Source organism: Crinia signifera, chromosome 6 (assembly GCF_055691185.1).
Source record: "Crinia signifera chromosome 6, ASM5569118v1, whole genome shotgun sequence".
Lineage (NCBI taxonomy): Eukaryota > Metazoa > Chordata > Amphibia > Anura > Myobatrachidae > Crinia > Crinia signifera.
This window is the reverse complement of record NC_139222.1, coordinates 109,425,062-109,497,150: the sequence shown is the minus strand read 5'-3', so window position 1 is coordinate 109,497,150 and position 72,089 is coordinate 109,425,062. Positions and strand designations below refer to the sequence as shown.

General features: G+C 43.0%; 2 protein-coding genes across 4 annotated transcripts; both read right to left on the bottom strand.

Annotated features, from left to right (window-relative positions):
• Nucleotides 1–9,330: 9,330 nt before the first annotated feature.
• RPS21 (ribosomal protein S21) lies at nt 9,331–15,631 on the bottom strand. Of its 2 annotated transcripts, none has more exons than XM_083146801.1 (6): nt 15,517–15,631; nt 14,958–15,035; nt 13,905–13,968; nt 11,462–11,533; nt 10,265–10,320; nt 9,331–9,404 (listed from the first exon to the last, which is right to left on the bottom strand). In XM_083146801.1, exons 2-6 carry the CDS (start codon nt 15,005–15,007, stop codon nt 9,395–9,397), a joined length of 252 nt encoding a protein of 83 aa, XP_083002927.1. In that variant the 5' UTR covers nt 15,008–15,035; nt 15,517–15,631; the 3' UTR covers nt 9,331–9,394. The 2 variants fall into 2 exon arrangements, with proteins under 2 accessions (XP_083002927.1, XP_083002928.1); XM_083146802.1 differs by lacking the exon at nt 15,517–15,631 and adding an exon at nt 15,416–15,480.
• A 15,893-nt stretch (nt 15,632–31,524) lies between these two features.
• Nucleotides 31,525–63,214, bottom strand: CABLES2 (Cdk5 and Abl enzyme substrate 2). Of its 2 annotated transcripts, XM_083146799.1 has the most exons (10): nt 62,667–63,214; nt 46,557–46,628; nt 45,244–45,336; nt 42,083–42,160; nt 40,356–40,464; nt 37,849–38,005; nt 36,700–36,800; nt 35,124–35,230; nt 32,711–32,915; nt 31,525–31,896 (listed from the first exon to the last, which is right to left on the bottom strand). In XM_083146799.1, the coding sequence occupies exons 1-10, from the start codon at nt 63,095–63,097 to the stop codon at nt 31,756–31,758; spliced, it is 1,494 nt and encodes a 497-aa protein (XP_083002925.1). In that variant the 5' UTR covers nt 63,098–63,214; the 3' UTR covers nt 31,525–31,755. The 2 variants fall into 2 exon arrangements, with proteins under 2 accessions (XP_083002925.1, XP_083002926.1); XM_083146800.1 differs by lacking the exon at nt 46,557–46,628.
• Nucleotides 63,215–72,089: the final 8,875 nt, after the last annotated feature.

Genomic DNA, 72,089 nt, shown 5'->3' with positions numbered 1-72,089 from the left:
ACCCCTGTCCTAAAGAATCCGTTTTTTTACAGCACCCCTAGGCCAAAAGTGTCTTATTAAGAACTTGCGTCCTCTGCTAAGTGAGGTGCTTAAGCACAGATCGCACATATGCGATGCGTGCGGAGCAAGGTTTTGCTCATGCTGATCTAAGCAGGACTGGCAGTGCATCCACGGTCTAACTCTGTGGGCGATGGTGACATGCGCCATCGCTCCAGGGTGTACACAGGGAGTTCTCCATGCTTCATTTCCCGTGTATATACCCTTTTTGAATTCGCTATGTGGTAAGGGACAATATTTGCTTCTGGTTGTCCACAGTTTATGATTAGAAGCCACATCCATTGACATAAATAATTTTAGTTGGCTTTTGCCTTCTAACCCGATGCACCATTACAGGTGTCCCAAGGCATCCCGGGATGCCTAAAATAGGATTTTAATACCTACCGGCAAATCCTTTTCTCAAAGTTCTTATGGGATACAGGGAAGTCGTTCTTAACGATTGGGGAAAAGAGTATATCCGAAGGAGACAGGCACCTATAAAACTTTATACTGGGTGTACTGGCTCCTCCCCTCTGCTCCCCTCCCTCTAGTCAGTTAAGAGAAACTGTGCCGAAGGAGAAGAACAATATGAGAGGAATATGTGTAATATTTACCATGGTGAGATTCATCCAGCACACCCAACATTCATTCAACATACATAGACCACTGTAGCGACCACAGAACATAGGAAGTCTCAGGGCCTTAGAACATGTCAATCCTTGACAACTTTTAGAACTGTGTTCCAACTGTAACATCTTAGTAAGAACTATCACCTAAGTGACAACAGACACTCGTGAACAGCTAAGGTACACAATGTAAACAGTAAGGTTACCTAGGTAACCTACACCCTTATGCCCGCAAGGAACAGAAGGTAACAGAAAGACCCCGTAAAGTTCCACATCTCACCAAAGTGAGTAAGGCAAAACTCTGCACAGAGGCGGGCGCCTTGTATCCCATAAGAACTTTGAGAAAAGGATTTACCGGTAGGTATTAAAATCCTATTTTCTCTTACATTCTTATGGGATACAGGGAAGTCGTTCTTAACGATTGGGGATATACCAAAGACATCAGAACGGGTGGGATTGTGCGGAACTTATTGCCGCAGCACCGCTTGCCCAAACTGAGTATCTTCAGTGGCCAGAGCGTCAAATTTGTAAACTTGACAAAAGTGTGTTGGCCTGACCATGTGGCGGCTCTACACAATTGTAAGGCCGATACTCCTCGGGCAGCCGCCCATGAAGTCCCCACTGAACGAGTTGAGTGGGCTTTCACCCCAGCAGGCATAGGAAGCTTTGCTACCACATAAGCCTGTTTAATGGTTGCACAGATCCATCGTGCAATAGACTGCTTAGAAGCAGGACGCCCGATCTTTTGGGCATCATAAAGGACAAAAAGTCCATCAGTCTTGCGAATTCTCGCTGTTCTCCTGATGTAGACACGGAGAATCCTTACCACATCCAAAGATGTTGGCACCTCAGAATGAGGCCCACTAGCAGGAACCACAATTGGCTGGTTCACATGGAACGCAGACACCACTTTAGGAAGAAAACGTTCGTAATTCTGCCCTGTCTTCATAGAAGATCAAATATGGGCTCTTGCAAGTTAATGCCCCTATCTCAGAGACCCTCCTAGCCGAAGCTAGGGCTAGTAAGACCACCGTCTTCCATGTCAGATATTTTAACTCAATTTCCTCCAATGGCTCAAACCAGGAGGATTTTAGGAACGTCAGAACGACATCCAAGTCCTATGGTGGAGTAGGGGCCACAAAAGGAGGCTGTATATGTAATACTCCTTGCAGAAAAGTCTGCACTTCAGGTATATTAGCCAGCTTCTTTTGGAAAAAGACAGATAATGCAGATACCTGCACTTTCAAGGAGCCTAAACGTAGGCCCAGATCCAAACCAGATTGAAGAAATCTGAGAAATCTTTCAAGTTTAAACTCTGATGGAGTAAACTTTTCGTGTTCACACCAACCCACATATCTCTTCCAGATATGGTGGTAATGTGCAGCCGTTACTGGTTTCCTTGCACTTGTCATAGTCTTTATGACTGATGTGTGAAATCCCTTTTGTGTCAGGATCTGCCGCTCAACTTCCAGGCCGTCAAACGCAGCTGTTCCAAGGCCTGGAAGACGCACGGACCTTGCATGAGCAGGTCTCTTTGCAGAGGTAGGTGCCACAAGTCCCTTTGAAGACTTAGTAGATCTGGGTACCACGCTTTTCGTGGCCAGTCCGGAGCCACAAGAATCACCTCGGCTCCGTCTCTTCTTATCTTCCTTAACACCTGAGCCACTAGGGGAATCGGTGGGGAGACATAAATCAGGCTGTTGAACGTCCACGGTATGGAGAGGGCGTCCACTCCTTCTGCCTGAGGGTCTCTCGCCCTGGAGAAGTATCTGGATACTTTCCAATTGTGTCTTGATGCAATCAAGTCTACTAGTGGGGTCTCTCACCGAGCCACCAGAGCACTGAACACCTGGTGGTGTAGACTCCATTCCCCGGGGTGGAGCTCGTGGCGACTGAGGAAGTCGGCTTCCCAGTTGTCCACCCCAGGTATGAATATGGCAGAAAGAGCCTGACAGTGACTCTCTGCCCAGGACAGGATCTTTGTTGCTTCCCGCATACAGGGCCTGCTCTTGGTCCCACCCTGCCTGTTCAGAAATGCCACAGTAGTGGCATTGTCCGATTGGATGCGGACCGCCTGTCCGCTGAGGAGAGGGGCCGCTTCAGAAGTGCATAATACACAGCACGTAACTCCAAGTTGTTGATGTGGAGGCGTGTTTCCCATAGGGTTCATTTGCCCTGAAAGGACTGACCCATGGTCACTGCACCCCATCCCAGGAGGCTCGCATCCGTGGTGACTAAGACCCAATCCTGGATGCCAATCCGACGCCCTGCTAGTCGGTTGGGCGTGTGGAGCCACCACTGTAGCGACAGTCTGGTCCGAGATGACCACACAATCCGTCGATGCATCTGGCGGTGTGAACCGGACCACTTGCTCAGGAGGTCGAGCTGTAAAGTCCTGCTGTGAAACCTCCCGAATTGGAGAGCCTCGAATGAGGCCACCATTTTTTCAAACAGGACAATGCACTGGTGCACTGTCACCTGGGGGGGTTTAAACAAGTCTGTGACCAGCTGTTGAATGTCTACAATTTTGTCCTGTGGCAGGGACACTCATGAGAGCAGTGTCCAGCACCATCCCCAGGAACTAGAGTCTCTGTGAAAGGATCAGAGAGGACTTTGCTAGGTTCAGGAGCCAACCATGACCCGACAGGGTCTGTCTGGTAATTTGCAAGGCTGCCTGCAATTCCTCTGGTGACCGCGCCTTTACCAGCAGGTCGTCTAAGTATGGTATCACACAAATCCCTTGTTTCCTGAGAACCACCATCATCTCCGCCATCACCTTGGTGAATATGCGCGGGGCTGAGGACAGGCCGAACGGCAGTGCGCTGAACTGATGGTGATCGTTCAGCCGCGCAAACCTCAGATTTTTGATGAGGGGCCCATATTGGGATATGAAGGTAGGCGTCCTTCACGTCCAAGGACGCCAAGAACTCCCCTTCCTCCAGTGCCGCTATTACGGCCCGCAAGGACTCTATCTTGAACTTGGTTATAGTCAAGAAAGGGTTCAGGGATCTTAGGTTCAGTATCGGGCATACTGATCCGTCCGGTTTGGGGACTACAAATAAATTTGAGTAATAACCCTGCCCCCTCTCCAGGGGAGGGACCGGGGTTATCACCCTGGCCTGTACCAGTTTTTGGATTGCTTGCTGCAAAATCATTTGGTCCTCTGCGGACGCTGGAAGGCCTGATTTGAAAAGCCTCTGAGGTGGCTGTACTGCAAACTCCAGCTTGTAGCCTTGAGTAATAAGAGCCTGTACCCAAGAATTGAGGCACGAGGCTTCCCAAACATGGCCGAAGAACGCCAGTCTGGCTCCCACCTCGGCCGGAGCTATTGGTGTAGCCCCACCGTCATGCTGCGGGTTTACCTGCAGCTGCCCCGGATGGCCGCTCTGTGGCGGCCGAAGCAGAAGGCTTCATGAATTTACCTTGGGAGCCTCTGGTTGCATTTGAACCACCCCTGGCTTTTGGGCGGAATTATCCGGTCCGAAAGGATAAGGATAATATGTGATAAGAAAAAGGACGCTTGGGCGCCTGTGGGGTCGAGGGAAGAAAGGTGGGCTTCCCTGCAGTGGCTTTGAGATTAACTCATCTAAATCGCTGCCAAACAACCGTTCACCCGTGAAGGGAAGGTTTTCAACACTTCGTTTGGAGTCAGCGTCAGCCATCCATAGCCGAAGCCTGAGGGGTCTGCGACCCAATACCGCCATGGCTGAGTTACGGCCGTTAATGGCACCTAACTCCTTCTGCGCCTCACACAGAACCTTAGCTGTGTCCTGAATGTGGTGTAATTTTCAGACACCTGCACCACTGTCATATCACCCTTATCAGGGTTGCGTGCATTAATAGCAACTGCACCGTTAGTGCTTTACTAATCACCCTTGTCAAGCGCAACTGTGAATCTCAGTAATTAGAATCACACACACACAGACACACACAATCCACAGTGGTAGTTGGTCAGGAATGCGCTGAGGATTAGAATAATCACCTTGCTTCTCCAAAGGAGGAAAGCAAGCATCAACTACACCATAGAGGTGAGGACATCTTCTCCAGCCTTGTCTTATATGGCTGGATCAAGTCACTTGTGATAAGGAAGCAGGAGTGAAATCATTCTTGCACCACCTGCAGGTTAACTTTCTCAACATGTTGGAGAGAGAACCTTTCCACCCAGACACATTGACACAGACTATGTATGACAGTGTGTAGTAGGCATTATGTGAAGCATTTTCAATTTCAGTGTCTGCACCATAGCTATCAAGCCAGTGGGATAAGGACACAGAGACACTGACACTCTTACCACAGCTCTGAAGGGCTGGTAATGCAGTGCATAAAGCACTACCGTAATATAAATAAATAAATATATATATATATATATATATATATATATATATATACACACACACATATAATATGTCAATTGAAGTGTACCCAAGGTAACACTTACTAGCGCTATTAGTTATCTGCAGATTCCCTGCCCTGGCATTTTTAGCACCCAGGAAAGGAGCAGGTTTTGGCGCTTTCTGTCTCAATGGCGCTTCAGTTATAGTGCAGAGGCAGTCCCTGTATGCAGGTGACCATGCGGTTCGAGGCGGACACCGCAGTCGCCATATTCATGCTGCACGCAAAACCGGGGACTCACATGAGGGGACCCCGGTTTTGATGTTGCTGGCCTAAACACAGCACTTAGTGACAATATCTGTGCTGCTCAGGTTTGAGCTTGTTCCTCTGCACAGCAGGAACCCTTCCCCCATCACCCTAGCTGCACACAGGTGACATGTTACAGTGTGAGGCTAAACCGTGTGATGGCTGCTAAAGCAAGTGGGTTATATCACAGAAATAGGGGGACCAGTATTTAACTGCGCACATTGTGAGGTGCAGGTAACAGACATACATATACTGTACATGTAATACATGCAGATTATGCACTGTATAACAGGGCTAACACTCTGACAGAGATAGCACCTTTAATCGCTGCAGCACATATACTGGAAAGTGTCATGTGCCTTCTGCCCTCTGCAACACATACACTGTGGAGTGTCCTGTGTTGTCTGATGGCTGCTCCTGTAGCATGTAGCCAAAAGCACGCCCACAGAGCACTGGTCCCACTCTGGGTAAGCTCCGCCGAGCGTGATGGCGCCGGAGCTTACCTGCGTTTTATACTGAGACTGACATTGAAAAATGTCCAAACCTCTCTGGTAACTGCCCTGGACAATACAGGAGGCAGTACCCTGTCCCAGTGTAGGCAGGGGGTTGCACGGTCCCTGTGCAGGGCACCGCCGATACCACCGCCGCCACCATCTTGCCGCACCGTTACCCGGGGACCCCACGGTGGGGGACCCCGGGGTAATACTCACCACTGACGTCTTCAGACTGGACTAGGGGTGTGCGTGCTGCAGCGCAATGCCCGCGGTAACATCACCCACTCAGGACGGTGGTCCTGTGGCAGGGACAGCTCGGTACCATGAAGTGGCCTGCAGCTGAACCTTTCCCCTAGTCTCCCACGACGCAGGACTGCTGTTAAGTCCAAACAGCAGCCCCAAAATAATAAAGAAATTAAACAGAAGATAAAACTCTCTGGAGCTCTTCCTGATGCATGCTTCTCCTGAGGCACATTTCTCAAACTGACTAGAGGGAGGGGAGCAGAGGGGAGGAGCCAGTACACCCAGTATAAAGTTTTATAGGTGCCTGTCTCCTTCGGATATACTCTTTTCCCCAATCGTTAAGAACGACTTCCCTGTATCCCATAAGAATGTAAGAGAAATGTAGTTTGGGAACCACTGTGTTATGATCTTTTAGTTGTTTCAGGCAAGTTATGCGATGTATGTAGACCATGCACAATTTTAGTTGCCCTTCTTTAGGCGTATGATTTTGCAATTTTCAGGTGTTAAACTGTTGTTGCCATATTCTTGGCCATTCCCCAAGTCTACCTATGGTCATCATATTAACATTCCATTTTTTATAATTAGAGCAATAGTCAAGGAAATTTACATTTTGTGGTCTATTCTGTACATGGTGGCAAGAGCACTTTTTAAATACAGACTGCATACATTTACTAGATCAGATCATGAACACTGCCCCCACCCACCCAAACATCACTAAAGGTCCATACACACTGGGCGACTATGCCCAGCGATGATGTGCGGGGAAAGCCGCTCAGTGTATACACACTGAGCGGCTTTCCCCCTGCCCAGCGCTGCCGGAGGGGGCGTTGCATAGCGCAGCGCTATGCAAAGCCGACCTGAAAGCCGCTCATCTGCTGCAGATGAACGGCTTTCCCGACAATGTTGCGGGAGCGCGCGTCTCAAGCATACACACTGGGCAGCTTTGAGCTGAAAGCCGCTCAAAACAGCTTTCAGCTCAAAGTTGCCCAGTGTGTACGGGCCTTAAGGGCACTTTGGAGTGTGCTGGGAGAGAAAATGTCCTCTCTCCCAACATTGTCTGCATCTGTAGCAAGCTGTGAGTGAACAGAGCATGCAGGGAGAATCTGCAATATAACTTTGCACGTAGCGGTGTGCTCAGCCAAGGGACAATGCACACTGCTACAAACATGAAAGTGGGCTGCGGTGGCAACACAAAGAACAAGCAAGCAGCCCTGAAGGTGCTGCTGGCCAGTTCTTCACCCACATAGTATATGTACAGTGCGGCAGGTCCAACTAGCATTATCCTAGTTACTACCCTGCAAGTTATGACACAGATGTCCATGTTTTTTTGGTGTAACTACTCACTAATGGAGATGCTCTCATGATTGGGGAAAACTAAGGTGTTAGAAAAATAAAAGTATTAATCAGGTACAGCCATTGTATAATCCACTGCTTGGCCGCTTACATACTTTAGTTACATATTGCATCTTAAGACAATTCCATTTTGGCTAGTTTAACTGGAATTCTAAATATACTGAACTGTCTGCCTGTCGGCCACTGAACAAGGTCATCACAGCCGATGTTTAAGCAAATATGAAACCATAATATCATGTAGTTCACTTGTGATTCTTTCAGATGTACAAACTCCTTTATCAAAATGTTGTCAAATGCACTAGTTTGGGTGTCATCGTAGCAGGATTTAAACGACAAGAATATGCTTTTTAAAAATAGTGCATGCAACTTTGTGTAGCTGGAGTTGTGACATTGGGTTACTACCTGGTACACAAGAATAGACCCCATCTTAGAAGCTACAAAACTAGGCATTTTTTTAAATGAAAGCACACCTTCTCATTTATTAAAATCTAACTCTGCACATGTTACATCAGCCCCACCTGCAATGCATATGATTTTGTCCATTAGAGAGTGTTTGTGCCTTTCAGGCTGAATCAGAATAACCCCCTGAATCTCCTGCTGCAATGATTTCCCAATATGAGCCCACAAGGTTCCATAATCTGGCCATTTCTAACCATGGTGTCTGCATGCCCTACAGTACTCTATAATAACAGAAGACGGTCTGCTCTGGTCTTTTACTGTTGTGGTGAGAAATCAGTCACATCTGCTCCTATGCCCATCACACATTGATCGAATATGGAGCATTACCTTCCATACACTTGTGTTCCCATACCACTAAATATGGATAAACTATAGTCTGTATATCCCAATATCAGAAAGCAAGTACTGTAAATATATGGAACTAACATGTTTTATTTCTTCAGCAAAAAAAAAAAAAAAGTGCAGTTTAAATTTTACTTAATCCCACTATGGTTTGATATATGTGGGATTTCTTCTACCAAAAACTAAAACTACCAAATCTAGAAAGTCCTTAACTGCTATACTGCAAAACACTAGTGAAGCAACAGTCATTTTAAGCTTAGTCGGCTTTGTGGGGGGGTCACACACAGAGCTCTGTGGCCAGATCCTGGGCCACTGCCGACTGGATTTCAGGGGAAACAGTGCGGTGCATGTGTCCTTCTTACAATGACGTCATCCTACCGCCTTGTCCTACTGCAGCATTGCCACAAATTTGTGGAAAGCCGCATAGAAGCCTTCGTGCAGGTTCCTCCCGACCAAGCGGGTCCTGCTGAAAGGGACCCACTTGGCCACTGTGTGGTCCGGCGCCAAGAAAACCAACAAAACAAGAAAATGGGGCAGATGTATTTAGACTAGTAAAGTGATAAAGCTGTGCTAAAAAAAATAACAGGCATTGATTGGCTGGTGCATTCTCATCTTCTACTTTATCACCTTAATAGGCTTAATACACCTGCCACATGGTCTCTAATGTGCTCCACTACTCAAATCCTAGTAGCCGCAACTGCTCCAATATGCATGTAGCATCCCCAAGTGCTCTATTTAGTGGGAATATCGCGTAATCTTTTAGAGTAAATTTATAGTTTAAATATCTCCAGTCAAAGTAATGATATAATGGATATATTACAGATATTGCTCATTAAAAGGAGGGAATACTACAGAGATGTTCCAGTGGTTCACACAAGCCATCTTATATTGGCCCAGACATTTCAGGATCACCACAGCAGTACCTACTGGAAAAGTAAAGATGTCCACACACGACACAATTTAACAGTTGCGATGTGCACTCCCGCACACATTACATAGCATAAAAACTAACAATCCATCTGACACATGCATGTAAACAAGTGTGACACCAGTAGCCATGAAATTAAGGATATAGGAACCTGATTAACACATTCAAGACACCAATTAAAAATACAAAAATAAATAAAAAAGTAACAATATTTTGGGGAGTTTTTAGATCATTTATTTTTCATACAAGTCTCCTCATTTCAAATGGTTCTTCATTCAGAAGTTCCTAAGTAAAAACGTATGAGGAAAACACAAGAGTTAGTGCACAGTAAATACAAGGCAGTTTGGGGTTTCTACAACAAGTACACAATAGGCCCACAACATAACAAATACTATCACTATCAACACAACACAATTGCACATCCTTGCTAAATCAGAAGTAGGAGACGGCTGGATGTCATGTCTGACTAGTTCGTTATAGCTCTGGACCTTTAAATTTGCACTTATCGGGTAGAAGTGCTGGCAGTCAGGGATAATAGGATAGCCTCAGGATATCTGGGTCGGGTTCAGTATGATTTACCTACACTCAAAATCCCGATTGTCAACCGACAGCAATTGACAGATGGTCAAATTATCGATATTTAAAATAGACAGGTCAAAAATTAGACACATGGTTTTTCATATTTTGTGGGGTCTGTATGTTGACATAGGTCGACATGAACCCAGTGCTGCGCTCGGCACACTATTATATTCCCCCTCCACTTGGATGGTAAAGTATGTACAAGTTGGTATTTCGACCTTGTCAGCATTTTGATTGTAAATTGACCGCAGCCCTCTGGGTCAATGTCATACAGAACTTCTTTTACACCTCAAAACAGTCTCACATCAGTCCTCCACCCACCCTTTATATCTCTACAAGCAGATCACACTCAAACCAGTCAGTATCGGTGCCCAGAATGCACACCTTGATATATACTGGGCTTCATATCTAGGTTTGTTTTGTTGTCAAAATGCCAAGCTTTCAAAACTTATCCTATACTACAAAATGGGAAATGACACTTTGTATCTACAGTACATAATAACACATTGTGGGCAACCACAATCAATTAAAACTCACTTAAAGCCCAAAACAATTTATTTACTTACTTTGAAACAATGCCATCGTCTCTAGCCAGTCTAAGAATGGAGTCATCAGATTCTCCCTATAAAAAAGAGTAACAATAGTTTTATTAAGTTACAATGAATGGAAAAAGTTGCTTTTACAAACTATAGTCTGCGACGAAGAACATAAAAGTTTAGTATCCCATGCTAGATTGTAAACAAAGAATAAACTTACTAAAAAGCAGAAAAAAAAAAAAAAATCACCACTTTACTATACTAGCTTGGAAAGATAGGATTTTTTTCTTTGAGTCCATCGGGGGCACAGGAAGAATCTTTACAGTGGGTATAGGCTTGGCCAGCACCAAGAGTGAAGGCAAATCTCCTATAGTGCCTAGCATCTCAGTTCCCTATACCTTGTCTCCAAGCCCACAAGTTTTGTAGCAAGCCGAGGGGCAGAAGCGGGCAAGGAAGGAAGACACATGAAACACTACCAGACCATGGAAGTTGAAACCGCAAATCCACTGGAGAGGACAGGGCAACCTCCGTTTTAGCAACCCTCCCATACACGCCATATCCTGAGGAGTGGACGGAGGCTGAGAAACAAGGCAGTCAACTAGCTGCACCATTACCAGAGTCAGGGTGGATGCCCACACAGGCTCCGGAGCAGGGGAGGCCACCTGGGATATCCACGCAGGGACCGAGGCACCAAGTATTGCATCCTCTGATTCCTGTGGAGTAAGCAGTTTAGGACAACTCGTGCATGAACGTGGTTCTGCCACAGTACCCTTATTCTTGGATGACATAGCACCACATCAAGAGGGGGTTGGGTGTGGTGACTCTTTGGGCTGCAAAGTTCAGCATCTGCTGCTGCTGGGGTCTGCAATAGAAGCCACTATGCAGGAGCTAGTACTGCCGTCGCAGCGAGAGGTGCTGGGCAACCTGTCCACCAGACACACTGCCCGTGTAGAATAAAGAAACAAAAACAGGCTGAGTCCTGAAAAATGGTGCATACTGTGCCTTGGCACCCAAAAACCGGGGGCCATGGGGGGGGGGGGGGGGGAGGTATTAGGGACTGGGAGGCCAGGCACTGTGGAAGTTTTGACTTAAATCTTTTGGTTCCTGTCAGCAATGCCTATACCCACTGTAAGAATTCTTCCTGTGCCCCCTAGTGAATGAAAAGTTATACACTAAGCAATGTAGTTACTGAACAAACTGTTTATTAGTGCAGTGAGCTTATCTTACCATCCGGCGAATGTTGCCGCAAATTGCGTAGGTCTTATTCATGCCGGTAAATCTGCCAGTTGTTCTTTCAAGCTGCAAAAGAGATGGTGGAGATTATCTAGGAAACACTGGTTTATTGGAATTGAGCGGCAGTGGTCTGTCTGGGGCACAGGCCCCAATGCAATGCTTGTGAGGAAATGTGTAATATGCTATAAATTGTGTTTCTTAAACATGTAAAGGAAATTACTCCAGCTAAAAGTGAAGTACTTAAGTGATAGTCTTGCAGTAAGAGCTAAAGCCAATTTGATAACCTGACAAACATAACTAGAGATATGTTTTCCCAATTTAGAGACACGCTCATGATAACTGGTATTACACAGCCCGAATATGGTTTGGAATTTTACATAAATATTCATCTGAGCAGTCAAGCAAAATATTTAACATTCTCGTCTCCTAACAAAGCACCAACAGAGATTGGTTATAAATGTTCCAGAAATGGGCATTGTTCAGGGTTTTGTGAATAAAAGGAGGGAGATTATAGCTGCACTTATGCAGCTATAACATTTCCTGTATCGCCTCATTTCCAATGCAAACCAGGAAGAGACCAGGACAAGAAGTATTAACATCTTGTCTGCAGGAGCGCAAACTTTCCCCCGCTAGAGATGCCCCTTTGTGCACACAGTGCATACTGACGTGCAGTCTCCCTTTGCCCGGGAGCAATGCAAAATCTTGCTATTCATGCAAAATTTCCTGTGCAGCCCAGAGTGGGCAAACAGCCAGGGACAGCATTGTCCTTGTTGTGGAGATAGGGCATCACGCCGGGACCAAGAGAGGAGACCTGTGGCCAGGCAGCAAGAGAGCAGCCGATGCTGCTGAGGACACCTGCCTTCCCTCCCCTGTGACCTCATGCCCTCTGTCACCCCAGCCTTGTCATTATTACCTCTTTCCCTCTGTCACCATGCCCCCGTCATCCCAACCCCTCTCGACCTTGTCAGCTCATGCCGCCTTGCCACCCCACCTCAGACAGAGGTGAGAGGGCCTATCACCCCATTTTCTCTTTTTCACTCTCCATCCCCCATCCTCTTTCTCTAGCCTGCTCACTATGTGTTGCCCAGATTAAGTGTCTGGAACTACCCAATTGACCGAGCCATGTTCTGCACATAACCATGGAAACTCACCTTTTGGAGACTAGTTTATTATAAACGGCATCTCCCAGGTTAAGTACTGGGCTTGTTGCTGTTAATGCATACTAATGCCGCAACTGCACAGAGTCACTAATTAACAGCTTTATGCTTGCTCCTTCATGTGCTACACCTTTTGTAGTCAAAAGCAAATTTTGCAACCTCAGTGTGCCATAGCTTATATAGTGCTTGTCTCAGATATGTGCAAGTATTTTAATCCTTCTAGCAGTGGTTCCCTTACAATGTGCCTAGGTACTATGGGAATCCACAGGGCTTTTGCAGGAATGACTGGTGGTCCAAACCAAATCAGATTTATGGTCAAGTGTTAATCAAAACCAGTGCTAGTGGCTGCCAATCTTAAAACATTTGTAACATGAGATCACAACTGTCCACCATTACCTTCCTGATCCCAAGGATGTTAAGTAAACACAATTTACAATATTACAAAGAAAAAACGTAGCCGGGCATGCTGGAATGTGTGGTTCAACAGCTGGCCACGGTTCACCATCCCTGCTCTAGGGCACTGAGTCAATCAAGTTTGGGAACCACTGCCTTAGTGTACAGTTGATAATGTATCACCTTTTGTGATATCTATCCAACTAACGAGGTCTAATGCCCGACTGGATTATAAAAATTCTCCTTATTGCAAATGGCGATTACACATAGGATGAGCCTTCAAAGAACTGTAAATCACAGGGTCACAGATAATACCCATACAGCAAAGAGTACATCACATAATAAACAGAACTTTCATGGAGTACAGCATTTAGATTGCCACCACCGATTGATGTTCCATGGGGCTCCCTTAATAGTAATTAGCGACTAATGGGACGTCTGCCAACTATTGTTTGGCGCATAATATTCAGATCCCATTGACTTTTCCCTTAGTTTTATGAATGAATACTAACCAATGGGTGCTTGTAGTGCTATTTGCCAAGAAGTGCAGCTGGATTTGAAAACATTTTGAAAAGATTGGCACTACGAATATTGGCTGAGAGCGTCCGGCCAGTCTTTTCAATGTTTACAAATTCAGCAGCGCTTTCCGCCCCGCTGCCCGGGTAAGTTACTTTCGAACCTGCCAGTAACTTGAACTGGTCGTGGGAGCAACCCTGCTTGCTAGCAGGGTTGAAATCCCAGCAGATTTTCCGGGGCATTTGGCCAGTCGCGGGTTGTTCCCGGGGCCAAACCGGGAATTTGCATCTGCCCTTGCGTGTGCTCATATTTATGGGGCTTCAAAATAGCCCTGACTATGCTTATGGTGTTAAGTTTAACAGAACAATTACCTCTGCAAGATTCATCTGAATGGAGGCATGGTCCTTTGCTCCAATAATTCTGTTGCTAGCAGAACTGCAAATATACAAAAACAATCTGAAATGTTAATCTGCACACGTCCTACAGATATACTTGTTTATGCATACACTTTCTTTAGACATTGACTTACCCAAGGAGAATTACACAAATTAATTTAAGATCCCAAACGCACCTAACATTCTTAACATTTTCAGCATGCTTTATATTTGGATAAATATACCTAAAAACTGCATACTTATAAGGGTGATCTACCTACAACTTCATATGGGTATTAGATAGGTCCCAGCAATTGCAGGAAATAATTTAATGTCCTGGAAAAGATACCAACCTTAGGGCAGCCATTATTCTGCTAGCCAGTGCCAATAGATGAAATTGGAAATACAGAAAATGTTTCTCTGCTGTTTTCTTCTAATGGGTTAAGAACAGGAGATACTGCTATATTTTAAGGAAAGCAGATACAAACCACTAGGAAGCCTAGGAACGCACAGGGAGAATACACTAACTCCACATAGTGAGGCCGGTTTCACACAGTCTGGCTCCCGCCGGACGGCGAAATCCCGCACGGCCAGGAAGCCGTGCCGCACACATTAGTTGTGAATAGACACTATTGTGTCCATTCACACGGGACGGACACGGCCCGGCTGCACGGTTGCAGCCAGATTCCGCCACTGGAAGGGATGACTGCCGGGCTGTGGCCATCCCCTCCATGATAAATTACTGTGTGCTGCACGGCTTTCTGGCCGTACGGGTTTTCGCCACCCGGCAGGAGCGTGTGAAATAGCCCTTAGGGTCATGATGTGAATCAATCTATGACCTCACAGCAGTAAAGCTATCCATCATCTGTGCTGCCATACTAAAATTGCTATATACTATATTATAACTTCAAACATTACAATTGCACAATTAACATAAAAGTACTGGAAAACTTTGATTCTTTAAGATCAGCACAATTTTGTTTACAAGTAATTATTAGCAACAAAAAAAAGACTCAGCAATAAAGGAAAATCAAAACTAAACAATCTTACCATTTACGGGGGACGTACAAATCCACAAATTCACCAGCGTCGTTCTGCATTTTGCGGCTTGGGTGATGTCACACGGACCTGCCGTCAGAATGAGACCATAAGAAAGACATACACATACTGTAGCAACTGACGATCTACAGAACACAACTAACTCAATCACTGGGTTTACATTTGTGGGTACCCTATTCACACTGGCCACACAGCGAGCCTCCTGCTACCCACATCCATTATAAGTAATACACATACGACTAGATACAGTACGTATCACATACAGAGGTGTGAGAGCGGTCAGGCAGGGACACACTGGTGCCGAGAGAACAGGCGCTGGAGGAAACTGGAAGAGTAATAGAGCGAGCGCTCCATGCTGGGGTTACGGCCTATGCCGGGTTGCCCAGACACGTGTCACTGGTGTACAGTCACTCCCAGCAGATACAGCTGAGCCGCCATCGCCCACTTACAACACGGACTCTCCCCTTCCCTCTCCGGAGCACGGCCCGGGTTAACTGGTCAATGCTAGACCGGCTCCAGGCTCCCTAGGCAGCCCGGCGCCAGCGCTCACCTTCTGCTCGCGTAAATGGCTGACAAAAAAGAGAGGGAAGCGCCGCCCCGGAAAGCCTGATGTCACCGAGGCTGCTGGGAGCACTTCCGGGCAAAGGAAAACGCATTGCCATGGTAACAGAAGCAGCGCAGTGTGAGGACGGTAGAGGCCGCGTTACATTGCGTATCGTAACAGCAGCCATTTTGGTGAAGGCAGGCAGTGATTGGAATATCTTCAGGGTAATGACTTCGTTTTCAGAAACGCCGCAACAGTTACCTGCTTGCAATAATTCATACCTCCCAACATGACCATCTCCAGGAGGGACACATTGCTCTGTTTCTGGACTTCTCCTTTAATTAATGATTGCCATTACCTGTGTTGAAGGCTTGAAGCACCATTCTTATCAATTATCCTGTGTGAAACAGGTTATGGCAATCATACATTATGGCATATATTCAATGCCGTGGGCGAGCGGTGACTGCGAGCAGGACTTTTTGCTCGCAGTCACCGCTCACCCTGTCAGTATTCAACTGACCCCCCCTCATTCGCAAATTCCCCCTCGCTCCGTTTTTTGAGCGAGGGGGAATTTGCGAATGTGCCTCCAAAAGCTGCGAGAGCCGAGGCTAATTACAGCTAGTTTGCTGCACTAGCCGCGGCTCTCGCAGTTTAGGGGAATCCTCGCAGTTCTGTGACTGCGAGGATTCCCCCGGAACGTTGCATAGTGCGAGCGGCCGGCGCGGGGGTTAAACTGCGAGGATCACTGGTTTTCTGTGATCCTCGCAGTTTAACCCCCTCGCCGGCCGCTCGCACCGGCATTGAATACTGCACTATGAAGGAAGTAAAAAAACAGAGCAATGTGTCCCTCCTGGAGAGGGTCATGTTGGGAGGTATGATAATTTGTAAATTGCAGGAAATAAAGTAATTTGAATTATACTTTATGTAGTCATTGGGGATCAAATACTTTGCAGCCATTGATTGTAGATAAATGTAGGGATGGCCATCGTTAGGCCGGTTTCACACACTCCGGCTCCTGCCGGACGGTGAAATCCCACACGGCCAGGAAGCCGTGCCGCACACAGTAGATTATCATGGAGGGGATGGCCACAGCCTGGCAGCCGTCCCTTCCAGTGGCGGTATCCGGCTGCAGACGTGCGGCCGGGCTGTGGCCGTCCCGTGTGAATGGACACAATAGTGTCCATTCACAACTAATGTGTGCGGTACGGTTCCCTGGCCGTGCGGGATTTCACCGTCCGGCAGGAGTTGGAATGTGTGAAACCGGCCTCAGGGTGACCAACTCATCCCTTTAATCCGGGACACATATTAATTACACAGGTTCTGTGGCTGGCTTTCACCTGGTTTTAAACTGTCACACCTCAAGACTCCATTTCACCTGGTTTTAAACTGCCACAGAACCTGTGTAATTAATATGTGTCCCGGATTAAAGGGATGAGTTGGTCACCCTAGCCATCGTTGTGTTTGAGATGATGGTACTTGTTTCCTAGCACGGCGCCCAAGATTTCCATCTTATGCCATCGCATGCCAAATAGCCACATATGATGCATGCGATGCGATTTTTAATTGTATAAGCACCCTAATGGGTGCTTACAATGTTAAATGCACCCCCACTATCAACGCAAACCCGAAGCGTGGCGAGCGCAGCGAGGCCGCGAGGGGCGGCATTATACGTCCTCCGACCTTTTCATACCCCCACTATCCACGTCGGCGTGGAGTTGACTTTAGATAGTGTGGCGAGCACAGCGCGCCAAAGAGCCCGAAGCATGGCGAGGGGACGTGGAATACATGTATAGTAATACACGTCCCCTCGCGGCGCTCGCCACACTATCTAAAATCAACTCCACGCCGACGTGGATAGTGGGGGTATGAAAAGGTCGGAGGACGCGCCCCGCCGCCCCTCGCGGGTTCGCTGCGCTCGCCACGCTTTGGGTTGGCGTTGATAGTGGGGGGGGAGGGGCATTTAACATTGTAAGGACCCATAAGGATGCTTGTACAATAAAAAATCGTATACCATCGCATTGTATGCCATACAATGCCATACTATTTTTTATTGTACAACATCAAGTCGCATCGCATACCATCGTATACCTTATTTAGTCTTATGGTATACGATGCGATGGGCGCCGTGCTAGGAAACAAGTACCGAGATGGCAATAGTACAACTGGCCATAGATATTGTCATACTACGTAATGGATGTCCATCAATGTTTTTACCTATTGATGGACATTCATTTTCTTCCATTGATTGGCTTTTGGGCCATTCAAAACACGTCAGGGAGGAGCTATGCTCTGCATCCCGGCTCCTTGGGTAAAAATGAAAACCGAAACTATTTGTTTAAGCTTGACATCAATGGTGCCATCTAGTTCTCTCCCAAGGATGGAAAAACTATTCTAAATCAGCAATAGCCCATCGCTGATTTAGAATCATAGATGGTAGATGACCATCCTTTGTTAAATGTCTTTAGCATCTGGTGAGTGGACGGCAGCTATACTGTTTGCGCTGTTCAGCAGTCATAGGATAAAAAGTTCAGAATATCTCGAATCCTTTTTCCATAGGAGTCTCATCGCTGGATTTGACACTTACAGCCTTGGCCAAAAGTTTTGAGAATTACACCAGTATTGGTTTTCACAAAGTTTGCTGCTTTAGTGTTTTTAGACCTTTTTGTCGGATGTTAATAAGGTAGTAAAATTACAGAATTTCATAAGTTTTAAAAGTTTTTATTGACTATGACATTGTTTATGCAGAGTCTATATTTGCAATGTTGATCCTTTGTTATCAAGACCTCTGCAATTCGTTCGCCCTTGAATGCTGTAATTTAACTTCAGGGTCACATACTGACTGATGGCTGCCAATTCTTGCCGAATTAATGCTTAGAGTTTGCCAGAGTTTGTAGGGTTTTGTTTATCTACATGCTTGTGGAGGATTGACCGCAAGTGCTCAATGGAATTAAGATTTGGGGAATTTCTTGGCCATGAAACCAAAATGTTGCTGTTTTGTTCCCTGAGCCACTTATTTATCACTTTTGCCTAATGACCAGGTGCTCCATCCTGCTGGAAAAGGCATTGTTTTTCACCAAACTGTTACTGGATGGTTTGGAAATGCTCTTGGCTATTGTGCATGTTATGAGGCCAAAATCTCCAGGGTATGTAAACTTTTGATCAGGGTCATTTGGGTAGCTTCTATTGTCATTATGATTTAAAAGAGTAAACACAGTTGTTTGACAATAAATGGCTTCACCCAACCACTAACCATGAGTGAAATAAAAGTTTGTGAGTTATCATTCATATTCTCTGACAAATGGCCAGAAAGTCACAAATTCTGCTAGGGTATGTAAACTTATGAGCACAACTGTATATTCAGTGCCAATCTGAGTCATATGTGAGCTATGTTTTTATGTGTTTAGTTTTCTTAAATTAAAATAATTTCTTTTAAATGTAAAGATCATCCAATTTACATTATAGTCATGGAAGATGTTACGCAACAAGCCTAAAATCTCCTCAGACATAGGTCCTCTCACATCTTTCCTGTGGAATCCTGCCTTCACCCCAGGACTCACTCTCTCCCACTACAAACTGTGGGCATTGGAAGGCCTCTTTAGACCTGGTCAGCTCACACAAAACTCTGTAGTAATGCAATTCTCCGATATCCGGAAAAAATGCTATATCCCACAAACTGACTTCTGGATATACCTCCTGGTACGACACTTCCTCCACACAAAGAACGCCCTAAAACAGGCAGCCAGAGAACTATCCCCTTTTGAAAGACTATGCGTCTCCCCCACCCACCCTAACCACATAATATCCCCCTTATATCAAATTTTACAACAAAATGATTCACAGCAAGCTGTGCCCTTTCTTCAGAAGTGGGAAAAAGACATGAATATGACAATTTCAGAGAAATAATGGGAATCCATCTTTATGAAAGCTCACAAGAGCTCCATATGCACTCAAGTTAAGGAAACCCAATATAAACTTCTAATGAGATGGTACAGAACCCCAACCCTCCTACATACTATTTCCTAGTCAATCTCCCCCAAGTGTTGGAGAGGTCGGAAAGACCTAGGCACTATGGTACATATTTGGTGGGCAAGCCCTCTAATTAAACCATTCTGGAAGGATGTAATTTCTATAATAGCAGAGATTACTCACTTCTGTTCCCTCCAACCCCTCCTTCTGGCTGTAAAACCACTCCACAATACCGCTTGCTTAAAATAAAAAATCTTTACTACGTCATCTCAGTAATGCGGCTTGTGCAATGATGACTGCTTTCTGGAAATCCGAAACTCCGCCGACTCGTCGTACCTGGTTTTCCAGGATAGACTACCATATGAATATGGAGGACTTACTCCTCAGCTCTAAAGATAGGGGGGGGGGATTTAATAAATGAAATTTGTAAAAAATAGGTGTATTTCTATCCAGAAATACACTTATTTTTGACATTTACAATCCCGAAAACACGGCAATTCGTATTCGTATTGATAGCACATCAATACGAATTGCCATATTTTCGGGATAGTAAATATCAAAAATAAGTGTATTTCTGGATAGAAATACACCTATTTTTTTACAAATTTCCTTTAGTAAATTCCCCCCAGGATGTCGGAATTCACAGCCACATGGCTCCCGTGGTTAAATTACAAATCTTCCAACCTCTACAAAGACTATATAGCCGTCCATGGTAAGATCTAATAAATCTCTTTTCCTCCATTATACTATAACTTTACAACTACATGCACGACACTTGCAGCGACTGGTCACCCCCCCCCCCCCCCCTTCTTCTCCTTCCCCACATACCCTCCGGCTCAAGCCTCCCCCTTTTCTTAGTTCTAGTTACACCCTTTTTTATTTTCCTTTTTTTTATGTATATTTTTGAGACTAACTTGGCAATGATAATTGTAATTGCACCGCGACCAATTGTAAACTAAGACAATCGTAACTTTTGCACATGTTTTCTGTCTCTGTTTTTGACTTTAATTCAATAAAAACAGAATACAAAAAAGAAAAATAGCGAGAAAAAAAGATAATCCAATTGTCACAGGTTTATTTTTAATCAGTCAGCGCTGCTTGAAACAGTCAAGGTTTCCTTGTTTTTCTTTGTTGTTTTACGATAGGGTACAACTATTCCAACTTTGCAGCTGCTGGGTAAAGCACCCCATGCTGAGCGCCCCAACAGCACCTCTCACGAAGTGCTATCCAGTTCTCTTGTCTAAAGGTGCGTACACACGGGGGGAGATATATTGCTAGCAATAATATTGCTCAGTGTCTCCTTTTCATCAGCGACCAGAGATGGTCGCTGATGAAAAGGAACCTCTGGCGGGGGAGCCACAGAGTTAATCAGCTGGTTTCAGGAGCAAGCTCCTGTGACCAGCGATTAGAATGGGGCTGAAAATGGGAGCGCGCACCCGGCGATTTATCGCCGGGGCACACTCCCATCACTGGCAATATGGTCGCCAGCGACCATATTTCCAGCAATTATAGCCCATATCGCTGCCGTGTGTACACAGCATTAGTCAACACTCACCTGTGTTAATGAGAGAATCACGGATATTGTCAGTTGATCCTTTTGTGGCAGGACTGAAATGCAACGGCATGTTGTTTAGAAATTAAGATAATTGTCATGGCAAACAGAGACTTCCTGAAAATGAATAGGTGATTCCCAAAAGTTTTGGCCATGGTTGCATCTGTCCCCAGACACAACTTCTGTTTTTTTTCCCTGGACAGACAAATCTGTTGTGTGTGAAATAGTCTTAAACTATAGCCCTAAACCGTTGCCAGGCCCATGACTGGCTTTCAACAGTTTCTTAGAATCAATTCACCACTTTACCATACACTTAGTTATAATTAATTAAAAAATGTACAGTATTTACCCCTGTGTTCCAGGTGGCCGACACACCATTCTCAGTAGAGGCGAGTGGCTTGTCAGTGCGGCAGGGGGCGTGATGCAGCTGGAAAAGTCTCGCTCAGAGGAGGTGAGCAGCCTGGGAGCATGGTGGGGGGACAGGATGTGGCTGGAAGCGCTTACACACTGCTCTGAGTTTAGCAGAGTGTCAGCTCTTCCAGCCGCATCCCCCCCTCCCGGGCTGACAGCCCACTGTCAGCGCAGCTCTTCCAGCTGCATCCTGTCCCTCACTGCTTTCTGCCTGTCAGCACGGTGGAGGGCGGCAGAAGGGGCGGGGCACATTAACAAGTAAAACACCTAGAGGGATGTGTAATGGTTAGCATTACTGCCTCACAGCGCTGAGGTCATGGGTTCGATTCCCACCATGGCTCTAACTATGCAGAGTTTGTATATTCTCCCCGTACTTGCGTGGTTTTCCTCCGGGTACTCCGGTTTCCTCCCACAATTCAAAAATATACTGGTAGGCTAATTGGCTCCCAACAAATTAACCCTATTATGTCTGTGTGTGTGTACATGTGGTAGGGAATATAGATTGTAAGCTCGACTGGGGCAGGGACTGATGTGTATGCGGAATATGTATGCGCTATATAAGAAACTGTTAATAAATAAATAATAAATAGAGGGAACACTATTATTAATGACGCAGGTTCTCAAAGTTGGTCCTCAGGACCCACAGAGTGCATGTTTTGCAGGTCTCCTCACAGAATAATGTGAAATAATTATCTCCACATGTGGATATTTTAAAATGTGTCAGTCAGTAATGAGTGCACCTGTAGGGTGACCTGGAAAACGTGAACTGTGTAGGGTCCTGAGGAACGAGTTTGAGAACCACTGGCATATAGCATGCGCTGGAATAACCACCACCCCAGTAACTACAAATCAGCAGGTGTGTAGGTAACTAAGCTTTCACCCCAATTCATTTTCATTCCCTGCCTTCCAACTACCAAGGTGCAATAGATTTAAAAAATATGTAACAAAAGATGGCCATATAACTGTAAAAAGAACACAGTATAGAATAAATATATCTGAAAGAAAAAGTGGAGCAGTACATGAAAAGGGGAATCTGGATCTAAATGTTTGCGCTTTACATTTTAATTGTTAATATTTATTTATAGTTTATTGAGATTTACCAGTAAAATAATTACATGGTCATTGTCATCAGACTGGCAGCTTTACTTGCACACACAAATTTATAATAGGGGTATGCTATAGACCACCAAATATAAATGAAAGGGAAGAGTCTCTTCTTTTAAACCAAATCAAACAAGCATCAAATCAGGGTCAGGTATTAATTATGGGGGATTTTAATTTACCCGACATTGATTGGGAAAACGAAACAGGTAAATCAGCAAGAAGCAATGGGTTCTTAAGCTTACTTAAAGACCAGTTTATTACACAAACGGTAGAAACTCCAACTCGTGATGAGGCGCTCTTGGACTTAGTATTAACAAATAACACAGACTTAGTTTCAAACACAAAAGTAATTGAACAATTAGGGAATAGTGATCACAATATGGTTTCACTGGAAATCAACTTCAGTAAATTACATCAAAAAGGATCTGCAAAAATACTAAACTTCAGAAAAGCGAACTTTGAATTATTCAGGGAAGCCCTAACAGGAATTGGGTGGGAAACGGTTATGGAGGGAAAAAATGCAGAGGAAATGTGGGATACTCTAAAAAAGGTGCTTGATTCACTAACTATTGAATACATTCCTAAAGTAACTAAAGGTAAATTCAACAAAAAAAAGCCACCATGGTTGGACAAAGAAGTAAGGTCAGCTATCAACAATAAAACCAGAGCCTTTAAATTCTATAAAAATAACTTGAATGAGGAGGCGTTCGCAAAATACAAAGAATCAAACAAAACTTGTAAAGGGGTAATCAAAGCAGCTAAAATATTATATGAAGAGTGCATAGCCACTGAAAGCAAAACCAACCCAAAGAAGTTTTTTAAATACATAAATAGTAAACGTTTAATTAAGGAAAACATAGGCCCACTAACTGATACTAGTGGAAAAAGTGTTACTGAGGACAAGGGAAAAGCAAAACTGTTAAATGAGTTCTTCTCATCAGTATTTACTAAGGGAGAGCAGACTGTGGAACGAACATTTACCACAAACGGGACAAATAAGCCAGATCTCATTGTGGATTTCACGCCGAAAGAAATAATACTGAGGCTAAGCAAACTCAAAACAAATAAGTCACCAGGGCCAGATGGGATTCATCCGAGGGTATTAATGGAATTAAGGGATGAACTAGCTACCCCCCTACATTATATCTTTAGCAAGTCACTATCGTCAGGTATAGTACCAAAAGATTGGAGAATAGCAGAGGTAGTGCCAATATTCAAAAAAGGAAAAAAAGGAAGATCCAGCTAATTACAAACCCGTTAGTTTAACATCAATTGTGGGTAAACTATTTGAAGGATTTTTAAGGGATGGTATCCAGGAATATTTAGATCATCACCGTCTACTCAGTACTAACCAACATGGGTTCGTGAAAAATCGTTCATGCCAAACTAATCTACTAGGGTTCTATGAAGAGGTTAGCAAAAACCTCGATAATGGAAATGCTGTAGATGTGATTTTCCTAGATTTCGCTAAAGCATTTGATACTGTCCCACACAAGAGATTGATTAATAAAATGGAGAACCTAGGATTGGGTGAAAATATCTGCAGATGGGTAGGGAATTGGCTATGTAATAGAGAACAAAGAGTGGTTGTGAATGGTGCCGTATCAGATATGATACCGGTACTAAGTGGAGTGCCCCAGGGTTCGGTTTTGGGGCCCATTTTGTTTAACATTTTTATTAACGATATTGGGATAGGGTTACTCAGCAATGTATCCATCTTTGCGGACGATACAAAACTTAGCAAAGTCATCAAATCACCAGAAGATGTCACCATGCTTCAAAATGATCTTGCAATTCTAGATGAGTGGGCAAAAAAATGGAAGATGAGGTTCAATGTAGATAAATGTAAGGTTATGCACCTTGGGAGACACAACCAGTGTGCAAGTTACAACCTTAGCGGAGAGGAACTGGGTAATTCCATACTTGAAAAGGATCTAGGAGTCCAAATAGACAGAAATCTAGGATGTAGTGCCCATTGTAATGTAGCTACAAAAAAGGCCAACAAAATTCTGGCATGTATTAAGAGGGGAATGGAAACTAGGGACTCAAGGGTAATTAAGCCACTATATAAAGCATTGGTGAGACCTCACCTAGAGTACGGAGTACAGTTCTGGGCCCCACACTATAAAAAGGACATCATAGAATTAGAAAAAGTCCAAAGGCGAGCAACAAAGCTTATTAGGGGAATGGAGAATTTAAGCTACGGGGAGAGATTAAGCAATTTGGGACTATTTACATTAGAAAAGAGACGTTTAAGGGGGGACATGCTCAACATGTACAAGTATATCAAGGGCCAATATAAGGAACTGTCACACACCCTATTTTCTACTAGAAAGGAATCTAGGACGCGAGGGCATGAGTATAGATTAGAAGAAAAAAGATTTCATTCAGCTAGTAGAAAGAATTTCTTTACGGTCAGAACAGTCAAACTCTGGAACTCTCTTCCCAGAGAGGTGGTAACGGCTGGCTCATTAAATGCGTTCAAGGCAAAGTTGGACAAACATTTACTGGAGAAAAACATCCATGGGTACAAATAAGAAATATAATTTGTCTGTAAAATACCAGAACCTACCAAATCAGCAATGGATATCTATACCAGGTTGAACTAGATGGACGCAAGTCTTTTTACAGCCTTACCTACTATGTAACTATGTAACATTAGATTGAGACATTAATTAGGTCAAAATATATGCATAAAAATCTCCTTTAACATAAAAAAAATGGAAACTGTGCTGGTAGGGACCAACAATAAACTTCTAAAGCTTTCTTTTTTAAAATCTGTATTAAAAAATGCTTTATTCACATAAATTTTGCAATGTCACAAACGCATTTTTCCTAGAACACATTGCAATTAAATTACAAACAAGGTGCTTTGTATTAATTTACTGCAAAACGTACAATATATTTCAATTACAAATAAAAAATGAAAAGGGTTTCATTGGCATTAAAGTGAATCAGTCACCTACACAGAGTAAAGGGAGCCATTTTGTAGACAGAACCAAAGAAAATGAGGATCCAAGCCTATGGATTCCATAGTTTCTAATGAGTAGGTTCCTCAACTGTGTATCAGGGACGGCTACACTGGTTTGGAAACACACAATTATATATTATATACACACACATATACACATATAAAAATGAAACAACTTGGCAACAAGAAAAACACATAACTGAATATCAAAAATATGATCTGATTTTCATTTTAGTTTACATGGAACCATGCATACAGCATACATGAGTATTAAAATAACAAGTTAAACTTTTACAGTAAGACGTATCTCCAACATCAACTTGAATGCCCTGCTAAAAATGACCCAGTGGACGGTGGACCATTCTGGAAGAGAAGAGACGAAAAACTCTTTATTGCAATTGTGTCTAAGATACAGCCATGGAAATGTTGTTCCTCATCATTGAATAGTCACGATTTTGTACAAATACCAACATATGAAGATTACCATTCCATAGTTGGAACCTTGTGTTCAAAGGTCAAAAACCATTTTAGCTCAATTTCATAGACTTAAATACAGTTTGATCTTCAAAAGTTAAACCTGTGGAACGGACAAATATAAATTACTTTTCTACAAAACATTATAAAGGGCTTAAACATACAATTCAAATTAGGAAAAAATAAAAATCTGACTGCTACAAAATGCATGTCATCACAATTAAGTTCTGTCATAACATTTAAATAGTTTTTCATATAAGGAAAACTTGTATCTAAGATTTCTTTCAACTGTAGAAGTAGTGCAACACTCCTATCACATAACAGAGCTAGTCAAATGTCTCATTTAAAATAAGTGGATACAGTCAAATACATTTTTTTCAAATACACAGAAACTTTCCCTTTATGCCTTGCAATTGCTAATAAACAAGGGTGTTTTGTTGCTACAACCTTTTTCTTTTAATTTAATTTGGAATTGATAAAAAAAAAAAAATCTTAATATGTGAAAAGGACACTTTAGTCAAATGTAAGGAAGAATAATATCAACCATAGAGTTTTATTGTTTTTTCCTACAGGACTTACAGTAGTAAGTCTTTTTGAGTTGGAAAAAAAATTCCTATATAACTTATATAAAAAGGCTAACGCGGCTCTTCACGTCTATGGTGAGAATTCAAGTGTTTTGTGCGTCAGCGGCCACTAAATGGTACCCGAGGGAGCAATTTAAGTATTGTTCTGTTAAGCTGTGCACAGCCACCAGTGACATTACATGTACATCTAGCCTCCTTTTGTGTTAAACAGCTGTTGAAATGAATAGAATGCACAAGCAGCTTCTGCTGATTAAGATGAACATATGTGTGTGTGACTGCGACTGTATCTGCATAAAAAATGCTACGTTTTCCAAGAAAACATAAACAATCCATTTCCTATGCAGATATACCTGCAGTCGTAAACTGAATGCAGACATGCCACGTATCATTTTAATCATTATCAGCGGCTTATGTGTCCTATTCAACGGTTTTGTAAATATATTATTCAGCAATAAAAATTGCAAAAAAAATATACGCAACCAGTCATGTATAAAAGATAGATGCACACATATGTATGTTTATGAAGTTACAAGTTTTGCCTGTAAAGCACGGGAAAAAGTCAATGTGTTAAATCCCCTGGCAAAAACATTTCCTAATTTATGTCCAATGTTTTTTAAGCTGCGTACACATAAGACCATATAATAAAACAAGACACAGGTTGAGTATCCCTTATACAAAACTCATTATTCCATATTTTGGAATATTTTTATATAGCTTAAAGTATCTTGCATTTATGTTGTATAAACACATCAAACACATGAAATACACACACATATTTTATTTGTGCATGAAACAAGGTTTTAAAACATTAAACAAAGTTTGTGTACTATCTCAGACACTAAATATGAATGTCAAGCAATCATGTCCTTGCACATATTTAGTGCCAGTTACATGTTATTTCCTCAGTAGTTAATGCCAGTTACAGATGTCCCCAGTAGGTTTTTTATCAAAAAATACAAAATGAAAAGTACATTTTGGAGACTATGGTTTTTGGAATAATTTGGATAAGGGATACTCAACATATATATATTTTTTTTATAGTGTATGCAATATTTTGTTACAGATGTGCACTTCTGTGGGTAGTTAGCAATGTCTTGTGTCATGCAGCTCAATCTGAAGATATTATCGACAGCTATACACCTGAATGTGGTCAATTACTATATCTTTGCCCAGGAGTTCAATAAAGATCATGAACAATATTGGATCGTTTCCAGTGTTATCTAATGTGTACACATCATAAATGTGGAGACTGGTTCTGATGAACAATATAAAGCTAGAATCAAATACCCTGGACAAAATAATTAGAAATAAAACCCTGACAGTCATTTGCACAAGGTAGCAAGATCTCACAAAGTTTATGCTAGATTGTTAGAAAGGGAAAAAATTTTTTAGGATAAAAACATGTATGTTTTTAATTGTAGTAAAAAGTGTTTTGTCACTTTAATTTACTAATACGTGATAAAACATTGGTGCCCTTCCCTGAAGTCAAATAAAAATAAACCAATCTCAAAATAAAAGCAAAATAGTTAAACATCTTGGCTGAAACTACTCATCACAGTGATATTAATTTATAAGTAAAAGTGAACCTTACAAATACACAAAAGGGTACACAGACATTTTTTGCAGCTAGAAACTACCGACATCTATGAGTCATGAAATATAGGTCTGACAGAGGCAGTTTTGGTGGGCGTGCCTAGTAGAGATGAGTGTGAACCAGCTCTTCTCTAGTTCCTGGTATGGCAACAGTCTGATTATTGATTTGGCCCACAAACGGTCTTCTCTATCTCAAGGTAAGGTTAGTTTTACCCTTACCTTGAGACTTGACACTCAGTTGAGCAGCCTCTACTGTTAGGTGACTAGAGCACTGTAACCACCACCGTTTATATACATGTCTTCTCTATCTATAGACAAGAATTCTACATTAAGGGGCTGTTGCAGAGTGGAATGTCAGTTGCCCATCTTTACCCAAACCTTGTGTGTAAAACAAAGTATGTATTTTCAAAAGTATCCACAGTACCTTTTTGTGCAGACCACCACAGGCTGTCAGTTTGGTTTGATACCAGTAATAAAAATTAGGGCACACTTACATAATTTGCCTTATCCTTCATGCAAAGATCAGTATGAAAACTGGCATATCCACTTGTAGATAATTCTGCATATCCTGCAATTTTATTGACATTCCCTCATTGAAATTGACCATGGGCCTGATTCAGGACTGACCGCACGGCTGCTAAGTTTTGGAGACCAGCGATCAGGTATACGCCTCCCCGCCAGAATAAAGTTCCACCCTTTGTAAGCCAGTAAACTGCTTAGCACGGCTTGCAAATCCATTGGCAAGCCGCTCACATCTAATGATTTTCCTTGCATGTGCAGTTTGTGCGTAGCCGAGGACTTACAAGGCAGCTGCCATAGAATCAGGCTGATTGTGACTGGCACTGACATCCCACACCCTCCCTCCAAACTTCTGGTCATGTCGGTGTTTTCCCTGACACTCCTTGAAAATGGCAGGTTATCACCCCCTAAACGCCATTTTCATGTCAATCACCTTGCGAATGGCCAGCAATTATATACTAAGCCATTACATATACGCAGTCTTTAGATAATCGCCTTGCATACAAATTTGCATCCATCAGGTCGAAATTAGGCCCTATATAAGAATGTCCTGTTACAGTAAAACACATCATTGAAATGTATATGACTGCATCTCTAGTACATTTGGTTTCTGGAGAATGTCCAGTGCGGGAACACTCATCATCTCATGCATATTAAAATGAATAGGCTGGTTGTCTTATCAGTCACAGCATAGACAAGAACACATTTCATAAGGGTTAAGTAACCAATAGTCAGTCAGTCAGTCATCGACCCGTTCTCTCTCCTGCCTTATGTGGAAAGGGACCAGGCGTCACCTTACCAGCTACAGGGATCAATCACACTATAGTATACGTAGCACAATTGTGCTGAAATTAAATCACTCTCTAACATAGAGATTTCTTATAAGGAAACATCTTTCTTTTATACAGACAGTCACAGTGGTTAAAAATGCTTGGAAGAAGAAATACCTCACTAGAGCAAAATAGCACTGATATAATAAATGCAGAGTGCCACCCTATTGGAGGCTGGATTTGGTAACAGTAGCTGTGCCAACAGGAGATTGTAGCCACATATACAACACAATACAGATCTAATTTCAATGCTAACAGATTACTCTGGATGTGGGCACAGTACACATCTAAACACCACAACTCATTTCCGGTATTATCAACTGACAGATAAAATAACTGGATGGCATCTGTGCTAAATGCTTATAGCGGACATCTTACAAATAAATACATCTATACACTACTACAGCCATTTATAATATGGCACAAGACAGTACTCTAGAATTGTCCTCAAACCCATTTAATTTAGCTTTTGTTAGGTAGCAATATATCAGTGTCACAACAATGGGTACCGTTGTGTCACTATTGGAGTCAAGTCTCTACTTGAAATAAATATAAAACATAAAATAGAAACCTCTTACTAAATTGTATTGATCGGTGCCGGCATTACCATTAGGCAAAACTAGGGGTTGCCAAGGGTACCAGGGGGTGCATAACACACTGACACACAGATTTATTAAGCCTTACCATGAGATAAATGCAAGGGTGACAGAGAGAGATAAACGTCCAGCCAATCAGCTCCTTACTGACTTTTTCAAAAACTGCCTGTAACATGTCAGTTAGCAGGTGATTGGCTGGACATTTATCTCTCCATATCACCCTTGCATTTATCTCATGTTAAGGCTTAATACATCTGCCCCTGAGAGAGAGTTGTCACTATGTAAGGTCACTTGTCCCAGTGATTGTGCTGCCAGAGCCAGCAGTTTCTAACCTGTGAAGCTGCTGGCTGACGACTGCTGCTGCTCCTCCTCCTCCTCCATATCTACAATGTTAAAGCTAAGCAGCACACTCCCAATCTAAGGAGTCAAGAAAGTTGCTCAAACCTGCCAAGGGTGTGTGGGATGATATCAAGGTTTGGGCTTGCATACTCTCTGGTATTAATTCTATATATGCTGCTGACAGCCATTTTGTGGACAGAACCTAAACTAATAGGAATACATCCCATCAATTCACTTAAACACAATGAAGGCATTTTGCAAACTGAAAGAAATTGAGAGAATGTATCCTATCCATGTACTAGGAATGCACCGGCAGCATGCTGCACACCTCAGTTACGCCACTGGCAGTTGGACTTCACTCTCAGGAACACTGGTCAGCCCATAAAATGGCTGTGAAGGCAATGTATAAACTTTAATAGATTTGCAACATGGACAATAAATAAAAATCCTGATACCAGATCAGGTTAAATGTAAGTGTGTGTGTGCGTGCGTGTGTGCCTACATGGAAGATATAGATATGTGCACTTTGTAAAGAGCAACAAATAAATAATCTTAAAAACCTCAAAACTTAGAAAAACATAAAAGCTTAAAATCAATAGTTCCACATATGTTATAAAAATAGACCCTGTGAATATTTATTGCCTTACTTGCCTACTATTCCTAAATTTTACAGTTGTTACTTCTAAGATCTTTGTTCCAGGACAGGCCTACTTAAAGATGCCTTATTCCCGGGAGAATCCTTGCCCATAACATGATAGCGTCCACTAGGGTATTTTGAAGACACCAGCATTGGTTATACATAAGATCTTCAATGCCAGAGTGATCACCAAGCACGTTACAAAAGGCACTAAAGGGTTAAATGTGCTTCATTTCAAGGGGGGAACCTGTAAAAGTATAATTTTAGAGGAGAAATACTGATGGATAGCTACTAAACCTTGCTGATCAAAATAGGCTGAATTTCACATTTCCAATATATTTTCAGTGGGACGGCAGACTGACATATTACAGCCTTACATGAAGGGAGTTATTTTTTTACTGTGCAATTATGCAAAAATCAGACACGTACTAAATAATGTAGTATTTGCCAAAGTTGCCAACACCACCACCACACTAGGGGTGTGCTTGCCCATACTGCTTTTAATAATCTGCAATGCCATTCAGTATGGCATCCGCTGCAGCTATGAAACACGGAATGGACGCTTGACTCTTCCTGGAGCTTTTCATAAAGGTAACAAAGAGTAGCAGATAACTGTATCAAAGTTCATGTGGGTAGAAGGTGCAGGAGTGGCTTCTGGTAGGATTTCTACTACTGCTGCTTGGTCAAGCGACGGAAATGAGGTAAAACTTGGGCCTCTGGGAGGTAGAGCGCCAACTCCATAGCTACCAGTACAGTAAGCTCAAATGCAACCAGGTCCCGTCTGTTAACCCGGAAACGTTCTTCAAGCTTCTGTAATGTGGTAAGAAGGAAATAAATGAGTAACTTGCAGGCATTTATTAATTACCATTATACTATATACATTTAAAAAAACAAACTAGTCACCCATAACAAAAAAAACATTTGCGTGACAAAAAAGGGCCTCCTAATAGCTAATGCCCATAAAACATACAAACAGTGAAAGAGAGGGGATCACACTTTACAGCAGAGCCATCAAGGAGCAGACATAAGGCTTGACATTTCTATAAATGAAGAGGGGATGTTGCCCATAACAACCAAACAGATTCTGAGATTTTTGGATATCCTGGGAGAGCTCCATGAATTAGCTTAAAAAGGTAACTGCCCAACCAACCTAAAATAGCAACAATTGTTCTTCTCAGTGGGAAATAAGTCAGTAAAGCCTATAAACGTATGACTTCTGCTTTCTTTTGTGGCAGCTGTTTCACCCAGTACCACAATGATGTATCCTACACGCCCCATGTCTAACTATCTAACTAATAAAGTTGTGGAATTTTAAAAGTAATGGGAGGTGATGGAACACACTTCTCTGGTTGTATATATCCAAATATAATCTGTCTGTAAAATATCAGAACCTTCCAAATCAGCATTGGATATCTATACCAGGTTGAACTAGATGGACGCAAGTCTTTTTTCAGCCTTACTTACTATGTAACTATGTAAATAGATAGCAGAGGACAGAATTTGTTTTTGCTGCCCTAAGGTTGAAGAATATTTGGATTTTGTCTTGTGTAATGCAACCTTAAACACAAATGTTGGGATAGTACAGTCTATAAAGGGAAGATAGACACTGTACATAAACACTTACATCTAACAGATGTTTCAGCTCAGGCTTCTTGAAGTCGCTGCTGATTTTAGCTGCCAGTAGTACGCAGACTCCCGCGCACTGCTTGCGGTTCTGCTTGTTCACCTTTCCCAGTAATATCAGCTTTTCAAAATAAACATAAGACATAGCCACTGTCACTGGTTCCAGGTTACACTCCTGAGCCACGTTTCTCATTTCCCGTTTTAAGCTGAAAGGAGACAATGAAAAAGAGGTGATCTAAAATGGAAGCTCTGCAAAGTAAAGCCAATGGACAAGACTGCACTGCAAACATATATGTTTCATTAGGTTTGGCGTTTACAGTGTAGGTAAAGCTATTCAACTACTCTGCAAAGTCCTAAAGGGTTACACCATAGATTCTAGGTTAACAGACTGGAATCTATAGGTTACCCATGTGTTAAACCCCAGAGGAATTGTTCTCGATGTTCCTGAGGCTGCAAGAAAAATATCTGCATTAAGGCCCTTATTCAGATCTGATTGCAGTACAAATTTGATTGGGAAATGGGCAAAACTATGTGCACTGCAGGTGGGGCAGATGTAACATGTGCAGAGAGAGTTAAATTTGGGTGGGGTGGGGTGTGTTGAAACTGAAATTGAAGTGTAAAAATAATGCAGCCAGTATTTACCCTGCACAGAAACAAAATAACTGACACAAATCTAAAGGCCCCCATACACTAGGTGATATGGGCACGATTTCACCCGATTCTGAAGAATCGGCCCAAATCGCCCATATAAACATCCCGCCCGACCCGATGTGCGGTCCCGTGTGCATCGGATTGGAGTCGGAAGGACGGGCTGCACATTTGCTAAATCTTATGTGCAGCCTGGAGCCAACGGGCGGTTGATGGCAGCAGGCGGGGGATGCTGGGCAGAGGAGGAAGCTTCTGTCGTCAGGTACTGGGAATGCAAGCCGGGTGGAGTAACGGGGGCTGTGCAGGTAGCCGCTCCCTTCGGCGGTAGCAGGAGGCTGCGCATGGAGCCGGGCAGGAGAAGACGCTGCCCGGCTGCCGGGCAGGGCGGGAGGAGAGCACTTAAAAAAAAAAGCCCACACAAAGAATAGGAAGCCGTTGATTGGCTGAGAGAGGTCTCGGCCATTCAATGGCTGCCCATTCATTTGTATGGGCTTTTTTTTTTTTTTTTTTAAGTGCTCTCCTCCCGCCCTGCCCGGCAGCATCTTCTCCTCCCAGCTTCCTGCGCAACCCCCTGCTCCCGCTGAAGGCAGCGGCTCCCTGTGCAGCCCCCGTTGCTCCCTCCACCCGGCTTGCGTTCCCAGAACTCAGCGCTTTGGTCCCCTCGGCGAGTTCCCCCGCCCACTACATGCCCGGCTCTCCACAACAGCCCCCCCTCCCATACAAGTCAGCCTAATGTATGGGGGCCTTTAGTGCTTACACTCTTGTGGCACCCAATTGAAAATCTCTAGGGTAAACCTAGCCACTAACTGAATCTGCAGATTCAAATTTGGAATGGCACCTCATGGCAAACACTATAAAAAAATAAGTTTTCAACTAGCACCTCATAAAAAGGTACACAGGAATACTGACGCCCACTCTGTTATACCTGTTCTCTGGAAATCCTCAGTTCCTCCGTCCCGCAAAGACTAAATTAGTTTATGTCAATGGATGACCTACTGAATTCCTCCAAAGGCAAGCTACCCGGCTTTACTGCCATATGGTACCCATGGTTGGAATATAAATCTCCTGATGATTATTAGTCATACATGACTTCCACTCCAAATTTGTGATTATTTATACGTTTACAAACAGAGGCTCCTACCCCCCTCTTCCTTTCGTATTCTTCTCTCTCTCTCCTTTACTTAATTTTTATGTGAATTTATGATTCTTCCGTTTCAATGAATTGCTCTATGTAACACAGTTATTTAATCTAGTTGACTTGTAAATCCTCTGTTTTTCTTTACAGCTGTCTTTATTATTCCACAGTTTGAAACAAATGTTTGCTCTTTGTGTGTGTCAAACTCAATAAAAACTGATTACACAAAAAAAGAATATCCAATATATCTGCAATTTTTATTGGAAGCCATAATACTAAAGCTGACTGATTAGATCTCATCCTTATAAAATGTATAACATGTTTATATGTTAGAAATGGAGGTTTAATGTGCTTAATGTTGAGTATGTATTACAACATACGCACTCCCCTACCACCAGCATAATTGAGAGAGTGAGATCACTAAAGCAATCTGATAGGTTGGTGTATGCTCACAGAATGGCTACAGTGCAGTGTATAGATAACTAGTACACCTTAATAAACATTGACTAACAAATGGCTAGAAGAAATGAGAAAATGTGATATGCCGATGAAACAAAATGGAGCTCCGGAAGTCTGCTTTGGCCCTAGGTGATCTTCCATATCGCCAGGCCAGTATACAGTGTCCACTCACCTTCTGATCTTGCTCAGGGTTAGCTTCACGTAAGGAAATTTCTCTTTAAACATCTCGTTCATGTCTTTTTTCAAGTCTGATGGTTTCACATATTCAATGACTGTTGTCTGGAAAGTGATGTACACATTTATTGGCCACAGTGTCATTTATAGACAATTTGAGGTGAAAATAGCATAATAAATGTATGACTGCTCTCTAAATACACTATGTAAATGAGCTGCACATGTCTCCCACTAAACACTAGTTACTGGAAAACATTAAGGTCTGGGTCTCAGGGCCATCCCCTTTACATTTGTGTTTTCGGTAATAGAACACCTAATTGTACAGCCATTAATAGAAGGTCAAGCAGTAGTGAGTTGCACAGCAATTCACAGACTTGCATAGGGTGGGATTTCACTCTGGCTGGGTGGTGATTACATGATTGCAGGGCTCTGCAAAATAGCAGCCCAGCGATCAGGTCTGAATAACCCTCTGTCAGATGGTTACCTGATATGCAACTCCATGAGTGCCTCAATAGGTCTTAGTGGAATATTACACCTGCAGCCTGCCTGCAATGTAAATTATATTAACAGTATAAAGCAACTGGCTACACCGGGCAGTGGAAGAAGGATTTGAGGAGCCCACTTGGTGTAGGAGAGGGTCTCTAAATCCTCGATCTTCTCCTTGGTTAAGGATAATGCATAAAAGATTTACTATAAGTTGTACTTTGCACCTGCACATCGCCTTAAAATGTATCGCTTTACCTCAGACCAGTGTTGGAGGTAGGATTTAAAAAATATATATTTTTTTTCTAACATATGATAGTTGTGCCCGAAAATGGCTAAATATTTAGATGGTAATGAATCTCCTCTCAGAAGGTCTTAAGGTTCCACTGACCAATCCTCCCTAGTCTATTATCCTTGGCTGCCCAATAGAGAGCCTCAGCAAACATGCAAACAAGCTTGCTCTACATATTTTTAATAATGCTCGTGTTTAATGGCACAATGGAAGTGTAGTGACCTTCCTTGCCATCAGCAACACCTAAATAAAATCTGGCAGTTGGCATTGATGGATAAAATATCTGTTTATTTACACAATACCTCCCATAAGTTACTCATGATTTGTATACAATTGCTCTACACCCCATGGTGCACTCACCTCTGGCTTTTGGACATATTCCTTTAATGATAGTGAGATCTCTTATTTCCATTGTTCTTTCATGAAAGCTAACACATATACCCTCACGTCGACATCAGATAAGGCCACCCCATGCCAACACTCTCCCCCCAATATCCTATTTTCTTTTCACTGCTCTTATGCTTATATAACCTTTTGTTTTGCGCTGTACTATGACATCTTTGAGGTTTTCAGCCTCCCAAATACGTACGTTCGATTTCCTATCTTCGACCTGTACAGTTTAGCTCAATGCTGAATTTGTTCAGTCAAGTTTCTCTATTGCTTGTATTTATTTATTCTGGCTCTATAATTGATGCACTGTTGGTTCACGCTGGCTACACTATGTGATCCTGTATCTTTTCCTTTTCTCCATGTATTGCAAAACTTTACAATACGTTGGTTTAAAACATTTTTTTTTTACCATATATGAAGCGAAGATGAGGACACGCTTGTGTTTTCCACAGGGCCACTGCGGGTCATCCAGAAGATTGGGATTGTATTCAATGCTGTCTGCTTCAGAACCTAATCCAGAAAAGATTTGAGAAAAGTGAGTGCTGTCTGTGAGAACGCGATTAGTGATAGAGGTGACATTCAAGCATCTTGGACATATGGGGCTTCTGAGGTAAACGTTGAAAAACCAATGCAACAGAAACAAGCCAGATGTGACCTAATACTACGCATACATACTGACTGAGGACTTTCACAATATAGATGTGTTCTCAGTCGTACCAAAACATCATTCTTGCTCAAAATGTGCACACAAATAAAACAATTGGGAGCAACAATCTACTTTGCTAGATTAGCCTGATCGATCTGATGTGCGACATTTGTGTATCTGTGTGCAAAAGAGTCATAGCTTGCCAAAACAGCATTGAATATACCCCTATGATGCAGAGGCTGTGGCTTTTTCTCACACAAAGTTCCATGGCGTTTGATCTGTGACACAAGTTTAATACACAGGCCTAATTCAGACCGGATTGCAAAGCACATTTTTTCTCAAATGGAAAAACATGCTGCACTGCAGATGGGGCAGATGTAACGTGCAGAGAGAGTTAGATTTGGGTGGGGTGTGTTCAATGTGAAATCTAAATTGCAGTGTAAAAATAAAGCAGCCAATATTTACCCGGCACAGAAACAAGATAACTCCCCCAAATCGAACTCTCTCTGCACATGAAGCATGGTTTTGTCCATTTTAGAAAAAGGTGCTTTGCGATCAGGTTTGAATTAGGCCCTAATTCCTGTGCAGTTAAATTCGCAGCCATGGGTCTACAGCACACCGTCAGTGGTGTTTTCCATTCGCTGTGGTCTAGGCGTCTTGCGCAGTTCAGTGTACTGATGCCAGGTGTATGGGAGAGAACTTAGGCAAAACCTAGACAGTACACATAGGGCAACTATAGCAAAGTATTTGAACTATCAGCTAAAGTTTTATTCTTGCTACTTAGCTCAGCGATGTAGAAAACTAACGCACTCTCAGGAACATTCACTTGGCCCACAAAATGATTGCATCAACAATGTAGGTGAGGCGTGTCAAACTGAAATACTGTAGGAGGAAGGGTTGCAAAAGAATCACCTAGTTCAGCCCCTGCAGACAACGAAGTGAACCGGACATTGCTGAAGTTCCGTTTGGAAGTCTCGTGGGAACCAAGTCTGACCTGTGGTGCCGGATCGTCATCTTTTTGCCTGACAAGAGCATTTGTTGGGTATAAAAACTTTGCATACGAAACAACCTGAAATACATAAAAATTGAATGAACATGGTAGCAATAGTAATTATTATTATTGTTAATCTATATGGCACCACAAGGGTTCTGCAGCGCCTAACAGAATACATAAATGAGTACAAGGCAGTTTAGGACAAGTTCATGGTAAATTAGGTTAGTTGCATCTGGGGACAGGACACTGAAGTATTTATTAAGGTGACAGAGACCTAAGGTTGGGTGCTGTTCAGCAGAGTAAAGGTGCCCATACACGGTACAATTGGCGGGTGAAATGAGATGCGTATTCCCGTGCATATCCCATCGCACAGCTCAGAAAGTGTGTGCTGCACTGACTTTTTGTACTAGATTGCATCTCATTGCATTGCAAAATGTATGCGATGCGATCTAGTTCAAATTACATACAATAATTGTATCGTGTATGGGCACCTTAAAAGATAATATTTATATATATTTGCAGATTAAAAAAACAAAACAAAAAGAAACAAAATTAATAATAGACTACAGAAAAGAGAGTTTACAATAAATAAACCTTCAGTCTGTTATTGCAGATTTGTAGCATGCAGGCCTGAAGACAGGGACACCAAGAGAACAGTCAAATGAATATGAAAAGATCTAGGACGGTACTACCAATAGCCAAAACAACTTACATTTTCTATTAAAATAAAAATAAAATACATTGGGAATAACCACTGACTGGTAATACTTATAGAGGGCAAATCCCAAGTTTAAGAAATAATAGAGAAGCTGTTTACTACGCTAAAACTTTCAGTAACAGCACAGTACACCAGCAGATTCACAAGCGGCACTGGCACATCGAAACGGGCTCCCTGAGAAAAGCCTCAGACAAGCCGCTAGGTGCACATTGGGGCGTGCTCCATATTACAGGTGAGCCAACATATTGAACACACTCCTCCAAAAAATGCTTAGCCGGTGAGCAGACTAACAGTTGTTACTAAGGACTTGAACCTTTTGGGTCTGTGCAATAGTCTATATAATAAGTCTGAGCATCTGGATTGAATTAATCACAATACCAAGCGTGATGGCATAAATGTAGGAATGTAGAAAGATCTGATGGCCATAAATGCTTCATTCTAGCTAAATTCCTCAGATTAAATAATGATGATTTGAACTTGGCTAAAACTGATGTGCATGATAACTACATTGTTCATGTCTAGTGCGTATCCACTGTATAATTTACTGATACACAACTGATGCAAATCATATAGTGTGTGCCCAGATCAAGTTTGAAGACACAATCAAGGACAATACTAAAATTAGGTAATACATCATTAAAATGGTTCATGTAGAGCTGTAAGGAAACGCAACGATCACATTTGCATCAGTACGTTATTCATCTGATCCTGTGTTAGGGTTAATTTTGCACTTACAACTCCTTCCACTAGGATAGGCAGTATAGTGGTTGGAAGGGGGTTGGCAAGTGTGACCAAAGTAAAGTAAGGGCCGGTTATCGCAAAATGCTGACCATGCTGAGAGCTTCATACTGTATGTGCCTGTTTGGATGCAAAATGCAAATAGACGAGGATATGCTGCTTTTTCTTATTGGCCTGCATGTTTTGATCCCTCCCTCTTATGCAAATAGGATAATACTACTACCAAGGAGATCCATTACTAAATAAATATCTGCAATCTGTTTAAGGTGTGCAGGAGTTTTATTTCAATGGGGAAACCTCTCTTTTCAAATATCTGTGGACAAGGGTTTTTTTCTACATTAGGGTACAACACTGATGTATATTTTTGCAGGAAAAGTCACAGCACTGAGAAAAGTAAACATTACTCAATAACATTATATCACACATTACTGTTGACTCCAAGAGTATAGAAGGGGCGTATGCTACCCTACCAGAGATAGACACATCTAGTACATCGAGTATACAAGCAGCATTACAAGGCCTTTCTGGGGCACAGTCCACACAACTTTCATCCATCTATACATGAGTCGCTGACTGTGTATGGTTTGTACCTGAGAGGACAAATTTTGTGACCTAATACAAAAATAATTGTTTATACCATGAAGTATCCGTTTCAGAATAGACTTCTAATTTATGAATGGTGGGCTTTAAATCTATTCCAACAGGTCTTTGATTGACCATGCTTGCCTTGGTTAACCACAAATCAGAGCAGATAAAGGAAAAAACCAAGGAAAACCAGAAGCCAAATAACCAAGGAAAACCAGAAGCCAAATAAAGAGAACCAGAAGCCAAATAAAGAAAATGTGGCCCAGGGCACAAGAGTCATCACCTGCTCAAAGAATGAAGGAAAAACATTTTGAAGTTAGAGAGTTTTTGAAAATTGAAAAGTATATTTTCCTGCGGGATAATGGTACTGAACTGATGTCTTACCTCACCATCTGCCCCGAGCTCCACACCTTCCAATCCAAACACTGTGTCGGAGGTAGAAGGGGTACCACCCGATGGGTGTCGCTGCTTTGTTCCCTCCACTCTCAACTCACTGCAATAAAAATGCACCAACATATGCATGAAGATGCTGATAAAATAATCTGCAGTCTTCTGGACGATGGAAACAATTTAGCTTAAAATCAGTTATAGAACCTTTCGGATCTTTATAATTTCCCAGTCTAAGCACAAAAATCAAACAGACACACTATCCTGCTTTCAGTGCACAATGGCAGGACTTAATAGGAGAGATACTCTGTGTGACCTATGATGCAGGATCACAACTCCTTTCTTATAAAGGACAATAACGTCTCCCCTGCCTCACACACTTCCTTTCTGCTCTTCCACAAACTATGAACAGGACATAATACACAAAGACAATTGTTAAACTTTATATTAATATGAAATCCCTATAATATCTAAAACAGGAAGGGCATACTCACATTAAGTGCCTGCTTCAGATCTGTTTGCTGGGCTGTGTATACTCACAGCTTAGCGAACTGGTCAGCGCCACCCACCACCCCGCTGAACGCCCCGCATCCCCTTTCTAGTATGCGAGGGGATTACGCTGGCACATCCCCAAACATGCGGCAAAAGGGTAGAGAAATCATTCGATGATGGCCTACCATCGTATGATTTTTCACCCCTTCAGAAATGATAGTCAGTCTGAACTGACGGAGATGGCTGAAAAGGGGGCGAGTGTCATGTGACATCAGCCACCCACCCCGAGCACAAATCTACCACCTGCATCCCCAGGGGAGCGCCCAGCGTTTTCATAACCTCCCCTGCGAATGCCTTGGTGAGTGTGATACTCGCCAAAAGCAATATCGCACAGGGGGTCTGCCCATGTGCAAAGTCTCACATGTGCAGACCCAAATCGGAAACGGGGCCAAATTCGCCAGCGACTGATTGAGTCTGAACCAGGCCCTAAATTCAGTTGTAAAAGCCTAAGTATCCCCTATATTTATAAACAGAAAGCAGGCATATGTTGGATGAGATATATCATCCTGCTAAATAATTACAGAGCTCAGCAGATATTAAATGCATTCTGCAGTGTGGTGGCTGTACAGCAGTGGTGTCAAACTAATGGCCCTCCAGCTGTTGTGGAACTACACGTCCCAGCATGCCCTGCCACATATTTTATATAATGGATAGCTAAAACTGTAGCAGGGCATGCTGGGACATGTAGTTCCACAACAGCTGGAGGGCCATAGGTTTGACACCACTGCTGTACAGTAAGGGGGAAACGACCATTAAGGTGTGAAAAACAATACATTCTAAAAAATCATTTTAAGTCAACAGGAAATTTAAATGTCCGTGGCAAATTTACCATAGCTAATTGATCCCCCAGATCCCTGTAAGCCAGCACTTCATCTGCCATTTTTTTTTCACCCGTCCACAAAAATCACATTTGCCTTCACCCAAAAACAGGTTATTTTACGCAAGGGCCAAAAACCCATTGCAAATAGTAATTATCTTTTTTTTTTAAATGTTATGGCCTAATTGAAGTCCTCATATAGAGGATAGCATCACTATACAATCACATCCACCCTTGCTGGTAAAGGCTCCGTCTCCACCCACACTCGCTCAGTATGAGCCCTTACTGCTGAATTAATTGTAAAATATGATCACACCACCTACTGTACATAAACCAGTTAAGCAGAAGACTTTACCTGATACGTAAGCTCTCTCCATAAGGAAGGATAGAAAACACGGCACACAGGGATCTTTTCGCACAAACCAAGACAATTCTAGAAAAACAAGAGACCACTATGTGTAACTTGCAATAATACATATGTTGAAAGCAGAATGATATTACCAACAGCCGTTGTATGGCACCAACATATAGTAATATAGTAACATTGTAACATTGGGGGTTATTCTAGTTCATTCTTTCTGACAAAATCCTTCTTAGATGGGCAAAACCATGTGCACTGCGGGTGGGGCAGATGTAACTTGTGCAGAGAGAATTAGATTTGGGTGGGGTTTTTCTTCAAAGTGAGATCTATATTGCAGTGTAAAAATAAAGCAGTCAGTATTTTCCCTGCACAGAAACAAAATAACTCACCCAAATCTAATTCTATCTGCACATGTTACATCTGCCCCCCTGCAGTGCACATGGTTTTGTCCATCTAAGAAGGATTTTGTCAGAAAGAATGAACTAGAATAAACCCCATAGTAATTAAGGCAGAAAAAAGACGTTAGCCCATCAATTTTAACCTATTTGTCTTGTAACTACTGACTTGAATCTTGAATAAGTCGCATCTATAGGATTTCCTTAGTGGCCAAAAATGTATCCAGTTCGATTCAAATTCATTAACAGTAGTTGCTGTAATCACCCCCACCGGCAATGAGTTCCAGAATTTTACTGCTCTAATGGTGAAGAAACCTCTTCCTTATTCAGTATGGAATTTATTTCCCTCAAGCCTCAGTACATGCCCGTGTGTCCTAAGTACAGGCTTGTTAGTGAACAAATCATCTCCCAGTTCCATATGATTCTAAATCCTGTATTTGAACATACTAATCATATCACCTCTCAACCTCTGTTTCTCCATTGAAAACATATTCAGCCTGTTAACCTATCTTTGTATTCTACTGGATTCGAGACCTTTTACTAGCTTATTCGCCCTTTTCTGTACCTGTTCCAATTCATTAATGTTCTTTTTAAAGGTGCGGTGTCCAGAACTGAACACAGTATTCCAAATGTGGTCTCACCAATGCCTTGCCTTGTGCACTATCACATTGGCATCCCTTGAATTTATTCCCCTTTTAATGCATGCCAGTGTCTGGTTTGCTTTTGGTGCTGCACTTGAGCAGTGTGCACTATTACCCAATTTTGAATCTATGATGACCCCCAAGTCCTTCTCTGCATCAGAATTCCCTATAAAAACTAAACTTAGTCTATAAGTAGCTTGTTAATTTTTATTCCCATAATGAATTACTTTACATTTATCAACATGAAACTGCATTTTCCAACTTTCCGCCCACCTTTCCAGTTTAAGTCATTTTGTAGTGTATCCACATCCTCTGCTGAGTTCATTGCCTTACTCAATATTGTGTCGTATGCAAATATTGCAATTTTACTCACTATGTCACTGTCTGTATCAATGAATATATTAAACAAGGCAGGTCCCAATATTGATCCTTGCGGGACTCCACTTTGGACCTTACCCCAGCTGAAATGTATGCCATTTACCACCACTCTCTGTCCCCAATTGTGCAACCTATTTTTAATCCAATTACAAATTGGATTAACACCTTAAATTACCTAGTTTTATCAAATAACTTTTTATGAAGCTTTAGCGGAATCAAGAAGTATTACGTCAACAGATTTCCCTAAGTTCAGCCCCCTACTGACTTCCTCATAGAAGCTAATTAAATTAGTCTGACATGCTCTATTTTTGACGAACCCATGCTGAGCCTTACTTATCAGTTTCTTCTGTTCTAAGAAATTTTGGATACAATCTTTTATTATTCCTTCTAATATTTTCCCCACAATAGATGTAAGGCTGACCGGCCTATAATTTTCAGCATTAGTTTTGCTACCTTTCTTCCATATTGGTACTATGCGCCAGTCCCTTGGTATAGTCCACGAATTTATTGATTCCTCGAATATCAGATATAATGGTAGTGCTATGACAGAACTCAATTATTTTAGTATCCTAGGTACTTGTGTATTATCACGGCGCCCGTCGCATCGCATACCACTAATTAAGGTATGCAATGGAATGCGATGGACCCGATTTGAGGCTTTTCCCGGGATGAGTGTACAATTTTAATAGCGGGTCTCATCGCATGCCATGCGACGCGATTTCAATGTTACATGCTAACCCAGACCCGATTTTTAATTGTATCTCCACCCTGATGGGAAATGACAATGTTAAATGCCCCCCATTGCTAACGCCACCCCACTATAAATGCCAACCGAAGCGTGGCGAGGGGCGGCGGTACGCATCCTCCGACCTTTTCATACCCCCACTATCCACGTCGACGTGGAGATGATTTTATATAGTGTGGGGAGCGCAGCGAGCCACCGAGCCCGAAGCGTGGCGAGCGCAGTGAGCCCCGTGCATTACTTCACAAGTATTACGCGTTCGCTCACCACGCTTCGGGCTTGGTGGCTCGCTGCGCTCGCCACACTATATAAAATCAACTCCACGCCGACGTGGATAGTGGGGGTATGAAAAGGTCGGAGGACGCATACCACCGCCCCTCGCGGGCTCGCTGCACTCACCACGCTTTGGGTTGGCGTTGATAGTGGGGTAGCGTTAACAATGGGGGGGGGCATTTTACATTGTCATTACCCATCAGGGTAGGTGTACAATGTAAAATCGGGTCTGGGTGCCTGTACAATTAAAAATCGGGTATAAGCGCGTCTCATCGCATCGCATGCGATTATATGGCATGGCATGCGATGCGACTTTGTGGGGCAAATTATGTTCAGAGAGATTTGGTGATGAACATTAATGTCACAGTCACCTGCGCACACATACACCATACATGGTCTGAAACAACAAGCGTTTCCCTGCTGTAGTTTAAGGCAAAACTTGCAATGTTGTTAAGTGATGTGATGTTCTCGTAGTAACATTATTGCCTTGAAGCAGAACTGAACTTCCCTGTATTGGGATGATTTACTAAAATTAGAGTTCTATATAAGATGGGCTGTTGCTATGGGTAACACATTCAGATTCTAGGTGCTAAATAAATAAGTAGATTCTGATTGGTTGCCCAGAGCAACATCCCATCTACAATAGATTTCCCTTCTTGCTAGATAAGCCCCTATCTGTCATTAGTTACTTTATTAACACACAAAACCCTTCACATTGACTCCTACCTGCTGTTCCGGGTGTCATATTGCCTCATATTTTTAATGAAGTGTGTTTTTTTCAAAACGGAGTTCCGTGGAGATTCCAAGATATTTTTGGACCTGTAAGAGATGGAGGACACAGACAAAGCCATAAACTAGAAGGCAGTGACACCATGTTGTAGGCCCAGGAGGAAGACGTGAATAACTACCAGAGCAACCTAAGGAGAGGAGCAAGTGGAATGCATGCAGATTAGTATGGCATAAAAAAGGGCAAGTTAGTGATGTCCTGGCAGATGTACATGAGCACAACACCCTGCAATTAGACAGACGTTAGGTCCTAGCACAGGGTTATTGCAGAATATACTAATCTGAAAAGGTATGAACACATTTAAAACTTACTATAAATTAAGGACTGGTACTAAAATATATATATATAAAAAAATACAACTAAAATGCCGAATGCCGTTGCAAAGCACACTTGTATTATTAATTAAACCATATGCAAATGTTTACAGATGCATTATAAATAAGATGTACTCTGCGTACTTGGCCTCGATTCTGGTTGACTGGGAACAAAATGAATGTTTGCACATGTGCAGACCCCAGCAACAAACGGCTTTGGCGAGTCACACACCCGCAGGACCGTTTGTTGCAGTGGGAGGGGCAGACGACCCCATGAAAATGCTGGGCTTTCCCAAGATTAAGCTCGCGGACGATGCCTGCCGGGTGATGTCACAGGGCATCAGTCGCCCACCCTGTCTTCTTCCAGGTGCATGCAAATAAAAGTTTTCACAGACTTCTATTTACAAAGGTGAGAGAAATCATTCGATCATTTGACCATCAAATGATTTCTCCTGCAGCGGAGGCATGTGAGGGGATGTTTTTTCGTTACACATACCCTCGCATGTTACCAAGGGGCTGCGGGGGGACCGTGCATTTGGATAAGCGGCGCCTCAGATACTCGGTAAGCTGCGATGTTCGCTGCACCAAACTGATTGGGCCCTTGGTTTCCTGTTCTGCAGCACAGGGCATTATATCTTGATAGGAATACACAAGCTACTTGCACAATTCTGAAAACATTTGTTCTACAAAACTAATGTTGAGTCCTTGGGTGGCAAATATATTAAAGCTACAAAAAATATAAAAATCGTGTCTACAGCTATACAGTATGGGCTAAACTGGTACGTATGACAGAGCAGCCTGTCAAGTTCTCACTCAAATAATAGGCACTTCTGTGACATAAAACATGGATGACATAGTATTAGCATGCACTGATGTTAATATAAAGAGGCAATAAATTAGTTTTGATAGTTAAAGGCAATTTGTGACTAGAAAAATACCTCTGTATGGGTGGAAATTCTGTTAAGTCGTCTAGAAAGTCTAGGGAGCACCGTTGAGACATAAGACGTTGCCTGCAAAAGGGAGGCAATCATAAGAATAAAACCAAATGTTCTTCAGGATTTAATATGAATACCGATATTTATTCTCACAGAGATCACAGAGGTGCTAGGTTAAGCCATGGCCAAACATCTGCTGGGGATGCCTAAAGCTGGTCACCTTGGCACCTTGGGGGGGGGGGGGGGGGGGGCACAGCTGAGAAGCACTGACATTGCTGTTGTGTTTACTGTCATTTTGAGTGGCTGGTAACTAGTTCAGGATTAATGTTAAAATAGTACAGAGTGGATAAGGTGGGGAGAGAGAATGCATCTGAGAGCTACATAACAAGTAAAATAAAAAATCTTCAGAAAAATAAAATAGTTCAGAAGTACATGAGGTTTTTACAATTGCCATAACACTGTATAATTGTGCTGCTCTTTCAGTCTTCTAGGAGAATGCCTTCCCCCCCAGCAGTGCACAGACCTGCAGAAAATATTTTATACATAGGAGGAATATTCCTAAGTGTTACTGTCTTGACTTGGGACTTGTGTCTCTTCTGAAGTACACCTCTCCCCCATTTATTTTTATGTTTGGGCACGCTAAAGACTAGCGCCTGATGCCAGGACAAAGCTCAAGTAATATTCTGACTTAACTCTCCATCTCCGTCCCCACTATTGGCCCGGGACAGCCACGGTAGGCAGTAATAGGGTATTACATTACATTATCATGATTGTAACCTGAATACTGGCATAGTTCTCCAGCTAACAACAATTCTTTGTGCACTGGCATGCATTTAGGACATTCCATTCCATGTAAAGAGACCAGGGGGAAACCCTTTAAATAAAATAAAACAATAATTGCATGGCTAGAAAATGTCAGTGAAGGAGGCAGAAGTTGTACAGACTCTTGGCCTATGTGGAAGGCTGCTTGACAGAACACCCCTTTCCAAGTGCTTGAATAAATTCTCTACATAGTAGGGTTTTTACCCGTTTTTTTTTCTATGTGGAACTCTAAAATGTTTTAACCAGACAAACTAGACTGATAAAAATTTGGCATCTGACTCCATGTTATCGCTTGACCATAGCCAGTCGCAAATGTGCGTGGAGCCAATTTCTGCTTTCCAGAGGTATGTAATCACCATTTGGTGGGGTGGAGAACTGGTATTAATCCCTCCTCTATCAGTGTGTATTATGAAGAATGAGGGAAGGCGATTCTGGTAGTCACAACATAGTGTTGGGCTGATATTGCCTGATCCCATCAGTAGCTAGTAGTGGGCTAGCTCTCTGTCCCTTTGTCTTCTCACCCTGGCAGTGCATGTGTAGACACTTATATATACGTCCATTTGGTGGGTCCACAACAAGTAGAACAAAGCTTTTGTAGAGTTTATCCTAAACCCGCTGTTTATTTACAGATACTTAATCACTAGAGTAACTACAGCGCCATAATGAGTGTGATGCTTAAGAATTATGTGCCGTATAAATTCCATTAAATTATACATTTACTTGTAGTTTATAAAATATGACCCTTATTAACAATTACTTAAAATATTCTGGAAAATGTAAGTAGTCCTGCCAGAAAGCCATTAACATCCTATTTCATGAACTGATTTCAAATGGCATTCTTATTATGCTCAATTTGATGAGGTGCCGTTTAAATGAGAATTAAATCAAAACATTTATCAGTTTAATTGCCAAGCTTAACTGTAGCTATAAAGTAGCTATAAAGTGGGGAGTAGCAGCACGAGTGTGTCACTGTGCAGCCTTTTCCCTTTTATTGGGTATATTCCACCGTCCAGGCATCCAAACATAGTTCCATACATCAGGGATCAGGTGGACTAGAAAATACTGGCGTTCATGTTTCTGGGTTTTATTTATTCTGTGGTGGGAGATATTTGAGGAGATAATTTACCTTTTATTTTTCAAACAAAATATGTTGTACAAATGTATTTCCCATCACAGCGAGTTCAGCTGCGTTTCTATGCAATTCCAACGGCGACTTGTCTATCTCATATCTTATTATCTGTCAAAACTCGTGCATTTCCTCTTCTCTGCCTGGGGTGTCGCCATCTGCTGTGGTGCTTCTAGCACAGTGTGGTCTGTATTTCAGCATTAATATGCAGACCAGACTTGTGCTGGAAGCACCACAGTAGAGAGTACCCCTGGCAGGGAAGAGGAACTGCACCGGTTCTGAAAGATGCAGGGTGCTAGAATGAACACCAATATCTCACTGAACTGACCCCTACAGGTGCATACACAGAGTTAGATCTGGCATCAATTCGATTTCAATTTGATATGCCGTTCAATTTCTACTAATCAATCTTGCCTGGCCACTATACGTGAACACGCAGTGGGATTGAATCTGCATCGAATGCTGCTAAAGGCATTTGATGTGCATTCGATTTCGATTGGTGCTGCTTCTATAAGCAAAATAGAATAGAAAACTAGTGCATATCTCATGGTCTGTACCCTCCAAGAGATGAGCAATAGGATGACAGAAGGTGATTGCTTTATAGAGGATCAAGGGCATAACTCTTATAGGTAGAGCCCAGGACTGTGAGGGGCCCATCTTCCATGTTAAAGTTACGTGTTGTATACATTTTCGCCATTGTGAAGTACAAAGGGGCCAATTACAAAATTTTGCTACGGAGCCTACAAATATCTAATTACGTCAGCGGAGGACTGTCTGTTCCTACCATGTACTGGCAATAAAATTCTAACTTTTTTAATCACCAGTAACATTCAAACAGCAGTGCTAAATATAGATGTAAATAGTGTTTTATGCAAAGCGTAATACAAACCGCAACAAAAAGAAACAAAAGTTATATGGTTATGGTGGGACGCAGCATGGCCTTCCTTACATAATAGTAGTAATACACTGTGCTGCACAGTCTATTTCTACTTGCCATACTGACCATGCGGGGCCGCACACAGGTATCACCTTATACTTCCCTTATATTCCCTATATAGTTAAAATCTTAAGGAATAAATAGCACCATGTGTACACAGCTTTATATATACACGGTATGCTTAAACTCCTGCTGCTATTGCACTGATGCTGCTGCCTCCTCCATAGCTCGACTTAGGGTTCCTCTTAAGACTGCCAAGCAACCTGGCTCTGACCGGCTCAATACACTGCTTTTACCCTGGGTCAGATTGCTGTGTTGCTGGATCCAGGGTATTACAAATTTCTTTGACTGGATTACCCATTCACATCGTACTAATAACCCCAGTCGGACCCAGATTATTTCTGAGTCGACCCGGGTCGATGTGCGATGTGAAAGCACCACAGTCAATAACCCGGTATTTCAAAACAGGAAAAAAAGAAGGGTTATACACGAGTCAGACCCCCCAGCAGCGAACTCCGGGACTTAGCCTGCGTGAAATAGACCCCCTGCATGCGAGCGTGCAAATGGCCTGCCCGCTCTTTCGCCAAAATAGCGCTGCTGACTGGGAGGCACTTAGCGATTTGTGCCCCGGCGTGTGTGGTGTCTGGCCTATGGACCCGTGGCTAGTTGCAGGCAACTGCGGTGGCGACCCAAACCCACCAGGGCTCCAACGGTGCAGGCAGACTGTCTGCTTGTCCTCAAAGAACCCAGTCCCCTTAAGAGCTCTGGGCACTTTTCTAAGACTGAGGTCTGGGGGGATAGCCAGCCAGTATAAAACATTTAAAGTGCCGACTCCTAGCTGTCCACCGCTCTATCCCATGTGTAAGCAGCCTGTAATGTCCCCTGTAGGAATGAAGGAGAAATTTAATTATCCGAGTATTATGAAAAATGGTATGGAGATGGCCATATTGACACTAGTATGTTTCTTGGACTAATTCAGACTATGGACCTTATTCTGGTCCACGCGCAATGCTGCGAACCAAGCGCCACCCGCCGTGCCAGCCACCACACCCTCGCACACCCGAACCCTGCAGGGCTGCAAATGGATAATTTGCATAATAATCCATTCACAGCCGGGGAGCAATCATTCGATGGCCGGCATCCATCGAATGATTTCTCCAGCGCTTGTAGATCAGAGACCCCTCAATGGTATCTCTGTTCTCTGAGTGCCCTGTGCATGATGCAGGAGGGCAACTAACATCCGGTAATGTCAGCTGTCCACCTCCTGCATCAGTGTCACCGGGTGATTACCATGGGAACGCCCACTGTTTTCATGGAAACTCACATGACATGCTGGGAATTCCCATGGGCTATGCCCCCCCGCCACCCCACTACTAGGTGCAAGCTAGCGAACATGTAGTACGCAGTGCATCTGCACATGTGCAGATATGCGCCTTCGCATGCAGAGGGGACCAAAGTTATCAGAATAACTCCCTATGTTGTCATATTCTGAGTCAGGCTCTAAATCAATGACTACACCAATTCCTAGATAATACAACTGTCAAGAACTATTATGAATGCAAATTCTCAGGCAGGACCCTCTTCCCTCCAGGTCTCTCTATTGCTTCCACCCTTTAATGACTGTTTGCCCATATGATGGGTACAGGTTCCTTGAGAACTGTTTTACTCTGCCTGCTGATTCCAGCTACAGCGAGCATTCCTACCATTGCACACTGTACAGTATTTATTTAGCTTTTGGTTAGCTCTTGGATGACCACGCACACATTCTGGCACCTAAAACTATAAAAACAGCAATAATAAAATCAGTATATTTCTCAGTCAGTAGGTGGTGCTGTTTACTAATGCTGTAGGTCTTCCTATGTGATTTTTAATATAAACTGAGAGGTATGAAGTACAAAACACCCAAGGAGTCAGGACCAATTAGCTGGCAGAGAGGCATGTACAAACTTTACCATAGCCAAGAGTTAACTTCTGTACAATTTCTAAGACCATTGAGAAATCTTAATAGCGGATGAATGCCTACTTCAATACAAGTAGCATTCATGTACGGTATACAGACACTGGGTCAAAACAAGAGGAAGGTCGACATGCATTGGGTTGACCACTGAAGGTCAACAGGGTCATTAGGTCGACACATGCATTAGGTCAATATGGGCTAAGTTGACATGGGGGTTTCACTTTTTTTGAGCCGACAGGTGGTATTTCATGCCCTACTAGGACGTGGTGGGAGAATATAATATTGTGCCGATGCGAGGGGACGTGGTGCATTTTTTAGTGTCCATGGTGACTGTGTCGACATCCAGGATAAAAACAAAAAAGTGAAAAACCCCATGTCAACCTTCAGATATGTCGACCTTCCTCTTGTCGACCCTATGCCCAATACCCTGCATGTACAGCACTGAAGGATTATTAGAGGGAAGATCACTCTGGTACTATAGAATGAAATCATTATGGGCAGTATTCCATGCCAAGGCAATGGGGTTTTCCATGGTGAGGATGGCTTATTTTTGGTGAGGAAAAGCCATTTTCGTTATCAAACCCCCTCGCCATGTTCAATGTAAGGGGACAGCGAGGATCCCCTTAAATGGCGAGTATCGCTGCAAATGCATTTTGTGGCAAGCCCTGCAGTTTTAGTGGTCACTCTGTCCGTTTCCACCTCGCTGAAAGGAACCAGCGAGATGGAAACGGCAAGTGAAGGGGAGGGGATTGAATACTCGACCATATAGCTCGCCGTCAGAGGCATTGAATACCCCTCAATGTGGTAATGAAACATGCTCTCAGGTGTACTCTTTAGTTCGGAAGGAAAACAACAAGGTTTGTAAAATACCCTCCTTCTACCTATTTCCTTTTAGGTATGTACTTTTACATATTCCGTAAGGCACTGTTGACACCTTGTAGCACTAATTATATATATATATATATATATATATATATATATATATATATATATATATATATATATATATATATATATATATATATATATATATATATATGTTATTATTGTTTCTTTCTCCTTTCAGTGGCATTTTAAATGCGGAGCCCGACAATGTCATGCGCACATCTCAATCTAGTCCTTCAAAATCCTTGAAGTGTCAGAATTAAGCTCCTGTCTGCTGACAGCGCAGAGGTGATCAGAGCACTGAGAGGCACAATGCTGGCAAGTGAGAGCTGCTGGTGGCCCCCATCTGGTGCCAGGCCTAGTAGCAGCTGCTACCCAGATAGATATTCCCCTTCCAAAGATACACTGTGACAGTGGGAGATACTGGAATTTACTAGAGCTATTTATTAATAGGTATAAGTGACTACCTGCTGTGTCATATATATGAGGATTTCCTTGTTTGGGCGGATAGGAATGCTTGCATTTATAGTAAAACAAAGTATTCACTCTTGGCACGCAATGTGTAAACAGACATTAAGAAAAAGACAGATTCGTTTTTTCAATTTAAGCACATATACTTATTAATACATTTGAAAGTCTTACAAATAATACAGTATAAAGGGTCCATACACACTGGGCGACCATGCCCAGCGTGTATGGACAGCGATGATGCCAATCACCGCTGCGGGGAAAGCCGCTCAGTGCATACACACTGAGCGACTGAGCGGAGCGCTATGCAAAGCCGTCCTGAAAGCCGCTCATCTGCTGGTATAACCGGCAGATGAACGGCTTTCCCGGCGATGTTGCAGGAGCACGCAGCAGCGCTCATCGACGGGCAATACACACTGGGCGGCTTTGAGCTGAAAGCCGCTCAAACCTGTTGTTTTGAGCAATTTTCAGCTCAAAGTCGCCCAGTGTGTATGGGCCTTAAGGGGGGTATTCAATCTCCCACAGCCATCTCCCGATGGGGGGAGATGGCCGAGGGGCCCTATTCAATGCTGTCTTCCCCGACAGCATTGAACAGGGGATCTTGGCAGAACAAGCCCAACTTCACAAGCAGTCGGGCTCATTCTGCCGAGCTCCCGGCCGCACCCCCTTCTTGTCCCGCTGCAGACAGGACATTGAATCCCGCCTGCAAATTCTGGGTCGAGCAGACCGAGAACAGGACAGGGTCACTGCTGTCGGGCCAGCTCGACAGCCGTGACCTAAGATTGAATAACCCCCTAAAACGTTTTTATGCTATTTTGGCTGACTGGTACAGGAATGAAGACAACTGTAAAAGTTAGCGGTTCTTTGCTGTGCACATTGATGGGAAAGAATTTACTGATAATGGAAAAAGCAAAAGATACATCTCAGCAGGAACCGCCAAAGTTTTCCCATTATGACATGCTTAAAGTGCATACACGCGGTATAAACTACCGATATGGACTATATAGTCCATATCTGGTAAAAAAGCAGAGTTCTTTGAGCGACCCGTTTCCGATTCAGATCTGATTATGTATGCCACTGTGGAGGAGGGAGGTGTTAGTGCCAGAATTAAAGCAAATAAAAAATAGACTCTTCACCCAGCGGCGAAAACACTGGGTGCGCCCAGGAAAACACTGGGTGACCCCATGCGAACATGGGCTGCTTCCTGCCTTCCGTCGGCAGGCAGCTGACATCACAATGGGCGGTATTCAATGTGAATACCGGCGAGGTGCAGCGAATCCTGTTTAGGATTCGCTGCACATTCGCCACGTTCCGGAGCCTCGCCGGCTCCGGTATTCAACGAGTCAGGGGCTCGCTGCCCCTGACCGGCGAATATGAGCTCCTGCGGCGAACGCCGCAGGGAGCCTGAGGACGGTGGCAGGCAGGGAGATGGAAGTCTCCCTGCCTGCCCCAGAGCGTATGTGGGGGGGAGGTGGGCTCCCCGGGTGCCAGGCAGCACAGGCTGCCCCCCGGGGGTGCCAGCAGGGGACCGGGTATATTCACTACACCCGATCGTGCATATGTAACGATCGGGTGCAGTGAATATATGAATATCTAATGAGCGGCTCGGCTCCGGCGCCCCCTGCTGGATGCTGTGTAAAAAAATAAAAATAAAATATTTTTTTATAAAATTAAATATATATTCATGTGCTTACAGCACATGAATAAAAATTGCATGCCCCTCCTCAGAATAAAATTCCTGATTTTAGACACCAAATGTAAAAAACACTTTATTTTAAAAGTTCACATTGCAAAAAGATAGCGATTGCTACTCGGTGAATCATGGCGAAAAAAACCTTCAAATGTATTCGCCATGTGGTCATTGAATAGGGTGATTCACCGTATTAGTAAAAAATTCGCCAAACAGCACAAATTTGCCATAAAAACATGGCGAATCAGCCTCATTGAATACCGCCCAATAAGTCAGCTGCCCGCCCTGTTCACAGAGCAGGGCGCAACTAATCTAAGTCACCAGAGAGTGACACATTAGAGAGGGCTTCAAAAATCATTTGATGGTCGGCGACTATCGAATGATTTCAGGCACCCACGCAAGGCTGCGAATGGATGTTTATGCAAAACATTTGCAGGCCTGCGGGGAAAATTAGTGAATAGTGGGGGCGTGCGTCACAAGGCTCGCAAAGCTGCAAACTAACGCTGCAAAAGTCTATAAGTGGCAAGGACACTTCCTTATCAAGGAGGCTGAGCATATTGCTTCACTCACTATACTTTGGACATTAATATATGCTCCATTGCATTTAATACTTTCATTAAATATGTGTTGTGAATTTTGACTTGATGTCTGTCTGTGTTAAATGCGCTCTCTGCAATACTGCTTAGGAGTGCCTTCCAGCTTTTTTATTCTATTGAAATAAGTAAGCATAGTAAGAAAATAGTCGAATGGTAGGTAGGAAAGTAACACTGTCATTATTATTATTATTATGACCAGTTATTTATATAGCGCACACATATTCCGCAGCACTTTACAGAGAAAATATGTGAACATTCACATTAGTACCCTGCCCCGTGGAGCTTACAATCTATATTTGCTGGCATGTCAACCTACATACAGGGTAAATTTGTGTTAGGAGCCAATTAACCTACCAGCCTGTCACTACTGAATCACTCGGCGCAGCAGATTCAGCTCTTTGAAAAACTGTATCTGCATTCGTGGAAACAGCGGATAGATTTGCATCCATTAGCATCCGTTTCCATGAAAAACATGTGGATTTGCAGTTATGTGTCTTTTCCAACTCTCGGATGGTTTCCAAAAGTGAAAAAATAAAAAAAGATTAAATAGATCGAATGCCAGTTTGATCTATTCTGCCCGAAAACAGAGGATGCTAGGATGGAGTACCTCATGATAGGCTACAACATTGGATCTCAATAGGGATGGCCATCGTTGCCATTGCCGTCGATGGTTTCCATCGATGGCAATTCTGCAACAGGCATCAATAGTGCTAATCTATACAATGGATGACCATCGATATTTTTACATATCGATGGTCATCCATTGTGTTTGAATGATTGGCCTGTCGGCCAATCAAAACATGGGGGCGGGGCTTTGTGGGTGTTGGGGGGACGGAGCTATGCTCAGTGTCCCGGCACTTTGGAAAAAAAAAAAGAAAAACATTGTTTTGCTGTTCCATCGATGGAGGGAAACCATCTGGTTCTCGCCCATCTATGGCAAAAGTATTCGACATCGGCCATGAACCATCGATGATTTTGAATCATCGATGGCCATCCCTAGATCTCAACAGATCATGTAAAATTCAGTAAATATAACCTACACCACTTCAGACATGTGCAGTCCAATGGCTGTGAACTTGTAGTTGTCCTGCTGGTCCAAACAATCACTTAACTTTGTAGACTTTGCAAATCATGCTTCTATTGGGGAAAATTTAACTGTAAGCTAATTTCTTATTGCTCTGATATGCAGCTATTTATTTATTAACAGTTTCTTATATAGCGCACACATATTCCACAGCGCTTTACAGAAAATATTTGAACATTCACATCAGTCCCTGCACCAGTGCAGCTTAAAATCTATATTCCCTACCACATGTACAAGCACACAGACATTCTAGGGTTAATTTGTTGGGAGCCAATTAGCCTATCTGTATAGTTTTGGATTGTGGGAGGAAACCGGAGTACCCGTAGGAAACCCACGCAAGTACGGGGAGAATATATAAACTCAGCACAGTTAGGGCCATGGTGGGAATCGAACCCATGACCTCAGTGCTGTGAGGCAGTAATGCTAACCATTACACCACCCGTACTGCCATTAGGTATAAGACCTTTATACAATAATTAGATGCATGGGCATAATTGATATGCCCCAGAGTCATCCGAAACAACATTAAATGCTGTTAATGATAAACAACCTACATTTTTTACCAGTGAGCTGCCTTTGCCATAATGTTAACCATTCCTCCATCTTCATCCCCTCCCGCCAGTGTGTCTACCCTTTTGGAAAACACATTATTGTGTCACATTCAGAAGACATACTTTCCTTTTATCTATGTAGCCACAGGATCAGAAATCTGCTTGTTAACACATGTTCAGAGGCAAGGCCCTGAGAACACACTAAACTGCATATTTCGGTGTACAGCTGTTTTAATGCACAGAAAGCAATCCAAATGTCTGAGAGGAAGCTCCACACCAAGGTTTAGGAAAGCTAAAACACCAATTGCTATGGAGATTATTTGACCACTATTGATATTCACTTCTTTGGGGACAATTATCATCTATTTGTGATCTGGAGATTTAGTAATAATTAGAATTACAAAAATAAGATTTGTGGGTACTTATATGTTAGTTGGGCGCCCACTAAGCTATTTGCTTAGTTTTACGCGTCCCCTTGCGGGGCTCGCTACGCTTCGGGCTCGGTGGCTCGCAGCGAGCCACACTATATAAAATCAACTCCATGCCAACATGGATAGTGGGGGTATGAGCGTACTAACTATAGTGGGTGCCCAACTAACATATAAGTACATATAAGATTTTTGGTTCTTATCATTAAAACTCTTTTTCAGAGTTAATGTGGGGGACACTGGTTGACCATGGGGTGTAGTGAGGGTTGAGGATCTACCATTTAATAGGTTAACTATTTGTAGTATATAGGCTCTACCCTTCAATGCATTTTTACAGTTTTATCTTTAACGGTCTCTAGGATATGCTGAAGGAAAATAAGGACAGGATAGTATCCTTCCCACAAGCATAACCAAATAGGGGAGGGATCATAGTGTCCCACAGATGTACTCGGAGATTAATGGTAAGAACCAACTCTTACTTTCTTCCTCCTCCAACTGGGGGACACTTTTATTCCCCTTTCAGACCGCACTTTTTACCCATTATTTTGACCTTTTTTTTTACCGTTTTTAAAACGGTAAATTGTGCAGTCTGAAAGGTGCAGAGCGTATTTCCTGGTTCTATTGAACTGGTATTTGGGTTAAAACGGGTTCAGTGTTGTGAAGGAAAAAAAACTGCATTGAAATACCGTTTACAGACATGCGGTGTGAAAGGGGTATTAGCTGGCAGACCCGTTTTTAGAAACGTTTTAAAATACCTGGTCAAAGCCAGTTTTGCGGTCTGAAAGCAGCATTATACAATGAAGATGTATATAAAAGTCCTGGCTGAACCAAATACTTTCCACTCAAAAGAAGCTTTCCTGGACACCAAGAGGTATATTTATTAAAGTGCGGATTTTTAGAAGTAGATATGTTGCCCTTAGCAACCAATCAGATTTGCTCTTTTAGCTTCTAGAATAGGGGTGGCCAGAATCTGGTACTTACCAGTGATCTACCAGCGTCTCCTCCTCTGCAAAAAATATTCCCCTCCCACATTATGCCACATAATGAGCCAAAAATCATATAATGCCACACAATATGAGCCAAAATTCACATAATGCCACACGAGACAAAATTCACATGCCACACAATATGAGTCTAAATGTACATTATGCCACACAATATGTGACACAATATGAGCCAAAATGTACAATATGCCACACAATATGAGCCAAGATTAAGGGACAGAGAGAGTGACAGCACCACATAGCAGCATATAAAAAATATTATGTGTAAAGCGCCATCAAAGCCAGGAATTAGGATGAACTTACACTTGTGAAGAGACCCCCTTCCCCCACAAAACAGCTTATACAAAATATTATATAGATACTTCTAAAAACCTCCACTTTAATAGAAATCAGATCATGAAATGTGTCAAATTTGGTATTTGTATGAACCGGGGACCATCAAGATCCACACCACGTCACCCACAAGTTTCCAACCTAGCGTGTGAAACCAGCTAATATCCTGCTTGGTATAGGTCATTCAGCTACTTCAGATGGCTGCTGATCTTGCTGCTCTGAAGCTACCAGCAGATGTGCAGGTCCTGGCATTAGTCAACAGCCAAAACATATAGCCTGGGCTTCCTGCCGGACCAGCCCGGCAGTATTCTGCAGATACTTCTGGTATCTGCAGAAGTACAGGTCATACTGCCTGCTATCTGGCTCTGCCATTTGGAGTCGTGTGAATGGATCATTGCTGACATAGGGGATGATTCAGGTTGGTTTGCAAAAGCAAACTTCCTTAATGGACAAAACAATGTACACTGTAGATGGGGCTAATGTAACATGGGCAGAGAGAGCTACATTTGGGTGAGTTACTTTGTTTCTGTGTAGAGTAAATACTGGCTGGTTTAATTTTACACTGCAATTTAGATTTCAGTTTGAACACCCCCCCCCCAAATATAACTCTATGCACATGTTACATCAGCCACACCTGCAGTGCAGCATGGTTTTGTCCATAAAAGGAGTTTGCATTGGGAAGGGGTTGGAAGGGAGGAGCATACACGTCATTTGCCAATACACACTGAAAATGTGTCATGCTTGTGACGCTCGCACGCCCCATTCGTGGCAATGGATACCGAGACAGGTCCCTCTGGCGCACCAATGGCATAGATGACAATGGCTGCATCTATACATGCCACAGTGAGAGTAATTATTTATCATCTGAGTGCTGCACCTGTTGGATCTATTGGCTGACTTGAAAAAAATAATAAATCTTGTCTAGGGCATCAAATTGCTTAGGTCCGGCTCTGGATAGCCTTAGACGAGGTAAGTAGCCACAGTAATTTACTGCAGCAAACAGAATACCCTGCCCTTAGGTCTAATATGGGAAGCAAAAATTACTTTGGCACTCCCCTCTGTAATGATGCAGATGGCAAGGTTTTAACTATAGAAAAAAAAAAAAAAACACACAAATAATCAACTTTTCAATCAACATAACAATTAAAAATGTTGCCTACAGCCTGAATGACATTGTAAAGCCAAGCATCCCAAAATATCTTGCAAACCACTGGCAGGGAGTGACTGCTGTTATTCTAGATTTAATTGGACCTTATTAACAATATATGGTAATCATTATAAAGGATTGAGTGGCAATATAAACTATGTTATTTAAGTATGTATTTGACACAGGTTTAATAGTTTAGGAAGTTTTAATTAAACTGTCCCCTTTTAATTAAGCTGGTCTTCTCTTGGTGTTGACAAATTGTACAGCATCCAAATGCTTCAGAAATGCAGCTGCAACACACTGAAGATCAGCAATCATTACTGAGTTTTCATGCGGTTATAGAGGCCTATTTATGAAGGATCAGTACTTTTGGTTTTGCCATATACAAAAAAAGCCTAGTGCAGTAGATTTCATAGAGATGCAGTAACTGACACAGCCCCTAAATGAGTAAGGATCACATATGATAAGCTGGCAGGGGCGCTGCTGAACGATGGGATGCCAGTAAATATGGGGTCACTGTAAACATTATGGGGTGGGAGGGGGTGCCGGTATATGCGGGGGTAGATGAGAAGAGGTGGGCGTGCCCGTGCTGCTGTGGGGCAATTCTGGGGGCCTTGGAGCTGGGACAGATTGGGTTGGGGGCATGTGCCTCCTGAGCTTCTTTGGAGGTAGTAGAGCAGGCATGGCCAAACCATGGCCCTTCAGCTGTTGTGAAACAATAAGTCCCATCATGTCTTGCCACCGTTTTGCTATTATGAAATGCTGGAACTATGGCAAGGCATGCTGGGACGTGTAGTATCACAACAGCTGGAGGGCCACAGTTTGGCCATACCTGCAGTAGAAGATGCTGCCTGGTGCTATCAGAGTCCATTCCCGAGCTGCCTCCCAGACTACAGTCAGATTGTGCATGTATATCAGCATGCTGATTGGTGGACGGCTGGAGTTATCTACAAATGAAAGTGCTGTCAACTATTTATGGTATGGAAGCAAGTGAAGAGATGGGACAGGGGTCCACAGCAGGGGCAGGTTATGATTTTTATTTGTTTACATTTTTCCCCATGAATGAGTGTGGATGGGCCACAAATGCATTTCTTTGCAGGGGCCTACAATGCTGTTAAAACAGCCCTGACAGTAATCAATATCGATGAAGCCAGCCTCTGCCAGCCCACCATGGCATAGTTTCTGGCGGAGCTGTAGGACGGCGGATGCAGGAGCATCTTACTCACTCTTGTATCCCACTCAGCTGGCCGGCAGAGAGTGGGGACAAGGTGTTTCCCTGCCTGTCTCTACTTCAGGGCGACGGGCAGGGAGTGGGGCGACAGTGGATAGTGTTCCCGCTAGGAGATTTTTAAAGGGAAAAATTAGTCCTGCCCCGCTAAAACAGCCTGGTGCCTGCCCCAACTGCTTGCACGGGAAGCCCTGTACCGCCTTAGGCGGCGATGTCCGGCGCTTCCCCGGCAACATCTGCGGGGCCTGCCCCCTTTAGTGATGGCGGTGGCCGGGCCCGCCCCTTTTCATGATGTCACGGCCCGGGCAAGCCCCTTTTCATGATGTCGCGGCCCGGGCAAGCCCCTTTTGTGACATCGGCGGCCCGGGAATGCCCACAAGTGTGACGACCCACATGCCCGGCCAAAAACCTAGAGTGAACACTAATGCCGTGTTCTCACTGCGAGTGAGAAAGACACGGCTTTTACCTAGCATTAAAATGCCGGGGACTGACGCGCTGGACCCCCGTTCTCACTGCAAGGCAAATTCCCGGGTGAAGAAGTTCTACCCGGGAATTTGCCTTTAAACACGGGTTTTTCGGCAGTGTGAACGGGTCAACCCGTGTCTGCATATCCGGATCTCAGACGCGGGTAAAAAGAAGGGTTTTACCCTTGTATGAAATCCGGATATGCGACCCGTTCACACTGCCAAAAATCCTGTGTTAAAAGGAAAATTCCCGGGTCTACATGCTAGACCCGGGAATTTGGCTGCAGTGAGAACGGGGTATAAGTGGGCAGTGATCGGGGACAGGGCTGCAGAGCTTCCGAGAGAATGGGGCGTGCGCGTGCCCCCTTCCTGGCGCACGACGGCGATGGCGAGAGCAGCTCCATCTGTATATCACTCTTTTTTTAGCTTCCTGTCTGTACTGTGTGGGCATAAACCCCAGTTCCTAATCAACACTGTCCACATTAACTGAATTAAAACATACTGGTCCCAAAACATTGCAGTCCACAATGCCCTATGTTATTACAATACTTCCTCCTCCTTCACTCCTAGACTGGTCTGCATATTAAATCCATTTTTTAACTCTTGGCATAAAGGACATAACAAGGTGACTGATGAAATAGACGTGCAGTGAGTCAGGAGCAGTTAAATGGAATGTCTGTACACAAACACTGGTAATTCCTAACCAGATCTCAAATGACCTATGTATCGGCTAAAGGTAAACAGAAGTGATTGAGAAACTGTGGTCACTGATCCCACTTTGGGTATGTACAAAGCCATGATACGGTCATTAGGTCATCCCTATTTAGGTCAACAGAATAAAACAGTGTGCCGAGTGCAGTGAGGCCCAAAGCATGGCGAGCACAGGGGACACAATACACTTTGATGGTGTCCATGTCGACTTTGTCAACATTTGGTGCAAAAAAAATCTTCTGGAAACTCATGTGATGTAGAGGATTCTCTAAGCTTCAAAAGTGATAAAATAGAGAGTGATAAACAGCCAGCCAATCAGCTCCTGTCTGACATTTTTCAAACACAGTCTGTGACATGGCAGGTAGGAGCTGATTTTTCTGGCACTTTATCACTCTCCATTTTATCACTTTTGAAGCTTAGAGAATCTGCCCCTATATATCGTGACCTCTGATGGAAAGAGCACACACAGACACCAGGAAAATATATTGCCTGTGTAACACCACAGGTCATACATGTAAGCTTGTTGAACTGTCAGGGGTGGCCACAGCTATTGATGGAGCTCCAGGTGTTGGGCTTAAAGGCACAGTAGAAGGAAATCCTAATGGGGTTTCCCCAGGATAAGTCAATGTGTTGGGAGGGGGTTCCCCATGCGGACAGGGAATCTAGGAATGGGGGCTCTTACCTTTGTTTCTCACTAGGACCAGTGCTGGTGTGTAAGAGCCCCAGGGGGGGCACTATCCTGGCGGCAGAGGCGGGGGTATTGTATCCAATCTTCCCCTGCCCGGTGGCATCATCCTGCATGGGAGACTCCCGGGAGAGCAGGAACCGGGGGCCGTTGGTTGGCAGGAGCCGGGGAGACGGTGTGAGCGGGACCTGGGACACCGGCAGGAGCTCCGGACCGTCACGGGACGGGGCGATATCCCAGGCAGGCTGGGGTGCGGGGTACGGGGGGCGTCCATCCAGGGAGATATTATTGAGGAAGAGGAGGGCGGCCTGCCTGCGTCGGGAGTCACTTCCCCGTTTCCTTCGCTGGGAGACTGGGGGGTTTGGGGGCTCCCCGGTACGGCCTCCGGGGCCTGCCACACCGGGAGAGCCGCAGGTCGCCGCGGCCATTCTCTAACTGAGGCCCCGGGCCGGGGTACGGCCTGCCCTCCTGGGATACGCCCACACTAATTTGCCATTGGCTGGTGCTAGGGTAACAGCGGCAAACGGTTCCGCTGATTGGAGAAATAGAATGTCACTCACATCATGTTCACGCAGTAGGCGGGTGGGCGGCGAGGTCACATGTCACCTGAGGACAAGTCTGAATAGAAAGAACGAAGTCTGTGTGACTGAAGACTCCTCTCAGACTCATGTGGGCACTGGGGCAGTGGCAGGGACTGGGAGACTGAGTCCTTGGGAGCAGCAAGGGGCAGTCATTGCTGAGGTGCCAATACATAGTGGCTAGCCCCACTGACCACAGTGCTGGGAACTGACCTCAAATACTCATTAGCTCACAAGTCATTTCATATCAGTAAAAAGCAACTGGTACAGCTGCGAGGAGGCCCACCCTCTACAGTAATCTAATGTAGCTTTAAATAGAGATGTACTAAAAGGAATGCCAATTGACTATAACGGGAGAAGAATTCATTTTTATGTATATTTCAGAAATTCTTCCACCTATGAACCATATTTTTAGTACACATCTTGCTAAGACAATTACAGATATGTTACATGCAGAATGACGGCTGCTTCCTATTGAATGGCGGCCATTTAATTCTGCATCCCTAATCGAAAATAGCATTAAAACAGCTCCATTATGCGATATTAGGACCCCGATTTTACTATTATCCCCTTAGCGCACACTCTCATCCCTTTCCATGTATGCCCGCCTACACCCCATCTCTTATAAACATGTCACATATTGGGGAATGACGGCTGCTTCCGATGGAATGACATTGCCATCAAATGGCCATTTAATTTGCCATCCCTAATGAAAAATAGTTTTGTTAAGACCACAATTTTACTATGATCCAGTAAGTGCACAAACTTATCCTTTTCCAAATATGCCCGCTTACACCCCTACTCTTATAAAAACATGTCACCTTATACGGAATGACACCTGTTTTCTATGGAATTACAGCCATTTCATTCGCTAAGCCAAAATAGCATTAAAACCACTCCATTATGCGATATTAGGACCACGATTTTACTATGATCCCCTTGGAGCTAGGGGTGGCCATCGTTGCCTTTGCCATTGATGGCTGCCATCGATGGCAAAAGTGCAACTGGCCATCGATAGTGTACTACTATTCAAAACTTGTAAGAAGAAAATTACCAGTGGGCGCCTTATGCACACAAATACAACAATTTATTGAATGGACATATAGTATAAAAAATTTATAACAAATAAGACACATAATATACACAGAAAACATAAAATTAATTATAAGGTAAGCATAAAAATAGTTAAAAACATGTGCAATAGTAAGGTGCTGATTCAATACGGTATATAGTTACCAAGTCCCGGTAGGTGTTTCTCATATGCGCATATGAAGCCAGGTACTAGTGTCCCAATTTAAAAGGTGAAAATATCAGCGCTCTGTGGGAGTAAGTGAATACTGTAGAATCTCCCAACAGGGATTTTGTAATCCACAAAGGATGTTCCTTAGGGGGCTTTATGGCAGCGAACCGAAATTGCAGAGTCCGTGCGGTCAACCCTTGTTGTGTCGATAAAGACGACAGCCACTGAGCTTACATGTAGATAGAATATCTTCAGCAGGTCCCAATTCGGGTAGATGGATGCGCAATTCCGCCACACGCCTCACAGTGTTTAGATGGTATCAGAGTAGCTGCACCGGCCAGCAAGCCAAGTGCAAGCCGCTGAACACTGTGGCGAGCGGAGACTGCCTTGTTTGTGGGTCTCATGCGCCCTGCTGTGATTGTAGCAGCCGTGTGCTGCAAGGAGGTAAAGCGGCTGCGTGTCGTCTTCTAGGACACTCCGCTGTTGCGCTTATGAGATGGTGACAAGGACCGAGTTGTACTAGATGTCGTGGAGCTCAAATGAATGAGAAATTCCTCCAGGTCCACTGTCTCAATGGCGGCAACAAGAATTCCAAGACGCGTTTCGCCGCGCTACGGCAGCTTTTTCAATTGAGGGCAGCCATTTGCACACAGCATCCAAGCATTAGCCCACAGCGCTCAAAGTATATTGTATTCAAAACTTGTGTAGTGTCTATTCTATGTTCTCCAGAAAGTGACTTAAAAGACACTACACAAGTTTTGCAACATCTGGAGAACATAGAATTGAAACCGTTGATGATATTATGTACGATTGACATCAAATCTCTCTATACATGTATAGATCACGAATTGGGACAGAGTGCAACATGCCATTTCCTTACCAACATGACAGACCTCCCAAATAACCAGATCAACTTCCTGATGGAAGGTATAGATCGTATACTAAAACATAACTTCTTTTGGTACAAAGGAATGTTCTTCAAGCAAATAAAAGGTACAGCTATGGGGACTTCCTTTGCCCATTGTTATGCTAACTTGTTTGTAGCATATTGGGAGGAGAAACAAATTTTGAAAAATAATAAGTATGTAAAACACATTGTTAGTTGGAAGAGATACATCGATGATCTCATATTTCTCTGGGATGGCCCTGAATCTGAACTACAAGCCTTTCTAAAGTACGTGAATGAGAACCCATATGGGTTGGAATTCACGTCAACAACAAGCCGAGAAATTGTCATATATTTGTATCTGGAAATCTACATCAAATAAAATAAGATTGAAACCCGGACATAAAAAAATTGAGTGGAAACAACACATTGTCGAAAAAAAAGTAACCATAAGGAACAATAGTTGAAAAACATACCAAGTGGGTAGTTCGCAGAAACTGTTCAACCACAGAGACATTCCATAAACAAAGTCAGACCATGAAAAATAAGTTGCTGAAAAGGGGTACCAGAGAGAAAAAATCTGATTAAATAAAAAAACCAAGAAAGAAGAAAAAAAAAACGATTTTCAACAAGTTTTATTACACAGCACAGCAGTGATCATCCATATATAAAGAACATTTTGAATGATCATTGGCACATTTTAAAACTCAATGAAACATTAAAAAAGATTATACCAGAAAAATCAAAAGTAATCTTTAAAAAAGCAAGAAATTTGAAACAAGTTTTAACTAAAAGTTTCATCACCTTAGAAAACAATAAAAAAAGTTGACAAGACAAACATAGGATACTATTAAGGGGCATACACACTAAGCAATTTTGTGCTATTTTCTAAGCAATCTGACTACTGATCGCAATCTCTCTTTCTGAACCACTACCCGGCCTTTTTTTGCTTAAGCAAAATTGCTTAGCAAAATCACCTAGCACAAATCTCTGCATGTGTATATGCTTCCCATGGGAGATCTGGACACCAGGAAATCGCCTACCCTAAATAGCTTAGCAAAATTGCTTAGTACACATCTCTACGTGTGTATGTCCCTTTATTGCCTTATCTGGGTTACAAAACCACAAATATCAAACAAATAAAACCACAAATAAACTTTGTCTCTAATCAGACCAAAAAAAGAATATTCCCTTAGAGAAAAAATAACTTGTGAAACAGAAGGCCTGATATATCTATTGGAATGTCCTTGTGGGCTTCAATATATAGGACAGACAAACCGAAAATTTAAAATAAGAATAAGGGAACATATGTACAGCATAACAAATGCCCTGAAGACCCGCAGCCTGTCGAACCACTTTTTGGAATGCCAAAATCAAGATCTGCACGAAATTAAAATTTTATGGTTATCCAAAAATAAACAAATACTGGGGAGGAGGAGATTATGTAAAGTCACTATTACAAAATGAATTTACCATCTCAAAATTTTACAGCCACAAGGTTTAAATATTGATATAGATCTAAAATGTTTTTTTTCTAACACACTAAAAAGGTATTCATAATACATTTTATATATTTAATTTTTACTCTTTTTTTTCCTGCAATACAATAGAAAAAGAAAAGGCACATGGTTGCCGCCAAAAGTATGACCACTTCCTGAATAGGAAGTCATTTTTTAAAAACAAATATAAAAAAAGTTTGATGAATAACTTTCATTGATGAATAAAAACCACACAAATACCACTGTGTGTATCCATGATTAATTGCCCCCAAGGTACAAAACACGTTGGAGGAGAAACAAGCGGAGACTGGAAGTCCTTTAATGTAATACTGGAAGTACCTGTACAAGCAGCACGAGCCGCTGAAGCTGAATTCATGGCTACAGCAGGACAGGAGAACCAGCGAATGCCCGTAAGTATAGCTAGGGTTGGCTAGTTTTCCCCACTGCACTACTGAAAACCTCCATCCCCGCAAAAAGCTCTTAAAAGAGCTTTAAACATATTGGTTTTGCATTTCATGTTATTGTATGTTGCTTTTTTTAATTTTTTACCGCTTTGTTTTTTAAACATAACTATTGCAATAACAGAGTTATAAAGCTGCTGACATATTACCATTGGCCCAGAACACATTTTTATATTTTTCATTAATGATAAGCAATTATGTGTACATTTTTCAAACTTAAAAACCTTTCTATCTGAATATCCTTTCCATTGTTGTTGTTTTACAGCTACCAAATGCACCCAAGAAACACTGCCTGCAAACATTCATTCAATAATATATTAAAGATCAATACACACTGGGCATTTTTGCCCAGCGTGTATGGATAACGATTATGGGGAAAATGGCTGGGCTGAAAAAATGCTCAGTGCATACACACTGAGCATTCGCCCGTTTTTAGTGATTTTACTATGGGTGGATGACTGGGTGCCGGACGGCTCCCCGACAGTCGGGATTCCGACAGTCATTCCTCCTACGTCGGAATCCCGACTGCTCCCTCGTGGGGGTCCACGACCCCCATAGAGGGAGAATAAAGGGGCTCGCTGCGCTCGCCACGCTGTGCAGTCGGGATTCCGATGTCTGACTAATGACTGTCGGAATCCCGACTGTCGGGCTACTATACCACACCCGGATGGCTTTCCATAGCAGGACCCTATGGAAAACCGTCCACTTTTTCTCTCGTCTGCTGGTAATACCAGCAGATGAACGGCCTGGACAACAATGATGTGGGAGAGCACATCAGCGTTCACCAGTCATTGCTGCCCCATAAACACTGGGCGGCTTTCAAGCTGAATGTCACGACCACCATGGCTGCTACCCTGATCCCCTATGCTGTGCCTAGCTCTGGCTCCTGCAGCAGCGTCTCATACCCTAGCGCTCACCTCTGCTCCGGTGCCTTGTGCTGGTGGGGTGCAGATGTCCGCACTGTCACTGCGTGGTGACAGTGGTACGCTGTGCTCCAGTGCCGTCCGGGACATGGGTGGTGTGTGTGAGACGCCATGTGTGTCTGTTCCTGGTTAGGCCCTGGCTGGAAATGCCGGCAGCTGCGCACACTCGATGCCGGCTGGATTCTGTCGCCTTCGCTGGCGGCCGCCATCTTTTTGGTTTCTCCATCCAGTCCTGTGCAGCTCCTCCCTCGCCTGTCAAGTGGCTGTCCAATAGCTGCACAGCTCACCTCTTAAGTACTGACTGGCCAGACAGACCGGACAATGATGTCCATGCCTTAAGGGTGCCCATACACTAGTAAGATTTATCTTCAGATCTGGCTGGTTGGAACAAAAACCTGGTTATGGATGAGTGACAGTTTGGCAGTTTTCCAGCATTTCCAAGCAAATGGTTAACTGTCATTTGCTCTCATCCATAACCATGTTTTTGTTCCAACCAGACAGATCTGCAGATAAATATGCGTGTGTATGGCCACCTTAACATCATTGCTCACTCCTGGCTGTCTGTGGTAATACTACAGTTCTTGTGCCTCCGGTGAAAGTCTTCTCTTTTCCTGTCGATCGTCTACTGCCTACCTGAACACCAAGGAACCTTCTGCCACCAATACGGACTGGACAAGGTTAGCCCCCCAAAGGGGTATTATCTTCATCCAAATTCCTGACAGTTAATCTCCACAGTTACTTCTGGTTCAGCAGCCACGATCACACTCAGCAAGGACTCCCAGACTTTATCACCAATCATCCCATCCTTATCCAATCATCCAATCTTTCATCCAATCTTCATCCAACCATCCAATCCTTCATTCAATCTTTCATCCAATCCTTCATCCAACCATCCAATCCGTCATCCAATCCTCATTCAATCATTCAACCTATTCTTCAATCATCCAATTCTTCATCCAATACTTCAACCTGGAAACCAATCATCCAATCCTGCAATACTTCTTTCAATTGTCAAGCATCCTTTATCTTCACATCTTCAATAGAGACTTATATTATTGACTTTTATCATTTCACAAACGTTCAGTATATTATTGTGCCATCATTTACAACCTGTATTACAGTACCTTAATAAATAAGGTTTATTTTACAGCATTGTATCATCACTTCTGTCGTTCATGCAACATCCCTATATTAAAGCACCTAGCCTCCGTTATACTTCAGCTGGTGCTTCACGAAACGTGACACTGAAAGCTGCACAAACGAGTAAACTGAGCAACTTTCAGCTGAAAGTCATCCAGTGATTAGTGGCCTTTACTGTTGCCAATATTTTATTTTATTTTTGCTGTTTTTGTTTATTCATAAATTAGACGGATGAGGCAAAATGTAATGTATGCTAAGCTGTTAAAATGATCTGCAAAATTTCTGCAGAGGTACTAAAAGTAAAGTAAATTTGCACCCTTTATAAAGAGTATCAAAGTAGAGAAACAAGTAAGGTGCTTACCTGGAGCCACAGCTCCAAGAGATAAAGAACGCATGCTAAGAATTGTAAAGGCAGCAAGAAAAGATGGGGAAGTGGATGTCATCGTCCACCTAGGCACAAATGACCTGGTTAATGCTGAAGTCATGGCCGTAAAAGATGAATTTAGAAAGTTAGGAACTGCTCTAAAACAGTTGGCAACCACTGTAACTTTTTCAGAAGTATTGCCAGTACACCAAGGGGAAGATAGAACTCTGAGAATTAGAAACTTCAATGTTTGGCTAAGGAATTGGTGCAACGAGGAGAGATTTGGATATTAAGGTCAAAGTCAAGCTACCTGGCAAGACAGAGCCTTATATAAAAGTGATGGCCTGCACTCATCTTCAAGGGGAACGAGAATATTAAGTGAGAAGTTTGGAAGCTTCATAAGCAACTATTTAAACTAGCAGAGGGGGGGGCAGTGAACCAAATAAGAATGAAGAAATCTGCTCCCCCAACCTAGAGGTATTGTCTCTGCAGGCAAATGGAACAGAAAGCCTATCCACTGCAACAGAAGATAATGCCGATCAAAACCGAATAGATATAGGCAGAAAGATGAACATTGCTAGCAGCAGGAGAAGCACAAACACAACTTTAAGAGCTATGTGTGCAAATGCTAGGAGATTAGAAAATAAAATCCCAGAACTAATTGCATTAATGACAAGGGATGAACTGGATATTGTGGCTATTACAGAGACATGGTGCAATGAAAATCATGACTGGGACATAGCTATACCAGGATATACTTTATTTAGGAAGGACAGAATGGGAAAAATTGGAGGAGGGGTTGCAATATATGTGAAAAAATATATAAATACTACCTTAATACAAAGTATTGAAGAAAAAACGGAGGCCCTTTGGGTGACCATAGAAACAGGGGAGAAGGCGATTCTTCGTATAGGGGTGATCTACAGACCACCAGGTCAGGAAGAGGAACTAGACAAGAGCCTTTTGCAGGACATCAATAAAATGGCATTAAAAGGAGAGGTGATAATCATGGGAGACTTTAATCTACCTGATGTAAACTGGGAGCTGCCTGTTGCAAGTTCCACCAGAAGTAGGGACATGCTGAATTCCTTGCAAGGAGCATCTCTCCAGCAATTGGTGAGGGAGCCCACTCGTAAGGACACAATATTAGACTTAATACTTACAAATGGTGACAGAATATCTGACATAAATGTGGGTGAAAATCTGGGAACCAGTGACCATCAAGCAGTATGGTTCAAAATAAAGACAGAGACTGACTCATCGCACACAAAAACAAAGGTGTTAGATTTTAGGAAGGCTGATTTTGTAGAGATGGGAAACTCTGTAAGGGATTCTTTGGCAGAGTGGAAGAACTTGGAAGGAGTGCAGGATAAGTGGGAAAAATTAAAAAGTGCAATTCTAAAAGCAACAGAACTTTGTGTCAAAAGAGTTAGGAAAAACACAAGAAAAAGAAAGCCATTGTGGTTTGCAAAAGAAGTAGCAAGTATTGTGAAAGCAAAAAAGTTGGCCTTTAAGAAATTTAAGCAGACGCAGAAGAATGAGGACAAAGAGGTGTATCTTGTTAGACAGAAGGAGGCTAAGAAGGTAATCAGATGTGCAAAAGCACAGGCTGAAGAGAAAATGGCCCAGTCAGTGGGTAAAGGGGGGAAAACTTTTTTTAGGTATATAAGTGAAAGGAGAAAAACAAAAAGTGGAATAATTAGACTGAAGACAGAGAGTGGAAGTTTTCTTGAGGGGGACAATGTAATAGCAGATAATATTAATAATTATTTCTGCACAGTAATCACTGCTGAAAGAGAGGGGAAGGGGACACAGTTAAGTTGCAAGTATAGTCAGAAAACTGAGGGAGAGACAAGTACATTTACAGAGGAGAAAGTCCTCACATAACTCTCAAAACTGAAAGTAGATAAATCAATGGGGCCAGATGGGATACATCCAAGGATACTAAAAGAGCTTAAAGGGGAGCTGGTAAAACCAATAAAAGAATTATTCAACCAGTCACTAGCTACTGGAGTAATCCCAGAGGACTGGAAAACAGCGAATGTAGTCTTACTGCACAAAAGTGGAAGCAAGGAAGAGGTAAGCAACTATCGACCAGTGAGCCTTACATCAGTAGTAGGGAAATTGATGGAAACACTCTTAAAACAAAGAGTTGTAGAATATCTCAAAACCAGCAATTTACAGGATCTAAAACAGCATGGGTTTACTGGGGGAAGATCATGTCAAACAAATCTTATTGACTTATTTGACTGGTTGACTAAAGTAATAGATCGAGGTGGGGCTGTAGATGTAGCTTATCTAGACTTTAGTAAAGCTTTTGACACTCTCC

What these genes read in the sequence shown, in the direction of transcription:
- RPS21 (XM_083146801.1), bottom strand. Translation starts at nt 15,007, where the DNA reads ATGCAGAACGACGCTGGTGAATTTGTGGATTTGTACGTCCCCCGTAAA. An exon ending in TTGTACGTCCCCCGTAAATG is followed by an intron (nt 13,969 to 14,957) that starts GTAAGATTGTTT and finishes GTATATTTGCAG; the next exon opens with TTCTGCTAGCAACAGAATTA. An exon ending in GCGGCAACATTCGCCGGATG is followed by an intron (nt 10,321 to 11,461) that starts GTAAGATAAGCT and finishes TCTTTTTTATAG; the next exon opens with GGAGAATCTGATGACTCCAT.
- CABLES2 (XM_083146799.1), bottom strand. Translation starts at nt 63,097, where the DNA reads ATGGCCGCGGCGACCTGCGGCTCTCCCGGTGTGGCAGGCCCCGGAGGC. An exon ending in TATGACACCCGGAACAGCAG is followed by an intron (nt 42,161 to 45,243) that starts GTAGGAGTCAAT and finishes TTGTTTTTCTAG; the next exon opens with AATTGTCTTGGTTTGTGCGA. An exon ending in ACCCTGAGCAAGATCAGAAG is followed by an intron (nt 32,916 to 35,123) that starts GTGAGTGGACAC and finishes GTCTCCTTTCAG; the next exon opens with CTTAAAACGGGAAATGAGAA.